Source organism: Fusarium proliferatum (genome assembly GCF_900067095.1).
Source record: "Fusarium proliferatum ET1 genome assembly, contig: FPRO_scaffold008, whole genome shotgun sequence".
NCBI classification, from domain to species: domain Eukaryota; kingdom Fungi; phylum Ascomycota; class Sordariomycetes; order Hypocreales; family Nectriaceae; genus Fusarium; species Fusarium proliferatum.
In genome coordinates, this window is record NW_022194797.1 from 1 (window position 1) to 68,860 (window position 68,860).

The window sequence follows — 68,860 nt, forward strand, 5'->3', positions numbered from 1 at the left end:
TAAAAAAAAACCCTAACCCTAACCCTAAGACGGTGGTGAACCCGACAGTCTGGATAGCCAGCCAGGATTGAGGAATGGGGAGGTAAGCGACAGAGCAGGTTTGCAGGTATTATAGTAAAATCTTTGCATAGAAGCCGGGCTACGAAAATGCCCTCGATGGCCTGTGAGCTGTTTCTATCCTTTGATGTTCATTTTTTGTATTGAGAAAATATTTAGTGGTAGTGAGCCGTGCATTAGGATGTATTGTATATGATCTCCTCAAGGTGTAGATCAGGTGACAGAAGGAAGATGATGAGAAAGTCAGATGAAGAAAGTCTAGGCTGACATAATCAATACCGGTCAACTTTGCATCGTACTCTGGAAATATGAAACATCAATTAATGCATGTCCCTCGGCTACGTTGCATTTTGTTTCCATATTTCGCCACTGGTCCGAGAGGCGGAGCATCTTCCGTTGAGCCGGAACTGCCACCTACTTTACTGGGTTTGGTGCTACCGTCAAACGTCCTTATCTACCGTCCGTGCCTGCTTTGTGGGGAAATAATCCCGAAGACTGGCATGCGCCTACAGATTGCTGCTTATTATGCTACCATATGTATACGTCAAATATGGTCCAGGGTATCCGCTCACAAGAGCTCCCGGGTTACCGACCGGATCTACAACATTATCGGTTAATTGATTACCTCAAGCTGACCAATGAAAAATGTCTATGTTCAACCCAGTAGGCCCTGACCAAGCCTTACGACTCATCAGATGTCGGACAACCCCAGATGAGGGACTTTTGTCATTTTTCACAGGATGCGACAGGGAGTACTAAGAAAAAAGCTGTTGGCTCCAACATCAGCTCGGTAATGACGAATGTCTCGTGTGCCAGGATATGAGTCAAGCACGAATCATAATGTAGTGGAGCATGCCGTATGCGTGAGGCACGGACTGTCAGGATCAGGGGAGCCAAGTCTTTAATAGCCAAAGATATCGGCCCCCCAAACGCTTTCCGGGGCGAAAGCCACCAGATACATGCACAAGACGTGACATGAGTATCATTAGAGCAAATCGTACCCGAGCCCTGATTATTGTTGCGTGCGTCACCTCGTCGATTGTTGGAATCATCCGGTTTACGTGTATGCATCAATCACCATTGCACTCAAAGAGGGCTTCCAGGAACCGCTGCAGCGTCTACCCGACCACTAGTGGTTTTTGATTTTTTTTTACAAGACTCATAGTAACTTTCCTCAAATGAGCACCTCCGTCTTCCATATTTGATAGTTGGCAAACCATCCCATCCCTTGTTTCACAATCCCGCTTTCCATCTGACCCTAGCGAGCGCAGCTGCTTGGGAATTTCAGCATTTCAGCTCTTGGATGGTCTGTCCACTTGTTAACTTCAAGCATCGGGTCTATTACCTGGGTGCAAGCGCATACCTAGCGATGGAAAGTAGGGTGTCTATACTATCATTTGCGGAGAGGGCTTCCCTAAACCTCTGCTTCTGTTCTGGGCCAAGGCCGAGCTGCTGCATGGTTGACTTGATGTCAGACGTGAGTCGTGACGATAAGTTCCATTGAATATATACTAGCAGAACCTTGATGTACGTGGCGGGGTCTTCCGAGGTAGATGGGAGATTGACCGAAGTATCCTTGGCCTGTGTCGTGAAATGAGTCGGGAGCGACTGTGTTGAAGGCGGCTGCGAGGATAATGATTGTTGCGATGTTGATGATGATGACTGTGGCTGGGACTTGGAACGTATGAAGTCGCCCGGTAAAGAAAACATCTTTCAAGTGCGGAGGTGAAAACGATAATAGTGATAATGTGTGCTGACCCGTTTGGATGAACGGTACCCTTCCAGTAGCGGGGGCTTATAGACAGTCTGTGTTTTGTTCTTTGGAGGACGTATGCTGTATAAGGGTTGCTGTTTAGAATTTGGATGTTGTTGCTCATGTGACTCGATGTTACATGCCCATGTCATCCAGTACCCTGCCTCCTTGGCACAGTAAGTAGCTAAGAGAGAGCACCATAGGTGTCAAAACACCATGGCAGAAGTAAGCATTCACCAAACAGGCATAATAGGTCAAAATAAAATGCCTTGTAATCTGAAAGTAAGATCAAGAGCATATATCATAATCTAGCTTGCGGTATGACATACGCCAGAGCGATAAGCAGGGTCACATCCGGCGTTTGACTTGCAGGTTGTTCGATGTCGCAGCAGTAATCAAACCTGTCGAGTCACTGCAACGCTGATACATACCATGCCGATTGGCGATACTGTGGATATTGATTACATTAATGGAATCATGATGAGGACAATAAGGGATTGAGACTACCATAAGAGCTGCCATCATAATCATTCAGCCATCAAGGCAGTAATCAGAGTAAGCCGCATAATCACCAAAGACCAGGTATGTAGATAACTATGATATCAATGTGAGCACCCGAAACACTTTCCAAAATCAAGGATGATCAAACAATTGGTTGGTTCAATGTCTAACTCATCATGCAGCAGTAATGTCATCCTAGTCGGCAAACGTTCCATCCGGCGTTGTCGGACCCGGCCGTCGGGCTGCAGTGCTTTCCAATCGGCGCTTCTTAAATAAGAGACGCTGTGGTCTTCCTTTACATACGGTGTAACGTAGTTAGATATAGTGAATACTTGTGTTTATGCTGCAGACGCACAACTTGGCCGAGACTGAAGCGATACTACCAAGATGACGACTGAGTGGTCTAACCTCGCAGACCTCTCACATTTTCCCACCACGGAAGAGGAACGAATTCGGCAGATCGAGCATCGACTAGAAGCGATGGAGAAGAAATACGACCCCCTCCTCGTCATGGGACAAAGAACCACCATGCTAGAGAAGAGAGTTGACTTTGTCGTGGAGTGCATTGGACGCTTCTTCGACTCTGTGTCCGTCGTCCCACCAAGACTGTGTGATTAGACTGACCGGATGGATAGGGATAATACGATTGAGTTTTGCAAAGCACAAGGTGCTAAGCTTCGGTCAGGAGGAGGAGGAGGCGGCGGAGGAGGCTGATGACGATGAAGAGCATAGCAGTGCAAGAAAACATAGGTACAGTAAAGATCAAAATCGGTTGTCCATCTGCAGACTCTCTTTGTTTTCTAGCGCACGGACCAAGCTTATGGTGTGTACATAGTGATCGCTGCTTTTACTGTGCTTGGTGTATCCTGACAATCAAGCTATAATCCGGCGACCCACAGTAATGCTACTCCACAGCCTGAAAGCTGCTTATTTCACTGAGGACAATGCATTCCTGCACCTCCCACCGTTTATTACCACTACGTGGGTGGAAATTTGATGCATCATCAGATAGACTGCATTTCCTCACTCACGACGGATGCCTCAGAGTCCAGTGCACATTCACTGCTACGGCATAATGATGCATAGTATGGTGTTATTACAACACGGTCCTATAAATATAGTTCTGTTCATGTAGAGCAAGACGTTATGGACACGAGCTGCTTGAGCTATCCAAAATTTCACGACAGTACTCAAGATTTTGCTCTGACACCAATCGACTTGGGTGACTTGGTGACATTATTTCCCTCTTCCTTGCTACTACATACTTAAGCAGCTTCACTGCTTCTGCAACCTATCTGTTGGCTTAATATGCTCCTGCTAGTGCATGCTGTAATGCCAGTCGTGATAGGTAACTCTCTGCTAACGTCATCTCTTTAACTCTAACTATATACTTAAGCAGCTTTACTGCTTCTGCAACCTATCTGTTGGCTTAATATACTCCTGCTAATACATGCTATAATACCAGTTATAATAGGTAACTCTCTGCTAATGTTATCTCTTTAACTCTAACTATATGCTTAAGCAGCTTTACTGCTTCTATAACCTATCTATTGGCTTAATATACTCCTGCTATTGCATACTATAATTCTAGTTGTGATAGGTAATTCTTAGCCAACGTCATCTCTTAAACTATAACTACATACTTAAGCAGCTTTACTGCTTCCACAATCTGCCTATTAGCTTAATATGCTCCTGCCAGTATATGCTATAATGCCAGTCAATCTAGATGACTCTCTGCTAACATTATCTCTTTAACTCTAACTATATACTTAAGCAGCTTTACTGCTTCTATAACCTATCTATTGGCTTAATATGCTCTTGCTAGTGCATACTATGATGCCAGTTATGATAGGTAACTCTTTACTAATATTATCTCTTTAACTCTAACTATATACTTAAGTAGCTTTACTGCTTCTATAATCTGCCTATTAGCTTAATATGCTCCTGCTAGTATATACTATAATACCAGTCAATCTAGATAACTCTCTACTAATGTTATCTCTTTAACTCTAACTATATGCTTAAGCAGCTTTACTGCTTTTATAACCTGCCTATTGGCTTAGTATGCTTATGCCAGTTCGTACTGTAATATCAGTCGATCTAGATAACTCTCTGCCAATATTATCTCTTTAACTGCAACTATATGCTTAAGTAGCTTTACTGCTTCTGCAACCTATCTGTTGGCTTGGTATGCTCCTGCCAGTTCGTGCTGTAATGCCAGTCGATCTAGATGACTCTCTGCCAACGTCGTCTCTCTGACTGCAACCACATTTCCTAGTATGTCCACTGCCTGTCTTGCCTTTCCATCTACATGCAGACATCGGCCGACCCAGTATCCCAGCTTATATATATCTTCGCTCCCGTCACTATCCATATTTGTAAGGACCCGGAGCGCATGCGGTAGATGCTGCCGCCACACCTCACGATTCTCCCAATCATCGGTTGGAAATTGCTCAGCAATACGTGCCAATGCCAACTGTTGTATTCCTTCCTCACGACCCTCGTCTTCGTTCCATCTCCGTGTGGCCAAGTGTACGAGGCTATGCATATCGAACATGTCGCCATCTTCCCGTTGACTTAAAAAGCTATACCCGCAAAGTGTGCCGATGGCGCGTGCCATGCTTTGTTCAGTGCCTAAACGGGGTAGTAAGGTTCGGGGTATCGCTTTCGGTTCGATGCATGCTGCGAACGAAAGTAGCGTCGCAGCTTCCTTATGTAGGGCACGAATCTGTTTGAAGGATACAATCCAGGTCGAAATAACCGCGCCTTGAGCAGCATCGTAGTGGGTGCCGTCACGAATTCCAACACTGAGCAGTTCCACCATATCCTGGTCAGTGTTCTGAAGTAGTCGCATATACTCTTTGATTGAAATTCTGTTGATTGTCATATATGCTGATGCCTGCGTGATTGCGAGCGGCAGATAGGCGAGCTCGTGTAAAAGTCTGTCGGCCAAGTCTGTGTCCTGCATTTGATCTCTCTGTATTAAGGAACTCTGCAGGAGGGTTCTAGCATCCTTTTTATCCATCTCAGATAGCTCAAGGATGTTGGTCTGCGCAACGGTAACGGCCACTTCACGAGAACGTGTTGTGAACAGAACATAACCTTGCTCGCAATCTGGAATATAATCTGCAATTCCTCCTGGCTCCTGGGCCGTTCCATATAAAGTCTTCATGTCGTCGGCATTATCAATGATGAGAAACCACTTTCCCGCCTCTTTCGAGCTGAGAAAGTCCTTGAATGTTTCTTTTGGGTCCTTATTGTCGGTATGCTCGATGTCAAATACTTCAATCATTCTAGTACAGGCCTGCTCAAAACTTGCCATGCTCAGTGCGGGCATCCAGATGATGGAGTACTGCTGGTGACTTTGGTTGTCATTCTTGACAAGGTGCGCAAGCTGAAGCGCGATCTGCGTCTTGCCTACACCACCCAAGCCAACGAGAGCGGCTTGTTGGCCACCAGGACGAGCAAATAGAAGCTTCTGAAGCACAGCGATGACTCCCCCGCGTCCTACGAAGTTCCTGTTTCGGGAAAATGGAAGGTAATGCGTCCTAGGCTCTTTTTATGCGTGAGTTAGAAGGTGGCAGAGTGATGAACGGTCTGATTACACTAACTAGTCTTTGAATGCCTTCGCCCAACAGAACAATTACCTGTCCAAGCGTTGGTCTCTGGTTGGATTGTAGTCAAACCTGGAATTGCCACTTCAGCGAAAATATTTTGTGAGTAAGCTCACCCGCTGCTCTTACCGATCTCCGATTTCCATGCTGTGAGTTCTCCGACGACCCTTTTGAAACCAGTCTCTTCTGTAGACCCAAACTTAACCATGTCTGCATGATTCGCATGGATGGTAATTGGATCATAACCCTTAAATGTGGCTGATTCCTTTGACACAACTTTACCCACCATAGATAGAGGTAGTTCCTCGAAGAAACAGGCGACCTCTAACTGCCTTCCCGCCTCACGCTGCTCTCGCATTATAGATAGAAATCTGACATGGATAGACTCGAGATATTGATTGTTGGTTTCTAATACCTCAAGAAGTGATCGGTTGGTGGACTTAACCAGGCCCAGAGCTTTGGCAGGTATTCCCGACCAGTCAGCCATCCACGAGCCCTTGTGGGGCGTGCCCATGAAGACAACGCCCTTGATGTGTGTGAAGAAGTCTTGGCGGGAGCGATTTGGATTATTGCGCGATAGCAGTATAGCTTCCTTGCAAACAAGACCACCTAGGCTATAGACGACGAAGATGAGGGGACGGCTCGAGGCATTACGACGCCGTCGGTCGTTTGTGAGGTCGGTAACAAGATTCATGGCATAATCGATGAGTCTATTGGAAGACGCTACCGGCTTTGACACTACATACGCATCGTACCCGTATGTGAGTATGCAGGCTTTGGGTAGCTCGGATGGAAGGAGCGTCTTCGGCCAAGGTGCAGGCTGCCCACGCGCCGTCCAAGTGCTGGTACGGTTGCCTGTCAAACCATGAACAAAACAGATGTCGACGTCGGCATCCGGAGGATTGACTAAGACCTCGACACCGTCTGGAAATAGAAATATCGAAGACTGTTCGAGAGAGCTAGATTGCCCAGCCGATAGTGCAAGATCGAGATTTGCGGGTTCGCTCTCTGTTTCTCGTTGCTGGATAGGAGTCGCTGATCGGCTTCTTAACCAATGACGGAGTTTCCCCATACTTCAGTGTAGGTTACTAAATCATATACGTATTAAGAGGAATAATTAATTGACACAAATAGCTGTCAGGCGGGATCTTTGCTGAGGTAACAGATATCTGCTCGCTCTGGAGCGTTTATTAAGGGAGGATTCGGAAGGAAGTAATCGGGCAGGGTAAGTTCAGCTTTGCCTTCTAAAGTGGGGTTTTATAGGCAGGCCTCCATGCTTGTGGAGTAGCATGGGATTTGTAACCAATTATTCCTAGCAGGACTCCGCCAATCGGGGTTTTAGTGCGAGCGATCGTGATGCTGGCGACGCAAGCCAAAGCAAGCCCAACATCGAGACGACTTGGCATATCGTCAATTATCGATCAATTCGATGGCTGACATGCATTACGTGAAGAGTCTATTAACATAGAGCGTGTCTATAGTTTTAGACCCATTGTAGGGAGTTTAGCGTTCGGTCAAACATAATAACACGCCATCTTTACGACTGCAAAATTTAGAGAATGATCAGAAAACATTGGATCGCGGCCCGTCCCTAGCGTCGCTTCAAGTGTACCTAATTAACCGAACTGGTGTCATAAAGTTGCGACTCAATCACTTAGCTAATATGATCGGATAAACCTTGAGACAATCATCAAGGGAGAGACCGCCTTTTGCGGAGTCCTCGGAGACAACATCCTGTCAGAAGAAGCACGAAAAGGCGGAGGTACCTAAGCTTGAGCATAGGTTTGTATAATAGAGTAAGTGGACACCAGGAATAAAAATTGGAAGCAGAAATTAAATACACTTTGATGGCGTCGCCAACTGGTGCAGTTATGCATCGGCTCCAGTAGATTACACAGGGAAAAGATCAAATCCCCAGCCCCGGCTAGGCACGAAATTTTCTTCACTCGTGACTGTGAATTAGCCTTATCAAGAGCGGGTCTGTTCTCAATCATACTGTGCGAGATCCCTGCAACGGTGAGAACCTTCTTGCAGGGCTGGACCACGAAAAACATCTAAAAATATAAAAAATCACAGTGGCTCTAGGGTAAGTCCAATTAGAGAAGAAATTATGACGCAGTATCGCAAGCTATTTTAGGTACTTATCAAGTAAATAATTGAACCATAGCTTTGCCAAACTCCCAATGTCGTTCCACGATGATTGTAGGCCGTAATCTAAGGGTGATGGATACGAATCAATTAGAAAATGAAGTTGGTCATTTAGATTCTCCAGTTCTTAAAGATGATGTGTTGGGTGTATTCCGATCTAGGTGAAGTCGTTCATCAAAGGGCCCACAAACAATGCTACTGGACTGAAAGTAGTGGAGCACTGCCGCGTCATAAAGGGCTTTTTGTGGGGTCATGTAGCAAGGGTGGTTCTCTTTCACTGCCCCTTGTCAAAGGAAAAGGTCACTCTTTTGCACCCGACGGGAGGATTCTTCTTTCCCATTCTCCTCCTCCTTCTTTTTTTGCGGTGAATAGACTGCTGCAGCCAGTTTGGACGGTACGGCAGCACGATGGATGACGACGATAGCGATCTTTTCAGCTGGGCGACGGATGACGAAGATGCCAATCACGAGCTGACGTCACAGTCAGCAGCGATCCGCAATGCAACCCCGCCAAGCCAGATCCGGAACGGTCGCGATCGCTCCAGATTACCTTTGTTGCAACTCGCCGAATGGGACGAGACGCTCGCCTATGATGAACAGCCTCCGACCTGTGTGCACTACTTGATCGAATGGAAGCTGAAGCTGAACAGCAGGTGCATTAGTAAAGACACCGAGCCCGACGTTGTCCTGGCGCCTGGCGCGTACTGGACTAAGTATCTCTGGTCCAAGGTAGATAAACTTGCAAAAAAGAAGTTGCCTGCAAACCGAACCTTCCACGTCGACGATACAGACATTGCCGTTTGTGTTAACTACAAAGGCGAAGCGGACCTGAATACGAGGTGTGACGGCCTTGGCGTTGATTGGAAGATGATAGAGGGTAAGCTACAAGCCTGGAGTTACTTACTCCTCGACGGCAAGAGACTCAAGATCAGCCTTTCCTTTAACTACATCGAGACTAGCCAGTCGGGTGGTGTTGTCGCGCGTCGCAGGGGTGGCAGGAGCGCCACTGCTTTCCAGCTTGCTGAGAGAGCGATAGATATTGGCGAAGAGGAGACGGCGTCGGCTGAGCCCGCAGTGTGGAGGAAAGTCTACGACTTCTTCCGGTGCACCGGGTCGCCTTGCGGACTCGGGCCACATTGCTGGGTCGACACTGTCGGTAAGAAGCATTACAAGCTAAAGACTCACCATCTAAGAGCTCTTATCGAGCATGTGCACTTGGGAAATACAGTAGAGTCACACGATGACGTACCGCCTGATGTCCGCGATCTACTGTATGCTGAAGAAGAGCAAAGCATCCAGCGCAAGAGAAAGCGGAGGTCATCATCCACTGATGCTCGGCCCGCTAACATTACCAACGTCATGCCTATTCGTGCTGGCCACTCATCGGATGACAATGGTGTCAGAACGCCATCCGAATCGGTCGAGGGGAGTCCATATGCCCTCAAATATCTCGGTATACCAGGAATGCGCGACGTGAATGTAAACAACTACTGCATCTGGCACTGCTCTAAGAATGCCAATAACGTATGGAAGATGGAGTACAAGAAGGTATGCGACTTGACTCTGGCAGAGGGACTAGACCTCGAGCAGATTCATCTCGATCAGGATGCCCAGTTTTTCATCGATAAGGGAGTCAAGAAGGGCATTGCTAAGCGTTGGGTGAGCGACGTTGAGGTTTGGTTTCGCGATATGGAGACGTTAGAAGCTTCAGAGTAGATCACAGTCAACATTTAGTCTATTACATTCTGTCTGCTTGGAGCATCCGTTCTGGCGGCTCCTCTATCTCCACGCCAGCGTGACGAAAGTGACCTTCAGCGCTCTCTTGCCGTGACCCGACCCTATTCACGCACCACTCTAGGTATGAAGCAAAATCTATCTGGATAAAGTGTTCATTCTCATGCCAGTGACGCCTGATGAAGGACTTGAGCTCAGCAAAGAACTCTTCTATTGGATTGAAGTCGGGCGAATAAGGCGACAAGTATAAGAGCTTGACGCCGGCATCTTCATACATCTGCTTAATTACGGGTGATCGATAGAAGGATGCATTATCTATCACGAGGACCGAGTTTAGCTTAGGCCAGTTACTGCAGTAATGCAATAGCTGCTCGATGAACTCTTTAAACTTTATACTATCTGTGCTGCCTGGGAAGATATCGTAATGCAGGATTCCCTCTTGCGTGTAAGCTGGTAGGATCTAGTACCTTTAGTTATAATAGAAACGGTTAATCTAAATAGGCATAATGCCTTTTAGAGCCTACCTAAATTGCCTTCTTTCTATATATCTATTACATCTAGACTTATTAATATATATAAGCTAGTATGACCGATAGAATAATAGCTTATAGAGATAGTAGTTATAGAGATTGGTATTGCGTCTTTTTGCGATATATCATGCAGTCTTTCTTGACTATCATGCTGACCTTAAAGCTTGACTGATATTGGAGGCAGAAATAGTAGTTTTAAACTCTTTCTTAAGGAACTTAACTATCTTATTGCAATATATATTAAGTTATATAGTAAGGCAATTAAGTAAGGCAGTTAGTATAGGAGGACTTAGTAGTTAGTATTGGCCGACTCTATTTAAAGGGGCTTTGGTTAAGCTGTAGTATTATATATTAGTTTAAATCTGGCAGATTAAGCTGGCCCTGCAGTTAGCAGTACAGGCAATAATAGCATTCTTATAACCAGCAAGGATTATATTGTGGATTAGGGTATACTAATAAGCAGCCAGATTTGGGGCTATGCTGATATCGCCGGTGGTGTTGAATGAAGTCGGTTCCTGGCCATGCTGACCAGCTGGTAAGATATAGGATATAAGGGAGAGGTATAGTGCTGTCTTCTTTATAATGCAGGCAGAAGAGGCCGCATTATAAAGAGATTCTAGACCTACAATTTTGGATTCTTGGTTAGTGCTTATTTTTAGGAAAAACTAGACTAAGCGTAGATATTTATATTATGATTAAAAACAGTATAAGTAGAGTTATAATAGTAAAGCAGCTTTAATATTGCTTTTATACTAAACAGTTAAGCGATTAAATAGGGGATGGCATCTGCTTTATTAAGGCGATAGAGTTAGATTTTAGCTACTTTTAAAATAATAATATAACGCCTATTTCTGGATAATATGGGAAATAGTAAGCATATAGAGGTATAGTAAAGGATGGGGTTGATTATTTGTCGTGGAGTAATTGCGTTTGGCTTTTGATCACGTATATAAGCTGTCAGCAGGTACATTCATACTGTATGAAAAAGGAGATGCGACTGTGTAATTAACACCCCCTTGGCAAAAATGTCCGTGCGGTATAAATCAAAGAGAGTTAAAAATGGACAACCGATTTCGATCTTTACTGTATATCCTGGAGATTGGGGTGCACGGATAGATCCTGTGACGGCAATCCAGTGCCTCATGGAGCTTCTGATATGTGTTTGGGCTTTTTGATATGACAAGATGGTAAAGGCTTCACTTGTGGCATGACCGAACGACTAGCGTGTTCAGAGCTCTGCATACATCAGACTGCCTTTTGTCTTCCTACACCACGGGCCATAATCCAGCCAACGTACCATGAAAGATTTGATATACTTTGCAGAAGCGCTCCCATCAAAACTCTTGATAATCTTTGTAACTTGTGCTAGATGAGCCGGAGAAACGAAATCCAGATCAAATATTAGCAGAAGGAGCCGCCATGTTCTCATAAAAGCCTTCGGGGCTCTTTGACATGCGCTGGTTCATTCAAGCGGAATTAGGAAGAGCTATGCGTCTTCTGATGGTTGAATTGACCGGCATTTTCGCCTAATGGTCGCCAGCTCGACCGTGGCAGAAGCGGGGCCCGACATATCAAGAAATTCGGAGAAGAAAGATTCCAGCCTATGACATCACTGACAACCGTGAAGTATTGGCTGGGAAGAAATAGATCAATACGATTCATCTCACCAGAAGAAGGTAAGTGGGCTATCCTCAACTCGATGCCAAGAAGTGTGATTTTAGAACCTGGCACATGGGCATTCACCGCAGGTCGTTAAGAGCGGTTCATATCCTCGCGCGGTCCTATGTAATAGCCGAGAAGCTCTGCGCAAAAAGAACAAACAAATAACGAAAAGAAAAAGGACGGATGTTCGTACATACGCGAGTGACGGCCCTCTTGTCAAGCTACCCTGAACGTAAGCTTTGCTTACACTCACCATATGAGCTTATTGCGGTACTGTGTAAGCATGACACAGCCACCTGATTGGATACAGTTGACGACGTTAGTAAACAGCCAGACGCGAATGGAGTGAACCTTCTATCGTAAATACTGTAGCTCTTTGCTTACAACACAGACACATTGATACGTGATGCTGTGGTGGTACTATACATGGATTCAAGGGCAACGGAGTAGTAAGCCAGTGCTGACCGCAAAGAGGCTCAGGTCAAGTTGGTAGAAGGTCAAGAAACGTAGCTCCCCGGTATGATGATAGCTTTAAACCTTGCAACTACTCGTGTTGGTCAGAACACTGCAACAAACCCATGTCAACTGCATGGGTGCACACGGCGCAACTCTCAAATCTACGTGTAAACACCCGAAAATTACCCATCGCTTACAGAGGGAGAGGCATTATCAGCAAAACAGAAAATCCGAGGACTCCCAGGCATCAAACAGCGGCACATATTATCAAATTAGCACCAATATACTGAAAATATTGGCCATTGCAATATAACCCTTCTTCACGAAAACATGGAAAAATACCGATCCTGTTGCTGCGGCTGTTCGTGCTGTTCTAATGATATTTCTACTACACTCATGCCTCCGCAACTCGGCGATGGAACATATGCACATACAACGCCAAACATATTCTGGGATTCAGGGGTCACCGATATTTCGTTTGATGCGTCTTCACTGCTCTTACCGGACATTCAACTCAACGATGCCTCGACCCCGTACGCATCAACTACGCCTGGTAGCACTAATAGTACGTCACAAGAAGGTTTAGCTACGCGAATCTCAAAGATCGAAGAGCAGTATGTGGTATCTGGCCGTGGTCGCCCCATCATGGCGGTGATGAATATGCTAACCAGACAGACTTGTGAATATTGCAGCTTCTTTAGAGGTGTTAAAATCAAAGACATGAGTCGAGCTTCCAGAAGTGTCGGCTGACGGAGAAGGGTATTAGACGGTTCGATCCTGAGACTACTTCCATTTACATACAATACAACGCAGTGGCAATCATGTATTGAATACCTGGCTCTTAGCTCTGCGCTTCGAAGAGCTATGGTGCCATAAACAAGTGCGATATGGGAAAGGGGTTAGCCTGCTTTGTTTTCTCAAGTCTTTGTATCTACCTTGCTTTTCAATACATATCAGTACAATGTGTTGAAGATCCGTGAGACCAATTGGGGAAGTCGATGTATCTATCCAATAGATTTCTACGGCAATACTCTTCGTAGAAGACTGGCCTTGCGTCTACGATGTTACTTTGCGGGATTACGTTGATATTGCTTGGCGTTGAGTGAGGCTACTACCTTTTAGCAGAAGTATCGCAAACAACACAATATATTCCTCTGATTGGCTTGTTCTTTATGATACTCGTTTCAGTTTATTTGGTTCGAACTTTTGACATGCTACAGTATGTGTACAGTGTGTGGTTATAACTTCTAAGTAGAAATCAGGAGAATTACATGAATTTACTGTACTGTACACTAACTAGTATAAAAGAATGTTTATCTGTGTAATTATCCCTCATGAGAGTAAAGCTCTGGGGGCGAACCGTCTATAAATCGCCTAGGAGACTTGCTCTCAGTCCCATAATTAGAGGTTCAATATATATATGCTCTCACCAGCAAGATCTCAGACTCCGACCCTTCTAACCAGAACGAGAACCACCCTATTCACCGCCATGGTTTAGATATGCCGATTTGTTGTCAATGAATAGAATCTAGCCATTGTACGTTGAGGTCCATGCTCGGGGTAAATCCATACATCACTTGAGGCTTACTACTGATTACAAAAGTATCATTGGACGGGGAAACATGCATGCTTCAAGACGTAAGCAATTCACAGACACATATCAGGCTCATATATTGTACTCTCCTGCATAACTGTTCAGGTTCCCAAAATGTGGTGAGAGTGGTTAGCTGATTGTGTAAGACAGAACTAGCCTTTGTCAGCGCATGGGTAATCGCACGAATAGCTTCGCATACCAGGACATAAATATGCGGAGAGTACTCCTCAAGATTAGCCTACAGAAGTACAGAATATTACAGGATCTTCGCAAATCTCATACATATGAATTCGAGACCTGAACCTAATAATGGTGGAGATGGATCCGTCTCGTCGGTTAACGCGGTTCATACCCCAACCCGACCTTTAGCAAGCCCAGAAGATTTACCGGTAGCTGACATCCCAGCCAACCGAGCATCGTAGGTAACTGAAAGCTTATAGTTCAGAAGAATCCTGCCTCTTAGATTCGGTGGCGGCCACTTTCGGTTTTGGATAGCAAGAAGAAAGAAAGACCACCAATTCACCATCGTTACAGAAACCGAACGCAAGGCCGTAGGCAGCGCAGACCTCCAAGAATTCCTCTCCTCGATGCACAAAGATGCACACTACAAGAATTGCAGATTTCTGCAGGTACAGGACCTGAAAGCTTCACACTCCAAGATCTTTATTACATATGAATATTTGCCAGTCTCGTTAGCAGAGCTATGTGGCAGCCCCGGACTTGACGATCAAGATATAGCCTGGATACTGAAACAAGTAATTGCAAATCGCACAAAATTACCCTCGCCGCTAACAGTTCTAAAGATTCTAGAAGGGTTAGGGTATATCCACAAGCACTCCTTGAAGTATTTTGTGTTGGAGTGCTCCAATATTCTTCTCGACGACAATGGCGAAGTCAAGTTATGTAGGTTACTGCTACGTTCCTGTCATTCGATATTGTGGAAAACGTACTGATGAAGAAAGGGTTCAATCAATTCACTGCTAAATCTCCCAGTATCACCCAAAGTACAACAGCGCTATGCAGTATCCTACAACTGCTTATGCAAGGCTACGAGAAGGATCCACCGAGTATCGATAATCCAACTCGTTGGTCTAACTCAACACTGGACTTTTTCCATTCGCTCGTCTCAGCCACAGAACTAACAACTGTAATCCAGGTAGGGAGCTTTGCAATATGGCTTGACTATATGCTGAATTGTACAGCACAAACACCTTCAGAATGCAGCCGCTTGGCAGAAAAGGGTCGGGAGGCATGTGGTGCGCGCGCTGTACTGGAACAGATGGGATTTTAGGGAAATTGTTTGAAGGTGGATGTCTTTTTTCATTCTGCGAACCAAGCCGCTTGCGTGTCGAATGTAACGCAAGTGGTGCCCTGTGACAACCTGGCTGAATTATACGACTTCCACATCATTTTCATTTTTGAAGTCATGGCATGGCGCAAATGGCGTTGACTTGATTCTTTGGAGTCGCGTTCTGCACTGTGCTATCGTAACTGAGAATCTGTCCCCACGAAGTGTCGTTTAGAGGTGAATGACTCTGAATTCTGCTATCCAAAGCCATGAACGTACGTTCAATGGCGGCCTTTGCTTGGGCTTTGCACTGTGTCCAGGGATGGCAAATCTTTTAGTTCCCAATCTGGGACAACGAGAACGGTGTCAAGACCTTCGCCAATCAGAGCTAGGAAGCTTACCAAGTTGAGGACTTGCATTTTGTGATCAAGCAATGCATATCCCCTTCGACAGTAGTCTCGGAATATAGCGTCTGCGCCTGCTTCTTGGACTTTGTTGTCTAGCTGCCAAGTTTTGGTCATTTTCCAAAACTCGACGATACTTTGCTTTTGTCTTTTTGTCTGTAGAAGCCCAGAGCTAGTCCGATGTCGTTTGCGCCTCTGCAGTTCGTTAGGCTCATCTGACTCTTTGCTGCTCCGTCTCAGGATCAAACCCAGACTGTCGTCATTCCCCATTTCCGAAATTTCATTGTGCTTACTGGCTAGCAACGCGTCTACCTCTGTTTGCAGTTTGTTTTTCCTTTCGTGTAATCTTGCGATGTTGGCAGATAATTGTTTGCCTTGTCTGATAAGCTCCTTCTCTCTCATCTTCAATACGTCAACTCTTCTGTCTGCTTCCGAGCGTTTATGGACTGCTGGACTCTGGTCAATGGCAGAAAAGGCTGTCTCGTTTTGACGAGGCTGTTCTTGCAGTGCCATGCGCCTCATGATAGTGGGCTCCCTGCTTGTAGTAAGACTTGAAGTTTGCAACGGACCGTGCCTGCCACGGAACTCCTTGCTTCCATAGCTTGTGCTCCCCGGGACCCCAGAAAGTGGCTTCTCATGTTGTGTGCCCTTGTGACGCGATTCGGGGCTCGGATATTGGCTCTTGGAAACTTGGCGCTCTGTTTGCTTCTTAGTGTTTCTGAGGTGTTGGATGCGCGTAATGAGCGACTTCTCAAATTGAAGAAGTTTGTTGATCCGAGTAACTATGTGTCTTTCCTGGTTATGGACTCGTTGGTTATTTGCACGAAGGTCAAGGTTTGCGCTTTGACCAGGTGGTGTTGCGTGTACGTCATCTGCGCGCGACACCTCTTTCACGGCCGAAATTTCGAGATTCACGCTGCTGTCAATACTCATTTCAGAAGGGCTTGGTGGAAGATGAACGGCCCAATTGATAGCTTCATCTTGCGAAATGGTCTCCTGGGATGTAAGAAACTCGAGCTGAACATTTTTTCCAAAAAAGGAATAAAAATGTGATTTTTGGATGAAGAAGGAAGTGATGCCGCTTCCATTGGCTTCCGTGGCCCTTGTAGTGCTAAGTAGCTTATCGAGAAACAACAGAGGTTGGTCCCGCAGATGGTGATCTGCGGCGAGGATACCACATCTTGCAGGGGCCTCTTTCGGTAAGTTTACTATGTCTGAGGTATCAGAACTAATTCTAGGGCGTGCGGTCGACATGATGGCTCTAAGTTGTAATGCCTTGTCTTCAAAATTCTCATACTCGTATTCACTAGGCCGTCGTGCAGCGAGCAAAAACTCTCTGGCAATGACCAGGTCAGGGTCCTGTTGCAAGATGCTTTCTATCTTGTCGGAGTGGAACCCTAAAGTCTTGGCCAGCAATGCAAATCGATGCAAAACACTTGCTGCATTGCATCCGTGAATACTAGACTTGCCCATATCCCGAAACTCACGAATGGCATAAAGCCACAGTTGCCAATATGCCACTTGGAAACGAGTACCGCCGTGAATCCTTGCTATTTTAAACTCTTTGGGTGAAGTTTGGACCAAACAAGTTTCCAAATCCTGTTCTGGACTTTGAAAAATCATCCGAAACGCTGCGTGTATGTCAGAACCGTTCGGTATATCGACCAACTGTTTCATTGACTCTCCTGCCGATTCTAAGTACTGGACGTTCTGGAAAAAGCTTTTCAAAGATGGCATCAGCCTTTCTTCAGTCATTTTACAGATTCGCTCCCAGATTCGCTCCCTCTCCGATTTGCCGAAAGAGCCTAGGATATTCCCAGCTTCTACCAACTCATTAAGAGCCCGCCGCTCGGCCGCAAAGGCGCCAGGCGCCATATTTTGTAATTGTATGACAGTCTCAACGTCTAGCTTGGCCATTGCCTCCATATCCCCTTCAAATATCTCTCTCCAAGTATCGAAAACATGGTCTAATGCGGTCAGGAGTTCCTACAGTCTCTGGTTTTCAGTTGAGGCTCTGGAGCAAAAGCTGTCGAGGGAATAGCACACATACGGCACGAAACCTCTTGGAAAGGACTTTATTGAGTGTCGACAACTTCATGTCGTGCAACAGACTGCTCATGTTCAAGAACCTGTCGAATCGATCCAGAAAAGCCTTTTGACCGAGCAAACTGTTGAAGTTCTTGAATCTATTCTGTGAGTTGCTGACGGAGGCAAGGCGAGCTAGCCAGCGACTTGCAAGATAGTCATTTTTGCGACTGGACTCGGGCTTCTGGAAAACTCTGATATGGAAAAATAGCTCCCCGTCACAGAACTTTCGCTCGTTCATGTATTCGTCGGATAAGAAGCTTTTGAGGTCTTCGCTTATATCTCCACAAAAATTAGGTTAGGGTGCCTGCGATGGAGAAGTGAACTAACCATTGGCAAACAAGTCCACCGCCCACCATAGATCATGATGAAGGATTGCCTGTGCAGCCTCAACGCGATACTTTCCTCTGAAGCATTGCAGTTTACTATGCCGTGGAAGCATGAGCTTTGGTATGTCGTCGGCATGTCGCAGTTGTTCTGGACGAAGTCCTGAACTTCTAAGGGCCGCAGAAAGGTCTCTCCCGTCAATCATAGCTGGTATGTGATGGCCTGAACCGGTAGGCCTGGTATCCTGCTCATGCGTAAAGGCTCTTTTCAATCGAGTCGTATTCTTAGAATCCAAGTGGTTGCTCAACTTACTGCAATAATCAAACTCGAGATGATCTACTTTTACACATACTGTACCAAAGAACTTGGTCTTTTTTTCTGATTCAATTTTTCTTGAAATCAAGCTATATCGCTGGCCTTCCATGGCGGCAGTTAGAGTTGGAGTGTGTCTAAGGGTGCTGAGACATCGACATTCATCAGCACATGAACGTACAGTAGAATCCAGCCAAAACCTCGCATGTGATAAGCGGAATGAGATAATCAATATGGAAAGGCGCATTAAATATGTATGCCAAATGTTTATAATACTCTACGCTGACGGACTCGTGGGCCAGCTTTATCTTAGTTTGCACTAGTGGTCTCGAGGCACTAGGTTCTGGATGACATGCACCCTCCTTGTCTCAATTACTCATATTTGGCGATCACAGCGCGAGAAAAGCGGCCCGACACTGTCATCTCCCTTGCTTACATTTGTCATGCAGAAACCCCTTGAATGGGTAAGCATGTTGATTTGGGCCAGAAGCTGTAAACGCTCAATACAGTAATATGTACATAGTGTACTGTACTGTACTGTAACGCCGTGAGTTTTCCATAAACTGTATCGAATATGCTAGTGTAGTGAAGATTTGCTGACCTAACGCAATAGCGGACTAGCGACATGCCCAAGTGTCACGTAATCACTCCAACGGTATTACTGTACCGTATGCAGTTTTAGCGGTTAAACTCCACGAACGGGTTGCAGCGCAGTACATATACATATACATACAGCACTAAGAATATTCAGAACAACTTAAAGCTCACTCCTCGAGCGTTTTGCTTGAATCGTCTGTCGCAATGAAGGTTTTGGATATACAATATACTCCACTTGAATTGATCTTTCGAGCCTTTGCGCTTTTTGTTGAAATCGTCTTCTTGGCTTTTATCTTTCTGGGTATCCCAGTTGGTACCTGGTACTTTACGTGGGATATAGATAATGAGATTTCCCCTCTGGCCGGCGGCGTCATCCAGATTGGCCTACTTAAGGAGGCTAGAGCTTACCTGGGTTTTCTCTCACTTTGCCTTCCGTGTATCATTTGGCTTACGCTTCCGTACTGCAGTGTGAACATTTTGTTTTCACCAAACGTCCGCCGCTGCGCTGACCTCGCGCTCTTTTTGCTGGAAGCTCTTTCGACATGCCTCAGCGGGAGGGCCATCTTCCTTGTCCTGGCTTGGCTACGCTGTCTTCAGTCAGCTAGTCTTTGGCACGAGGTACTTTGGTGCCAAATACTTGTTGGTCTCTTGAGCTTTGTGCTCTTTACATCACTTGTTGGCAACTCTGTGCTCTTGTGTCTCTTGTTATCCAATCAACCCAAGATTGCCAGGCAGATTATAGATGAAGGCCGTGACCAGGCACAAAAGCTTCTGAGGAAAATCAATAAAGTAGAGGAGTCAAAGATAACGGCCTTGGTTTAAAACATGAAACTTGACGTAATTACTTCAGATCACTGATCCAGCAGTGAATTGTTTGATTGATTAAGCATAATTTTGGTTCCTGTGCCGGTGCACTGGAACGATCAGCTAGCTGTTGGTAGTAGCAGAGCCAAGTTCTTATGGCACGTAGGGAATCATACTACTACACACCCATTGCATTCCTTATCTCTTGCTATCATCTTATGTAAAGAATAGCAAGAGTTAATGATCCCACAACAACTGATAGATGACAGGATCAATACATGAATTGCTAATTGGTATCCTCTATTTTCAAGTAACTTATGTCAAGCTCGCAGTCCCGTTGTGTATAGTTATGCAAAACAAATTTATCATTTCACTAAATAAAGTTTCTATGCAAGAGAAAACGCCTCAAAAAATCTCGACCAGTCTGTAGTGATTAAAATTCTTTGTGTCAGGCACCAAAACCATTGCCACGTTGAGAACTGGCACCAAAAACACCGCCACCTTGAGAACCGGCGCCAAATGGCGAGGAAGCCGAAACCAGGAAGCTCCCAAAAGGACCGATACGACCCGAGCCAAAGCCTGAAGTATTGTCGCGCTGAGATTCTTTATTGAGATCTATGGCTTTGGCAGGATTCGGCTGAAGTTTCGAACTGCTAGCGTGCTGGAATGTCTCATCAAGTTTCATCGCTTCGATCCAACTTCGAGGAAATACATCTTGAGATGTTTCACATCTCGCTTCGATCGAGGGACGTGTTGATCTTCGTATTGCTGGCTCTAGTCTGTTCAATCGTCGCTCTGTAGTATCTTTCTGACGTCGCAAATACATATCAAACATCCATTGGTACCCCGGAGGAGTAGATTTGAAAGAATTTGCCTTACAGCTCCGCCTCATTGTCGAATATTTTCCATCGCTTGATTTCTGTGAGCAATCAGGTCAGTGATACTTCTATCAACCATGCTTATAGAGCCGTACCTCCGAAAATTCTTCCACCATCAGCTCCTTCACAAGAATGAAGTATCGCTTGACCGTCTGGGATATATCTGAAGTCGCTGTGGCATTTTGACCTGTTAAGAACAATTGGACATGCTGCACCTCGTCCCAAGCTAGTAGCTCTTCAAGCACATGTACATTGTGGAAGACTTTTTTGTTGACGTCTGAATGATCATATCCTTCATTCACACTTTTTCTGAATCTGTCATCGAGGTCGTTGCCGAGGTCATAAACTTCCTTAAACTTGGCAGCACGTTTGTCGCTCACGCCTCGGGAAACCCAATAACTAAGAAGGTTTTCCATATGAGTACCGAAGAGGAAGTCTCCATCCTCATTGGAAGTTTCAAGCTGCCGCGGTAGGGTTGTGCTGCTGCGATTCTTCTGCATAATTGCTTCGGCGTATCTTACTAAGTAGTATTGTAGAGGAATAGTCGCAAGAGATATGTTTGCGTTGCAATTCGAATGAAAATTAGATGTGCTTTTTAATCCGACAGCTACTGATTCAGAGCACAAAGGGGCTTTTAAGTAGGAAGTATTGCTTACATCACAGCTTCCATTTCCAGACCTTAGGACGAAGGTCAGCATTCAGAAGTAGTCAAGATTGACAATAATCTGCTGCGAAGCTGCATTGCTGATTTTGAACCTGTATGTAAGCGGTCAGCAAGGAGTATAGAGTTACCGTGCTAACGGATCCGGATTACTCTACAGAATTATCGTTCGATCTCCCAAAATCCAACCTCAGGACTTAACAAAAGATCTTGGGTCATGGGATTCACTGTATATTCTCGACTGGGCTTGGGACCCTATCTAAGTGTCCAACCCAAGTAAGACTACGGTTTACACGCCCTTCAAGGAACCACTTCGTTCTGAGATTCACTGATCTGAGATACAGGACTACTTGGGTACGTGTATTCCGAAACTAGAGCATTTCTAAGGCGAGTTCTACTACGGAAGATGAGCCTTGCACCTACTCCTGAAGTGCCTTGATGCGCCCGAGTCCCTGAAATCAGCATAACGAAGAGAGCAATATTACTAAATAATGCACTGTATTCGTATACTGTAGCTAAGTATTAGCTATACCAAGCAGTGATCTACATTCATACTTTGCTCTGGCCCTAATGACTAGATGTACCATACATGATACAAAAAGATCAACATGTAAGGTTTGTGCGAGCATAGTCAAAAGCATCTAGATATCCGGCCAACTGGACTACAGCGGCGCATACCACCAACATGTGAAAGATTGAATGAGATCCCCACAGGTCGAATTCTCCAGGATACCGACTTTCAGGAAACCTGGTCTTCAGAATTATTTTTGTTAGGATCGATGTGTCTCTTGTCTACAAAACTAGGAGACTTACCAGATAAAATAACGTTCCCACTAAGAGGCAGCCTGCTTTTGCCAAAGTATATGGAAATGCTTTTCTCATCATCTGCGGTACGCCAAACATGCCGACTCCATGTATTAGGGGCAACAAACCGAACAATCCTGTCGCTACGAACATCAATGCTCGGAGGAGGCGGTACTTTGGACCTTGGAACTTGGGATGCATCGTCAAGAAGATGGTCATCATTCCGATGACTCCACTCTATAGAGAGTAAAGAAGAGTGTTAGACTTGGGTACCATATCTTTTAGAAAGAAGAACAAGGCTTCGCACATAGAGTCTGACTAACCATAGACCAGTAGATATTGCGTAACAAACGCTCACACCAGAAAACCAGGTATATTCCCAATACAAGGTCACCCAGTACGAATAATACTACACCCAACATGTCCAATCGTAAACACAAATGCGCCACACTTTTTGAGTGGTTCATGAAGGTGTGATACGCCGCTGAAAACGACAGGCACGTGATGGCTGCCAACATGAAGATGGACAGAGCAATGAAATCGGCGCCAGTGGCCTCCGAGTACTGCTGGATATACCATTGGTAGAGCAAAAAGAAAACGGCCGGGATGAGGTGGAAATAAATGTTGATTGACTCATTGTGAATATACAATAAACTGTATAATGAAGTGCGAAATGAGCCTGAGATGCGTCTATAGCCGGAGAGAATAAACTTATTGGATTCGTGTCGAAACCATTTCGGCATCTGATCGAACGAGAGAAGAATTAGGCGTGCTGCCTGGCCGGGATTGGAGGCGGCATCATTGGTAGTTTCAGGTGTCTGCAGGGGTAAAAGTCGAAAACGAGGATCAGATGCCATTTGCCGTCGTGTTTGATGATAAAGTAAAGGAGGAACGTCCGAGTTTAGATGAGAATGGATGTGCAAAAGCAGCGAAGAGGCATATGTACTGTACAGTAAGGTGCGGGTTCACCGTCAGCAAGTTTTTACCATGCTTTATGAAAAGTACCCCAATATGGACTAGTGCAACACACGACAGATGCAGTAACCAGTCAGAATGTGCCCCGCCATTTTTCCGCCATAATTGTCTCCTGCTATGTCGGCGGTCCGGAATCGGGTGCCAACAGTCAGATCAGCTAATGATAGTTTCAATCTTCCTATAAATCCTTCCATTAGTAAGTATTACTCTATCCGAGCTCATAGATGATGTCCACATTCGCTTTAATTCCTTGATGCTGATCAGAATGCTGTTAGTGACTACACTAGCGTCATTTGTCAGTGAGATTAGCGCCGCAGCTAGTCTTTTTTGGGTCAATTCAGCAAAATCACGATGATGGGCTACTGACGGTGAACCCGCACCTTACTGTACTGTACTGTCTACACATTATACATTATTTCCTCTTCAGTTGTTCTTGCCCAGTGCCAACAGGCCTTCCCTTTTCATCTGACTGTTTCGGCCCTGCATGTGTATAGCACGAACAAGTGAGGGGGAAAATGGCGAGGTAGAAGTGGGGAAGGGGACAAAGGTTGGAGTAAGAATGTCAGCCTACCATTTCAATCCTGACTTTTGAGTTCGACACCATCATGCTGTGCGCTGTGACACGTGTATTGTACTGTAATACTTATTACGCAGATTCTTGTTGACTCACCTGCCTCATGGCAGCCTAGTTGAGACCCGTCAGCTTTTGCTTATAGATCACTTGATTGATATGCTGTGGTACTGTACCGTACATATGTGCTATGTACTGTAAATTACTTCTCTTTGACTGTTAAGATTCCTGGCAACGCTGTCCTCAGAGATCGCAAAATTGCAGCCGTGCCACCGATGAGGCAACGTGAATGGGAATTACGTAGACTTACGAATGGAAACGTTCCTAGAGATATACGGAAAGTCCCTTCACTGCTACAACCGTCATAGGATCAAATTCGCCGCATCTGACACGTGACTTCGAGTTTCTAGCGATCGTAATATGTGAGAGTGATAATGGCAGTCCGGGAAAGATGGTTCTACCTCTACCTTCTGCAGGGATATATAGTACTGTACAAACACTAGAAAGTATCAGAATAGAATTCAAAAAGGAATTGAAACATTATACTGTAGAAAAATCTTGGGAATCTTCGTGCTTCCGAGTCAAGTCACGATTCTCCATCCAGGAGCACCTTCATGTATAACTCTCCTAGATGCACCCGGTCGAATGAAAACACGCTCAACTGGGTGGCCGTATCTAGCGAAAACTCGTACCGAGCATACAGCGGTAGCAGCTTGCGGTTGCGTCAACATACTAGCCCCAATGGTGCGAATTGACTCTGGTCCCAGCTCAGAAAGACTGTCATCTCCGTAGTATAGTATCCGGGTAATGAAGTGACCGTCGTCGACTTGAAACAGTCTGCTAGGGTCCTGCATAGTGACCCACTGTCCCGCTTGCACTACATCGCCGATATGTAAAGTGATGCCGGTCTCAATGAAGAAAACCTCAGACGTAACATCATTGTATACATGATCTCGGAGGGACAAGAAAAGTTTTTCTGCAGTCGCACAACATTTCCCAGACCAGTCATGAACCATAAGAGCCAAATACGCGCCGTTTGCTCTACCTTCTAAAACTCGCTTGATATCAGCGCCGATCACGCTAGGGAGCGGCCGTACGCCATGTGGATTGTGAATTGCCAAAACATGCCTGATCCAATTATCGTCTCTGAGCAAGAACCTAGCCATGAAGTTGTAGATATCTGTATCCAATTGGCAGAATACCCTTTTCAACCAAATAAGAGTTCTCAGGATAGTTGATCTGTGTAAAAGTTGCATCGTGTATACTGGGGGATGGCCACTAGGTGAGCTAGAGTCTTGTCATGTGTAGGGTAGGCTTTTATGCCAGCACTGTAAAACTACGGTATTTAGCTATAAAGTACAGTATGACACTTAGTTTTATGATTACACAACTAGCCGGGTTGCAGTACGAAATTATGTCGTACTGCAGTTCTACCGAGTAAGCTGGCATTATGGATTTTGAGGAAAGTAGCCAAAAATGGCTTAGCTGTAATTGTTGTGTGGCCACGAATGACATGGACACTGTCCCCTTCCAGTCCTGAGAATATTTTGATTGTCTCCACGGTCGGGCTTGCTAAATCTGGAAAGAACTTACGGGACCGAATTTGATAGTCACATAGGTCAGTGTAAAGTTCCACTGGGGCCCCTCCTAATACTGTAACAAATACCCTTTGATAAGCTCATAGGTGATGAGTAACGTAGAATACATGTCCCATTAGCCACGAGAGTCCTCTTGAAGCCGGAAACAGGCACGGCGAATGACTCATGAGGGAGTCATCCGATGCATACATGATGATAGTGGGATTGATATGTTTAGTCGGCAAAGGTGGAGAAGCGCGACGATGGGTCGATGTGGTCTATAAGAGCCTGTGCGACTACTAGCTTCACCTTCATTCTCCATAACACAAATCCAACCAAATCTGCCACCTTTCGATTTTGAACTATTTGAAATGTCAGCTCATAAGATTGTTCTTGTCACTGGAGCCACTGGGTTCCTTGGGAAGGTAGTTGTCGAGGAGCTCTTGCGGCTTCGTGAAGCCCATGATATCCAGCAAATCATCCTACTGATACGTAAGAAAGACCCATTGAATGCAAAGGCTCGTTTTGCTCAACAGATATCTTCATCTCCATGTTTCAGCCTTCTACCGAAGAATTGGGTTGAATGCGTCCAAGTTATGGAGGCTGACTTGGCAAGTTTCCAGTGCGGTCTGGGCGACAACGAATACAGTCAGGTCTGCGATGCTGTCACTCACATCATTCACACTGCTGCTTGCATCAAGTTCGATAGCGAGGTCTCAGATGCCATCTCTTCCAACATTGATAGTTCTCGTAATGTGCTATCACTTTCGAAGGATTGCGATAGACTTCAACGGCTTGTCGTCACGAGTACCGCTTACGTGACTCCACCTCAGGCAGGTCCCATCTATGAGAGCTTGGTCGACCTACCACGTCCGGCTAGCAGATTGATCAATGAGCTGAAGACCGGCGTCATTGGGAAACAGCAAGCTATAGCTGCCACTGGACATCCAAATATTTACAGTCTTTCAAAGTGCCTCGCCGAACATCTGATTTGCGAGACAAAGGGCTCACTTCCTGTCACTATTGTTCGACCGAGCATCATTTGCGCCGCGCTGGAGCACCCAATGCCTGGATGGATCGATAGTAAGGCAGCGTTTGGAGGCTTAGTTCTCGGCTTCGGCAGTGGTGTTCTTCGAGTCATCGACGGACGGCCAGATGCCAAGCTGGACATGGTGCCCGTCGATGTAGTCGCAGGGTGCCTTATCCGCGAGGCCTTCCGTATAAGCTGTGAAGACATTGAGAGGCCAAAAGTCCGTATTGTATTTTCGGTTTCAACAAAAGAGAGGTCTGTCACCTTAGGAGAAGCTTGCAGACTACTGGAACGATTCTTCAAAGGATCCTTCCAATACATTGGTCCTCAAGGGCACGCTTTACAATTCTACCAGTTCCTTCACCATTACTTTCCTCTCCATATGCATGCGGTCGCCAACCGTTTGCAGGGTAATATTATGGGGGAGAAAGCAGCGAAGAGGTCGTGGAGGATCGTAAGCGGTATGAACGCTGTCTTCAGCCCATATACCAACTACACGTACGATTTTCGACCACTAGAGCCGCCAGCTTCTTTCGACTCGGATGAATATATGAGAACTATTTGCAGTGGTGTTCAAAGGAACCTCATGCGGTCTAAGATCTAGGAGCACTGTTCAAGAGATTTGGATATAGTTTGCTGGGAAGTGGTGACAGTATCGATTCATCCAGCTCTTTAGTCTTCTTCAAAAGATTATTGAAGCAGTAACTGATCTGTTTCATATGTAAACAGGTCAGGTAAACACAACGTATACAATTTAAATACCTTTCTCTCAGTACTATCTTAGTCACAAATCATAAACTTTTGGTCTGGGTTACATTCCGGAACATCAAGACTTGCCACGCCACTATTTCCCTATAGGCATTGATTTACTTCTTATTCGCAGTTCCTCTTACGGCAAGTCCTTCATTATCGCTTGGACGTGTGATTTGGCCACTCAGTAATGCTATTCACGGGTTGAACACAAAGCGCATCAGTGTAACTAAGAAGTACGAAGTCCCGCGGCACAGACTTTGATATCGAATGTGGCTTTGAAAAAGGCCGGAATAAAAGCCTCTTCGATGTCACGACTTGTATTCAGCGAACCAGCATGCGTGTTGAAGGTCTTTTAGAGGAGAGATCACCGCGGCCTTCACGTAGGCGTCCTATACATAGCAATAAAGGAAATGACACGTCTATCCCAGCTCCCTCGATCATGTTCCTTCGGTTCATGAGAATTCCCCTGTTCACTTTAAGTGTAATCTATGCCTTGGAAGTCTGGATTACAACAATATAGTTGATGACAAACTTTGCCTGAAAGGGTCATATTTCGATAATAACGCATATCATGTTCGTGGTGTTGCTATAGTTAGTGCGATCAAAAGTATTCTCCGATACAGAGCGACTCTGACGTGAGTTTTTCCGTAGCTGTATTATTGCTGTGCAGTTTCTTTGATACTTCTGAAACGTCCTGGTTTCGAATACAGAAATAGAATTGTCTCGAGCCATAATTAGGCTATGCCCGAGATTATGAAGAAAGGCTAGGATTATTGCAGACATTGGCTCCATAACCGCCGCAAAGCAGTGAGCGTTGTTGTTCTCTGGCAAGTACATAGGTTCAAGGCCTCTGATTTTATCAAGATTCCCAACCCCTTGGTACCACAAATAGGTCGTAATACTGTACTGTAAAGTAACACAGGGGAGTCATTATTTTAAAACAGAAGTTCGTTGCTAGCTTCAGGTCTGACTCATAAACTCAACGCGGCCAGCCGGCACACCCCAAGCTGCATTAGTGTATAGGACAACTGTGAAGACCATGAGCAACATCTCAGGGGTGCTAAGAAGTTGATCCTTTTGTGGGACTTCAACAAGTTCAGCAATGAATGCCTTATCCTGTGTTGATGACGAAGTTGTCCATGTAGAGCAGGCTTTCAGCTTGCGGATAGTTTTGGCCGATGATTGTTCTTGTGATGGGTGCGTGAGCCTGCATCTTAACGAGTGTTTCTGATGATGTTGAGTTGGAGAGCTACGATGGGGGACTGGGGCAGCCATTCTATCCCTTAGGCAATGTATTTAGAGTTCTCTTTATGCGTCAGATGTGATCATCTTCAGATAGGCTTGTGAAGTTTATCTTGGGTAATTGCGTCGGGTAGCTGGCCCGTATTGAATTTAATAAGAGTGTTATTTTGACTTGATAGCAACCACATCTGATGGCTCACATCACACGAATGGCTTATCCACCTTGCTATTTTTGACTATGAGACTATCACTCACAAGGCATTCCATGGTGGGTTGAATGCAGGGATCAAATCAGTCGTTTGACAAGAAAAGAAGGCACTGTAAAAGCTGATGTAATCGGAAGGGAGATCAAGGGAACGGCTTCACAGTCGATCCATCGAATTCAGGCTTGGACCCTGTCCATTTCCGACTTGTGAATGGAAATTTACTAAGAAAATCACCTTCAGGTACGCTGCACAGCATTCAAATTGGTCGAGAAATACTAAATTAGAGAAAAGCTTGATCTGAGGAAAGTTTCGTGGGGGCACATATGTCGGTACCATTGGCACTGATAAGAGCTTCGGAGGACAATCAAAAGGCGGCGACTAAAGCTCCATTTGTGTAGTTGCGGACCTGCGCTTGATCGAGGTGATGATGATTAAAGACTCCTCTTGTTGGTGCGGGAGGCGCCATCTTGAAGATCTAGGGTTTTGTGGTTTGAGATCCTCTTCTATATGGCTCCTACTATCCAAATACCATAACCCGCAATACCTTAGCAAAGCAAATGAACTTATGATGGCACCGATTGAAAGCTCTGGAGAGAGACAATGTTGTGTTGTCTAGTCTACGGAAATTCGGCCCTACCCAAGCTGAGAGCGGGACTTCGATATTAATTCAAAGAAGAAAGGTAGCATGATCGTATCAAATGTTTCAGGTTCGATATTCGTATGGCAACTGGGGAAGAATTGGGAAAACAAGAACCAGGATGCTTCAGGGACTCATGCCCAAGTTGTGCAGGATTGAATTCGGCCCAAATGGCTTCTACCAAGCAAGGTGGTGGATGAATGGTAGCAGAGGGTACGACGAAACATCACTGAGGGGGAGTCACTGGTCTGAACTACATACCTGGACTTGCATGTGTCACATCCATTATGATAGAAGTAGCTTAAGCTCATCAATAACCTTCGTTCTAAACTTTTGATGTCTTTCATTGTACAGTACCTTCTCCTTTATGAGGATTAAGCGAATATATATGTTTAGTAATTAGCATATCAGAAGTCACACTCAAGTTTGAAGCTATACTATCTGTAGTTGATTTTAAATTAAATGTAATTTTGAAAACTGCCACTTGTGGTGGAGTACTGCAAGATTGCCGTGGCGGGAACAGTAGACTTTGTACTATCATTAAGCAACGCACTTGCCCGGGCACTCCACGGCGCATAGTGGATTGCAAACATGCTACAGCATATTGGTGCCCAACTCTATCCCATGGTCATCTCTAAGGCGGTCGATTACTTTTTGCTTAGAAATTTTCGATTCATTTCGAGTTTTTCTAGAGAGATAAATGGACAACATAGCTGCGAACATGGTAGCAGCCACGGTCATCCATGTGAGGACTAAGAATGTAACCCCGACAGTTGCAGAAATTTCAATAGACTTCTTGATACTGTTTATTTTGGAGACGCTCGTACGAGCTGCAACAGTCACAACTATACTCGCTGTTATGATAACCAGCCCTGAAGTGACAAATACGGACGCAGCAGTATAATTGACCCCCAAATGAGTTGGCATGATTGCTATAAAGAGACAAGCCACCAAGCCTATACCTGAAAGACTGATGGCAACCCCATATATCAATGCTAGTGCCAAATGTATTTTTCCAATGATGCTGACCGCACTTTCCACTTCCTTTAGCCAAAGTGTATCGCTGATAATGTTTTCAAGTGGCTCAAGGTCGATCGATATTAACTTATTTCCCAAGCCAGTACACTCAATGACTTTGAACTTAATGTCGGATGATCCTGAAGCAGAGGTAAAGTCTCCCTTGCAATGGTTCAGAACATGAATCGAGTACCAGTCAGGCATGTTGAAACGCTCAAGGGTGTTGCTAGTTAGGTTGAGAACAGAATCTCCAATTTGGCTTGAGAGATCGTCATCCTGCGAAGTCGCGCCGTTGAAAGCTAGCTGGCCGAGCTTGGGAAAATTGATCTGTGAGCCAGCGGATGTCAGACCGATAAAACTTCGTTTCTGTTTATTCAAGACATGCGACGGCAACTTACTCGAACTATGTAAGCTTCCTCCAAAACACCATGAGATTTTCCAGCAAAGAGGCTTAAGTTTGAGCAAATGAATGCCATCAAACCCATCAAACCCATCAAGGGTGGCAGGTATGTGGCCGGCTTCGTCGACATGGCTTACTACAAATGAGAGGAGTGGTTAGAAATCTGTTCGTGATGGCGTAATCCTGTACTGGATTTATGAGTATCTTGATAAAGAAAGTTGACTGATACAGTATTGTACAATAGAAATCGAAATCAGCTGTCTGTTTTCTACTCTCTTTGACTTATATATACCGCACAGACATTTTAGCCAGGGGCATATTGCTTACACAGTGACTTCTCACTTTTAATACAGTATCAACGTGCTCTTGCTGATAGCTTACATCCATAGTCAAAAAGCACCCCCATATACAGTACTAACCATCTTCTACAGCGTACAGAAACAGGTGTTACAATACTGTACAGTATAAGATTCATCGTTTGAGTATCATTCTTGGCTCACCGTAGGTTTCGGCTAGAAAGTAGAGTATGGGATAACCACAAAGACATGGGTTCGTTGATGCCGGGATGGTAAGGCATCAATATGCTGTTATTGCTGATTGATGACAGGGGTAAGTTCGCGCTAGATGCATACTGTGCATGGGATGAGGCTAGTCTATTGTATTTCAGGCCATTTGGCACAAAATTACAATGATGGATTACTGACGCTGCACCCGCACCTCACTGTATTACATAGCAGCAAAAGGTACGACAGCTATGGAAGTAATGGTTGCTACTCGTAGCGGAGGTGTCATGGGGCCAAGGAACTACACTGTAGTAGCTCTGGTGTCATACGAGATTATTGATTATCTGCATAAGCATCCCTCTACTAATAGAAGAAAGCTCCCGTTTGATTGGAAATTTCGTGACTACTCTTCTTTCCCTATTAGTAGCCGGGCTCTGCATTACGACCCCGTAAGCTGTCATGCATGATTACTTCACATTTCCGCTACTAGTAGCGATATGGATTACATCCGGAAGGAGTCACCTTTGATAGATCACCTGCTTCCTCTGTTAGCTTACAGGTGATGGCTTACAGAAGTAGTCTATGCCGGTCTCTTATTCACTACTAGTAGCTCTTGAGCTGTATAAGATTATTGATTACCCCTCCCCTCCCTTCCCAGGTGTAATGGGAGCTTATGACTACGCTACTTGTAGAAGAAGCTTGCAGGTGACTGCTTACCATTATACATTCTCTGCTAGTAGAGCAAAGTAATCCCTTCTGCGACTAGTAGAAGAAAGTTTTACTCCTGATTATCCCCACACAGCCCTTATCAGCTACCCTCTACTAGTAGTAGGCCTAAGCCAATTTGCTTATGGAGATAAGGTAAGGTAATCAATACAGTAAGCAGCTTTGAGTCCTTCGCTTGTGATGAAACACGCTGACAGTATTAGTAAGGCCCCTCGATCAAAATGACTGATAGGCCAGCAGCTACTCTCAAACCATCTACGATCAGCAATAGGTACTGTACAGTGATGGCCGAAATCAGAGGTCGCCCCAGCTTTCTACAAACAGTTTCTGAGCACGGATCACCTCCTAGTGGTAGCTATTATCAGCTTACTGTCATAAAAAAGAGCGTTTATGGCCCCAAGAAAGACAGCATATTCCCTCTTGTATTTTAGTACTTTATGCCGAGCGTCCAGAATAAGCCTTTCTGCCAATACAACTTCAATTTGCTATGCTGACAACGGACGACGAAAAGCATAGGTTTCTCCATTCTATAACAGCAACAGACGGCGGAGTCAATAGCAAAATGGCCATGCCAATAATAAAACCAATTCCAAGGTCGCTTGCAATATCACACATCCTTATCTTCTTATTATTCATGTATCCGTCCACTGATCCACCTCTGCCATAGAAATCTCTAATAATAACACTCTTCCTGACTGGCAGCCTACTGTATGGAAAACACATGTACAACATCTTATGTAATATTTTGGTAACTCAGCGAGTATTTATGTAAGATGTAGTGTTCTATATAATTCTGGAATCTACCCATTCCAACTCGGAGAATTGTTACACGTGTAGCTAGACCCACAGTGAGCTCTTATTCACGGCTTTCTGACAGCCTGGAATTATCAAAATTCGCCGGAGTTCTTCTCGTAGGCACTGGGTAGGTAATTTCCTGTTAACTGTTATCAGTATTTGGAATCGTCGGAATAAATTTGGTCTCACAAGTTCCGCGAGCGGCGTAGGGAACGAAGTGCTCTGTGACGAATTATACTCGTAGTGCTGGTACTTCCTCTTAAAGAGAACATAGACGTCTGTACCATACCGCGAATGCATCTGATCGCAACGCTTCATCAGTCGCCAAACCGCTCTTGAGAAGTTTTCCTTGGTTCTATCTCGTTTTGTGACGATAGTTTCTGGCTTTGATGCCATGGTGCATTAGGAGTCTTTGGTCTTAGGATGTAGTCGCTAGTAAAGTGCAGTTACAGTATCATCGGGTGGGGAAAACCTTTGATGCTCATCATTTGAGTTTTATGATATGTATTATACCGTTATTTCTGTAGTGAATGATGGTATTGTAATATTTTGGGGCTAACATGTAACATGAATAAGCTAGGCCATCTATGTCATCACCAATGTCTACCTTTGGATTTCAATCTATGCAAGTCAATTTCCGCCTTCTGGTGTCTCAGCTTCCTTTCTTGCTGTCTTATCTTTTTTTCAAGTTGATAAATGTAAAGCTTTTGGAGTTTGTGTTTCCTGTAGTTGCGCTTGCGCCTCAAATTGATGGCTGCCAGACAGTGTGATGGAACTTTCATTATCGCGCTTTTCTTTCTGGGACTTTCTTCGCAGCGGCTGTCTTCGTAGTAACGGTAAAGACGCCGAAAGAGGCTGATGTTCGTTACTGCATTTCCAAGGAAGGAAAACATGGGTAACGATCGTCACTGATGACTGATACAAGAACACAAGACGTTTGCACTACAATATAATTTTTATATATCATAATTAGACGTGACTTCAAAACAACCAAAGATGTAGGCGTGTTTATCAGAAGGTAGCGTAATACGTCTACTATCAAGCTAATAATAGAGCCTTCAACGCACTATGGTATTATTTATTTAGCAACTGTAAGCTATTTTTAGTCCGCCAATATTTAGTCGCCACTAAAATAGTAAGATTTGTGAACAGCTGAGGAGACGAACTAGGATATAGTATCATTTAATGCCATACATACATAACATACTTCTGCATGCGTTCACCAATGAGTATGATGTTTTGTGCCCGTAGAAGCAATAGTGACTGTACGGCTTTTTGCGCTAGGAAACATGGTTGGATCTCTTTAGTAGTACTGTATCTATGATTTGCTGTACATAGCACAAAACAACAATGGACCCTGGCCTTCAATATGCATGGTACTGTATCCACACCAAAGCACAGAAAAGTACTTCTAATTTAGCCCAATTTGCATATGATGAACTTTATCCTTTTGGCTTATCAATTTTGCTTTGTGCCGTAAAAGTGGATCGTTCTCGGAGTGTCTGACGTTCCTTCGGCCACCATAAGCGAGCACCACGTCCAATTAAGGATTACTGCACCACTCAGACGCTTACAATTACACGGTCAGCAACTTAGGATTCATAGAACAACATAAATACAGCGTTACGTAGTACCTCACTCTCACTTGTGGCTCTATATATTCACCTAAGAGACCAAGTCTACATCTATTCCATCTTTTCCTTCGCATAGACGACATCACGTCGTCTGAAATGACAGTAGCATCAGAGCGCCAGTTGGCGGATCAGCATGATCGGTTGAAGAATCTTGTCTTATGGTACAATGATGCCCCGGATTCGGACAACGTGGCTTCAGCTATTGCTATCAGGAAGTTTTACGGTAACCGTACAGATACGAAAGTGATATATATCCAAGAACCTCGTCAAGTGTTCTTTGGAACAAGACTTACGGAACGGGAAGAACAGCGGTGCCACCAATTGATAGAAACCCACTTCCCTGAACTAGGGAAGCCATTCAACGTCCTTCTTGGTGGTCTTCTCAAACGCAGTCACATCGACGATAACAAAAATATCTCCAGCGATGAGCGAACAACGGCAAGTTGACCTTCATGGTCAATACAAACTAATTTTAGCTAATTAGCAAACGTTTTAGCTTGAGAGGACACTACAGCCAGAGTTTGAAGTACCAGAAAGTTCGAAGCTACATGCGTTGCTTGCAGGTTGGGATCTGGCGACCTGTATGGCGCAGGCGTCTGCTGGCGACCCAATCCAAATATATTTGGATCTGGAGAGTCTGAAGACTTTGAAATCACCAGTAAATCTTCGCCTTCACAGGCAAGATGAATTATTTTCGCGCAACGAAAAGGAGATCAAAGAATTCGAGGACGCCATGTCCATACCCAATCCAGCCCATAGAACCCAGCACATCCAAGAATGGTATCGCGCATGTGCCAGTCGCGCAAAAAGGAGGCCAGAAAATCAAGATAACGCTGTTTATGCTCTTGACATAGACTGTCTCTGTGACAGGATCAAAAAGGCTAAAGAAGTACGTCTTTTCGGCGGCGCCTCACTTGACTTTCTTCGCCGCCTCATTCTCAAAGGTGTGGCTCATAAAATTAGGTGCCATCTTCAGGTGGTAAGTCGAACTGAACGTCATTCCTGGAGTGCATTATACCTAATTTTCAAGGCAGGGAACGTACAACCTCTCCTCAAATCTATTCCCATATCAATTCAACATCGCTCTCAATCCTGATGCGGCTGAATATGTGTTTGGACATTATGAAGACTTTGAAGAGTTTACTGTTGTAGCATCTCGAACAGCCCAGAGTGTCAAGTATCGGCTCCTGAGCCTCGATCCTAATTTTTCCCTCCTTGGGAAGAGGATAATGGGGTATAATATGGGTAAGACTCCTTTGGAAATTGCAAAAGGAGAAGCAACACTGGATTCGGAGTCATTCCAGCATAAGCTAGGAATGCCAGATCTGACCATGATCATCATTCATCTCCGACCTGATCTGATTAAATGCAGGATCAAATTTGTCGGAATTCCTGATCGATCTGACGGAATGATATACAAGCGCAAAAGGTCAGGAGTCAAGTCATATGAAATGAAGGAAAAGTCAAGTCTGGATATGGATTTGCCGGATATTTTTGCCGTCCTGGCAGCAGAGAGGAGGACTAGAGTCGCATTTGCGCGCTTTGAACGGTACTGCTCAGGGCTACTTGGACGTTTCATTTAGTATCGGTAGATCGTTCATGCTGCATAGAATCATGATACTTCAGTATAGCGCTTCATTGAACCTCGCTAATTGGACCCGAAACTGAATTAGTTCCTATAAGGACATACTAGATACATATGGCATATGCTATACACTTCGACTACGAGGGAGATGCCTTATTCTGTACTTTTTGGCTCGTAGATTTCGTTTCCTTGAACTTTCCGAAAAGCACTTCACAAAAGAATGAACCAGCCTGAACGACAAGCGTTAAATAGGAGCATGCACTTCTATTCTGCCGTTCTCTATCGCTACTTCTATCTGTTCTGTAGCCATAGTATGTTTCCATGATGGCGCTTGAGTTTACACATTGGAGCCAGAAATAGAATGCATAGTTGTCTATTCCGGGTGCTGTCATATGATAATACCAACAACGCTGGTTTATCCATATTTCCTATTTTGGGTCCAAGACTGAGTGGCTATTAATATCGTCTTAAATCAACCTATTTTTAGCAATATGCCTCAATAGTACATAACAAGTTATGAAAAGAGTGACTGTAAGACTCGTCCAATACAAAAGGACGACGTAGTAGAGGTCACGAAACTTTCGAATTTCTCATAAGCTACATCTAATCTGAGTCTTGGTCGTTGTAGCCTAATTCGTTATGGTCAAGCCCACTACTTACAACACTGTTCCCAGTGTCCCACTCAACAACCCCGGCGCTGTACCATTGGATCTCGCGAAACAATTACTACAAGAAACAGGGTATATTCATGACGGCGAAACAGGGTGTGGACACTTCTTACTCGACTATCAAACCCAGTCATTATTTCCTCGCTGCATCAGGGAAGATTCTGGTCCATCTGCCTCTCATAATAGAGAGAAAGCGAGCAAGGTCATTGCGAAACTCAAAAAATATAACATCGGGCCAGGCTATTCCGTGTCTACGAGTCGGAATTACGAAAAATTCCAGAGATTTCGGAATGGCAATATCATCCCTTCAGGGATTAAGATGTTGGTTTGTATTCCGAGTCCCCTCAGCATAGCATCAGCTTTCCACAAATCTCAGTATCTTTCCGATATAGCAACAATCTACAGAAATGGATTACTTCAAGACTTGGAAAAACTATCTGCATACATGATAGAACAGACAGGACTTGAGCATATTGCCATACAAATTGATATTGGTAGGGAATTACCGTTGGCATCGTCGCTTAGCCAGTATTCCCAAGTATTTAAGAAACAAGATATGATGGAAACAATAGTTGAAATGGTTTGCAAGATCGATCCTAGCATAGAAGTTGGACTACATTTCGCTCTCGACCAGCTCGATAGCTCCATTGCGACCTCTTTATTGGAGACATCAATAGACACCGTGCTCCATGTTCTGCATAATACCCCGGATCGGATTAAATGGCTTCAATTTCCTTTGACTGGCACTGGTTCGGTAAACTTATGGGAAGAATTGTCCCGTAATTATGAAATTATCTCAGCTTTAGAGAAACAAAACGTGCAGTTGCGCTTTACACAGGTGCATCCCAACCAGGCTCAACTCGCTATCAATCACCTTGAAAAATGTGGATTTGAGCTTCTTCAGGGAAAACTCGAAGTTGAAAATAAAAATGCCGATCTAAAGGGAGAACAAGTTCAACTATGTTTACAACGCATGCAACATTACGAGAATGAAAAAGCCTACGACCTCAATAACCGCAGGTTTAGCTAGCGAAACCTCCTTCTCAATTTTCAAGTTCTACTCACCGACTGAATTGGAAGATAGAGACAGCAGCAGAGTTGCCCGTAAGTCTGTAAGCAAGTGCAACTAAACCGGTCCGCGTTGCGACGGAACTCATAACATATTGAGTGCCTTGAGCATAGTCAGACATAGACGTGTGAAGCATGTCTTGAAACGGCGGGGCGAGTGGTATAGTAGACGTTTCGAATTAGGGCTCCTCATATTCTTAGATAGACGAAATATGAAACAGCTTATGATTAGGATACTGACTCGTTAGAAAAAAAGCTTTTTACAGACCGTAATAGACAGACTGATAGGTCCTGAGTATGCAATACCTATCATTCCACCAGTATTAGTATCGGCAATTGATTATACTAGCTCAGGTATGGCATAGTGGTCACGTGTACGAAAGGAGCATCACCAGCTCTATCCAACTCTTTATTGATGTCGCGATAGTCATGTTGTCCAGATAATTCAGCCAGACCCCTAGAGCCTATTTCCTTCAGTTGATCCAGTGTGTTAGGCAGTTGATTGAAAGCTTCCGGGGAGTTGTGATGATAGTGATGGTGTTCTACTATAAATGGACGATTTGGATCTGCGAGTAGCCTTTTGACGTTTGCGCAATTGGGCCTAGAACAGATGGAGTCGGTGAAGGTTATGTTGTAGGTTGGCTGTCGCCGCCGAGAACGGGGCGCTTTGCAAACCACACACACGTTCTCAGCTTCGAGGACGCGATGTTTGCGCTCGAGATTTGACCTTTTTGAGATTTGGGGGCGTTGCGGCAACCTGGATATACATAAGTGATCGATAACTGCCAGAAAGCATGATCAGGTATCTACCTTTTATGCCGCGATATAAAAGATCCCATAAGTTCTTAAAACCCCCAATAATGATTTGTCTTGAATCAATACACTGCTTTGCGGAAAGCGACCAGAAGGCACCACTGTGTATCCGTCTTGATAACCAGTGACCAGGAGAAGTAGAGAACATTAATGCCGGGCTTGCTTCAATACATTATATGTACGGTACTGTGCGACTTGTCGAAAATGCAGATGGTTGGGTATGTTGTGAAACACACAGTAGCTCACCTTGGGTCATACACTAGCCTTTGTCTGCTGATGTTCAGATAGTGGGGGATTTATTTTGCGTCAGCAAGGTGAGGCTTATCCTGGACAGGATTGGGTTGGCGGGAAGATGACAGTTGTCTTGCGTAATCAACCCCTGGAAATGTCCATTCTTGGGCATTTCTGACAAATTATTGATATGCGAGACTGTTTGCCCTCCGCCGGCCCCACTTCAGGCTCGTGGGGTGGGGAGAGATGACGAAAAGCAGGTATTACATGTAAGCGTCAGCGACCAGTGCCCCTTCCGCTAGACCTAGCCGTTGTCGTGATAAACAGTACAGTACTGTATTGTATTACATATTATGTAGCAATGGACAGATACTGTACCGTATGTACCACTGTTCTGTATTATGCTGTAATTTCGTCTGTTGAAGTCAGCCTGCTTACAGTTATGTTGCATAGCCACTTACGATACATATAAAATATTCATTTCGTGACTTTATTATGTACAGTATTGTACAGTACATAACTTAGAAGAACAACGAAAAAAAATCGCCAACTATACGCGCAGACTATAAAACATGCATCGTCCGTCTTCTACAAAGGTCTCTGACAAAATGTTGTTCAAGAATAAAGCTTGGGTTGAGAAAATGAAGGAAGCTCAAATGAGACCTGGTCTTCTCGGGGTAAAGAAAGGCTGGTATTACGCTCTTATTATTGTTGCGGAAGGCCCGATAGATCCAGAGACTCAAAAGCTTTTCTTCGAATCGTTACAGGATTTCGTACATGACGAGGAAAAAGAAGAGGTAGTGTTTAAGAGGTCTTCAATTGTCTTGAATATCTCAGCCCTTTACCAGCCTGAAGCAATTGAATTAGACGACTTGACTAAATTATTCGATACGCCTAAAAGCCTCCGAAGATCTAAAGAACTTCAAACCTGTGTTCGTTATTTTGGGGAGAGGAAAGTTGTTAAATTCAAGAGCAAGAAGATCATAAGCCGCTGTGACGGTCCCAATCGAGCATTAGATGATATCAAACAAGCATTCATACTTGATCTAGAGTTGGAGAAAGGACATGTTGTCCCTCAGTATTTTTCGGCGCCTGGATTTCCAGGGGGGGTTCGTGTCGGACATTCTCTTCAACCCCACACAGCATAGCATGGTCAAGCTCCAGCTGGAAGTTCATCAGAATGATTGTCATACAAATAGGTAGAATTAAGGACTAAAACTTTGGCTGTCTTTTTACCTTTTCTTTCTTAAAATCACACTTTGCACTTTACAAGTAATAAGGCTTACCTAGACCATGGCCGCTGGCTATGGGCTTGCGCCCTGACGCGGCACTGACTCACTGAGCATTATGGCCTATTAATGACAGAGTCAAAGTGAGATGCATCACCATAATTGAGATCTATTAAATAATGCGACAGACATCGGCCATTGTTCTTCTACAGTTTTCGGCCAAACATGAAAGTCCCATACATTGCTCCAATATCAGCCTTTGTAACCGGGACCTTCCTTGAGCCCCAGTCTTCAGCACCCAGCTTCCACCAGCGGGCACCACTTTCAACCGCAGATCCTTCCGCACTCATTCGAGCTAACCAGTAACGATTACCAAACTCTTTAGGGGTCCATCCTATATGCTCAAAGTTCTTCTTGCCCTTGATTACTTGCTTATATGCGCGTTCGTTGAGCTCGATGACCTGCAGTGGAGCAGAGGTAGGCCTGAGAAGTATATTGGCACTGCCAATAAGGATATCTAAGTCAGAGAGGTCAAGGTATCGAATACTGTGAGGTTGAAAGTCTCGAGATTGATGTAAGAGATTGCTAATATCGCGCAGATTGAAGCCTTTACCAATAGCGAGCTCTTCCAAATGCTGGACCAAAGGAGTAAGTAGAGGAAGCTGGGAAGAGTCCATTCTGCTTCCGTTGAGGCTCAGCGATCGGAGGGTGAGTGTTAGTTGAGCAATAATCGTGTCTATGTCCGCCAACATGAAGCGATTGCCGGCATTGGTAGCCAGGCTCAAGACAGTGATGGTCTTGGTAATCGCTGAATGAGTGGTGATAAATCTCACCACCACCTGAGAGGTCAACTTTCGGCACTTGGCCAAGTTCAGATGAGTGAGCCTTGCCGTCTTAGGTAAGCTCTGGAGCGCTTTATCAGTCACTCTGGTTTCAGCGAGATCGAGGTGGGTGACCCTTTCGAGTCGAGGCAGGATAGCTTCGAATACGGAACCTGGCAAATTCAGACACTTATGGAACGAAATGCGAGCAAGTGTCAAGGATTTGGGCCACGGTGCCTCAAGTACATTAGAAAACGAGCTTTTGAATAACGCAGAGGAGCAGCCGCAAAAGTCGATAGCCTGGAGTCTGGGCATATCGAAAAAAAGCTTCTTAATCACATCGGGTCCAAGATCCTCATCGATATACTCTTGAGCCAGGAACTCTTGTAAGTCTACAGTCAGCTCGAGACAGTTTAGAAGCGTCTGAGAAGTCAAATTTCGAGTCTGGGCTCTCTCGTTCGCAGTGGAGAAGATGGTAGAGGGGTTGAAATGACTAAAGTCGAGCCGCCGGACGATTGAGGCGAGGGTCGGATACACAGATATGGTCGCGAGGAACTTTCCAAAGATTCGAGAATGAGGAATCGTGATGTGACGGTACAAGGTTTTCAGTGTTGCAGCATGGATATATCGCGAAGTCAGAAGTAGGGCCACGAGGTTGGCGTTTCGCTGCATGACGCAAAACGGCGGTCCCTCAACAACAAGAAGGTCGATAATTGCACCTGTGATTTTCTTGTTAGTGCATACTATGTGTATCCTATAGTCGGGACTGAAGCTCAGTAGCTCGTATGACTGAGATAGGCTTTCAAGTCCCTAATGATATAACTACCCATGATTTCGCTAGGGAGTCTCTCAAGAGGAGAAGTTCTGATCTCACGGCTTGCGCGCCACGACATACTTCTCTTCAAATAGATCAACACTATACGATACTAAATTTCATTTGCAGTAGTGTTGCCAAGCGAAAGACGTGAACGATTGAGTATCCAAAACGTGAACATGAGCACAGCGCATTGCTTCTAAGGTCTAGATTTGACTTTTCAATCATCAGCCAAACAAAAACTATATTCTTCTGTGAGCTTACTTCATACGCCCACCGAGCTCATCGATATTGAATAATTGAGTCAACAATCTTATATGCTTATACATACTATTTTGGCTGTTGAATCATTCCCTCTGGCATAGCGCTATCTGTAAGCTGGAAGCTTCCAATAAGATATTTACCATATTCTTACATATGGCACGCGGTACAGCACATACTATAACATTACGCAAGAAGATTTCAGCAATTTAAAGCCCAGGAGAATCGAATTGATTATGCACAATAGAGGTGATTACGGTTTTCAGACGCAAGTCCGTAAACAATCGCGTTGGTTGATCGGTTCACATCGCGCGCCACTTGGTCCGTGTATAGTACATGCATATATGCCGCTGTTTAAATTTTTAGTAAGCTTGAACCCCAGTCCTTTGACACGTCAATGCCTCGAGGAAACTGGACCGCGCCTTTCGTGAGCTCCTTGACTTTTGCTTCCAAGTCATCCCACTCATTCTTCTGCCACGCCGTCTGATTCCACTTGTACTTCCACTCGTTCTGTTTAGTTATGGACTCATAGTTCCAAACAGCCAAGAGACACAACTGCATGCAGTAAAAGAACTCCTTGCCTTTGTCCTCACTGCATGGAACCCCATGGCCGAACTTGATTGGTACGTGTATAGGCTTGAATAGAGTGGTATTATAACGCTCAAAGAAGCCTCTTATCTCATGGCCATCTGTTTCTCGGCCGTAGACGTTTAGCATGATCGGTATAGTGTGCTGATTTTTATCCATAATCCTTTTGTCAAGGACAGCATCAAGCTCCACTCCCTCGTATTGTCGAATGAGATAGAAAATGTTACCAATCTGTTGGGCGTAGCGCACACCTGGTGTTTTGTCGAGATCTAGGTGTATATATGGCTCGCCTCTGATTTCGACTTCTTTTTCTATGTGATCACAAAATTCTTGCTGATTTACGATCGCCAAGTGGCAATACACACTTTCAAATTCAAGCTGGCCTTTGATCTCGAAAATCTAATATCTGAGTCAGAGCAGAAAGGATAAAGGGGCTCAAGGATACTCACAGTCCCGTGGCAAAACAGGTTCCTTTCTTGTTGGCCATTCTGGTTGATCGTGGACTGAGGTGATTGACCTGCACTGCCGGACAACACTGTATCTGCATTCAACACGGTTTGTTGATTAGCACTTGTGGTCATGGTGAGTTTTTGGCCATCAGATTCCACCCCGATTTTCATATCTTCAATTTGGTATACATGCTGAGTTGGTGTGGATGAATGATCGGCACCAGATCTCTTAAGACTTTGGTGACTGCCTATCTCCAATTTGAAATGATGTCCATCATAGGTGACTTTGGCCAATTTATCTCCAAAGTAGTATTTATGGTTGACAGGAGTAGCTGAGCTACGGGATCCTACAGTTGAAGAGCCTGTGGGATTATGATCAACAACCAATGGGAATTTGGAATTTTGCGTCAGTGTTGCAACGCTGCCGTCATGATCATTCATTGTTGTGTCGCTGACCGGACTAATGGGGCTATTGCTTTGATCAAGGTGAGAAGAACGGGCTTTGCTTTGGAACCAAAGATCAGAGTGAAATTCTCTGTTTTGTCGTAATACATTTAGTGGTGGTGGCACGACATTAGAATCCCCGTTTGGCAAGGGCGGTAGATTGCGTCTTCCTGCCTCCTGAAGATCGCCATGGACCCGCATTTGCTCCTGTCTCTGTCGGACACGTCGTTGGTCGGCATCATTCGGATTCGTTGCTTTTCTCTTAGTTTGGTTAAGTATCGACGGCATAGTAAATTCCAGACTTGTTCCTGATGTGTGTGCCTAAGCTAATGGGATTCCTGAGACGCTATCAGGAATGAGGCTATTTATGCATTTTGTGTGCGACGTCCAAAAAGCTACAAGGCATGGAATAAAAACACTGACTTTAGTATAGGCACTGTTTTAGAACGTAGAATGGCTTTACTGAACCTCTGCAAGAGTGCAAGATAAAATTAGAACTATTAATCGTCTAGTTTGGATCAAAATAACTTTATTTTTCTTTGCCATAAGATAGAGTCCAATCGAACAAGGTGCCCCGTCTAAAAACATCTAAACATAGAAACAAAAAGAAATACCAAAATAGTACGCACCCTAAATTTAGAAGATGTTGCATTGTACCTCTCGCACATACTCTCTCTTGCGGCTACTGATATGTCCTACAATTTCTTCAAGAATGAAAGGTCCATTCACCCGGCCGATGCATCAAAACCCGCGTGATCGCGCTGTCACATCTTTAGGGTAGTTGACTAGCTGCGCCTATCTCTACTTCCGTACACTATGAGCTCATTCCCACTATTCTCAAGACTGCCTCCTGAACTTCGTCTAGAGGTCTGGAAATTGGCAGCAAGCACCCCTCGGGTCATCCACCTTGATGTATCAGACGGCGAGTTCGGCAACATCTTCACAACAATGCCCCCACATCCCCTACTCCAAACATGTTATGATAGCCGCCGCGCCTTCCTAGAAAAGAATAGAGACGTGGTTCCTTCCGGTCAAGGCGAACCCCAGAAAGGAGCTCATAAACCGAACCTGGCCACCAACTTCGAACGCGACCTGTTCCTGATCAGAGGCAACGATGATTGGCCAATGCAATTGTTCCCCAGAAGACACTTCATATATCAGTTAAGAAAGATTGCCGTAGACCTGGGGTCCGCATCTCACATGAGTTCCCTGTTGTGGAGATTCTTCCAGTGGCAAGAACTCTGGATCTTTCTCGGGCAGGTACCGGATCACTTCTGTCCTAGCCCAGTCTCGAAGTTCCGAAGGCACTGCCCTTTGCATCATTGTGAGGTGTTTCCAAAAGTCTATCATCCATCGGGCCAACAGAGGCAGTCCGGGTTACCCTGCCCCGCCTGTGAATGGGCAGACAGCTTATATGATCACAGTGTTCCGTACCCGAGATACTGGGGAAATGTACGGGTTACGGTCGATTCATCGCTGCCAAGATATCCCAGTGTAGGTGACATCTTGAAAGCCGAGAACCCTGTCTTGCGCTGCATCCGCGTGTGCGAAGATGTACCCGATAAAGAGGGCACAACAAGTTATAGCGTTATGGGATGCCATGATACCTTATCCGCCGCTGCCGCTGCATGTCTCGTGGGGAACCGCCATAGCTGTTGCCATTAAGAAGTGAATCACGTCGGGTTTTATGGCCTGCAAAAAGATGAGCAGGCGAACGGGAAAGTGGAGAGAGGCCAATGATTAGGGTAAGAAAACCGCCCCGCTATTCTAATTCCGTGTTTTGGTCCCAATCCCGCCGTAAGCTGTGTCATGTACGTACAGTACGGTGCAATCAGATAGATTTTTGTTCAATTACTTGTCTTGTGATGACCTAGTTAATACCAATCAGCCTTTTTCTGTGAATCCCATCATTGACGTAGCGTGCTTTTCCGTAAGCGACTCTTGCCAGATGCAGAGAGTAACAAAGTTAGAATTGTAAAAGCTTTCATTCCTATACTGTACTGGATGAATCCGACACAGGTGGGACGCATTCGGGTCACCTGGTAATTGAGGGTTGTTGACATAGTAATCAGACGCTATGCGACGACTTTTATTTAGAAGCTCAGAACCATACACGAGTACTAGCTTTTGGTATCAAAACGTCAAGATCAGCCATCGGATTTTCATGATACTGTATCTTCGATGGATGGTCTAACTTAACAACCGTTCACCAGCTATCTCAATCAGAAGCTTTGCGGAGCCAAAATGTGACCACAGGTATGTCTACGGACTGCAAAACGAACCCAACAAAAAAACTCACTATAACTAGTTTTGTAGCCACTTCCTTATCCACCTGGCCCTCCTCGACTGCTACAATATTACTTGTACCTCTCAAGGGTCAAGTCTCCCCTGGAGTCATGAAATTTATTCTGCGAGAAAAAAAAAAGATCTCAAAGCTCTCAACAAGCCAAAGGGGAGGAAGAGAAGGAGAAAATAGCCTTCACTCATTAGCCTCTGGCCCTGGTTGCATGAAGTTCGGTACAGTATGTACTGTACTTGACAGTGTATGAATTGTAATCCGAGGTATAGCTGCTCAGCCCTTCTAGTTAACTCCAGTTAAATTCGGGATCTGCTCTATATTTAGACACAGTTGGTTAATTAGGACAGTCCCTCATATCTGTGGGCTAAAAATAAGTTCTTTGCCACTATTTATAGATTAGCCGTCAGCCTGATGTATTCACATTTTGAACATAAAAAGGGCTTCTCTACATCGACAGTCCATCCCGAATTCATACTCTACCAAACCAATTTAGAACAAACCAAATATCACACTGAATTTGCAACATCCTTGACTTTCATCTCAATGGCCGCCATAGCAACTCAACCAGTTACTATTCCGGAAGCGGATCTTCCGAACCTGGATAGCATCTCTTTTTGTCAGGCTTCATTAAATGACAAGCTAAAAAAGATCTGCGATGACTTCATCGCAAGCCAAGATCCTGAATTATTCAATGACCTCAACACAACCAAAGCGGCAACGGCCCTGGGCCGAGCAGATGACGCAGCGCTCAAAGCCGCAGCGCAACAATTGGTAGACGAAATTTTGACTTTCGGGGAAACCTCGTATGATGATGTACTTGGCGTGAAGAATGATTCATCACCAGAGGAAGTTTTGAGAAGTTGGCGGCTACGGGGCTGCACCATCCGGCCATATCTGTCGCATGGCGAAGCCCCGTTGCAGCAAAGTGCGAGGAAGGCGTTCATTGGTATGTCATTCTGCTCCTTGTTGACAGAACCCATAAGCTTACTATAGACTCTGAAGCACTTATGTGTGCGGCCCGCAAGAAAAGCATCAGCGAGAGAAACATCTACGAAGTGGTTGAGTGGGAAGGGTTGGTAGATCTTAACGCCCTTCCTGATGATGACGGTACGCCACCTACAGAAGCGTCGGTAAAAGAACCACCACAGGAAATCAACAACGTCTATGAGAAAGCAACCGCCGATATGGTTGCTCTGAAGTTGAATCCTCAAGATGTAGAAGTACGGAAAAGGCTAAACACCCATAACCTTGCCATCATGGAACATAATAAGAAGATGGGCAAAATACGAAGGGATCTGTACCAATGGATTATCCCATTGGAGTTCTTCTCCCCTCAGTACATGGAAGCCGCCAAGAGGTATAAGAGTCTCGATGATAAGCCAGCCGACGAAGTTGTCGCAAAAGAAATTGATAAATTAAAGGAAGTCGTGGACACGAAGATTAGAAAAGACCATTTCAAGCAAAGCTGGAGCATCCCATCAGCCAGTGCCTACGTTGGCAGCAGCAAGGAGATCAAGAGAATCATGTCATGCGCCACTGCTCATGAGCGTCTTAGCATAAGCACAGACGCGGACGTAGCAACGAAGGTTACTGCATTCAGGAGTATTGTATCCAGAATGCATCCCGTCTTCGCATTCCGCCAAGATGCACATGAGGCACTAAATCGTATTATTCCCCCCTCCCCCTCTGAGAATGCACTTGACTAATGATAAATAGAGCTTTGCACAGCTGCTGAGGAGGTTGGAATCAGCGATATAGAGGTAAGCTTCGGGCGCGAATGGGATGGTGGCAGTTGGGAAGACACACGGCAAGACGAAGACGTCGTTCCTGAGCCACCAAGCGCCATTAAAAAGCTCTATTCAGATGCTAAAGAGTCCATGATAAGCCTTAGCGGAGACCCAGGTGATGGCGCTGTAATCAGCGTCGTGGAGGAGATAAACGAACAAATAAAGAAGCTTAGTAATGATGCATCTGGAAGCGGCCCAATATGGAACATAAATGTGGAATGGTGGTGTCAAACCTTTCGTGACATGGCAGAACAAGAAGCTATTCTGAGAAACGACATCGAAGACCGAGGTGCTAGAGAGAAGATTGAAAACTTGATTAAAAATATAGACACTTACTTGAAGAGGAGTCACTTACCATCAAATTGGTCATACGGGAGTGCGGAGAAAGTTATACGAAAAGTCCAGGGGGAGCTAGATGGTCAGAAAGAGATCCTGGAGGCTGTTGTTATGGATATGAAATCCATGTTTGACGACATCACGACCCTCCAACAAAGACTTAACGACCAATCACCGAATGAATCCCAGATGAGTGATGTCGTCAAGCTGGTCAGATCAAAATATTCAATGGTCGGTGAACTGAAGAAAAAGCTTGAGGATGCAAATGACAGGGTCCGGAACTCTCGAAGCGTCAACGAATTTGTGGAGGCTGTCCAAGCTTCTCAAAACGCGCTGAAGGAAGCCAGGCAAGCCGATCAAGAATGCGATGCAGCAAGAGAATTACTTGCGTCGCTACCGGATTCAAGCCAGAAGTCCGCATCTAATGCTGTTCAGTATCCTTGGGCAACAATGCCGTTATCTGGGGATAAAGTTGTGATTGGCTACAAAAGGTCAGGGAAAGGATATCAAGTTTGTGTTCAAGATAAAGTGAACGGCAGACTTGTCCGTGAATTAAAGGCTGGTGCGATTATCGGACGAGGAGTCGTTGACGATTACTGCGAGACACCCGGTTCTTGCAACATGCAAAAGTCATCTGCTCAGTTCGACAACGTGGACCTGAAGGCCAGAGACCTTGTGAAACTCCACTTCGTTGCCACACAACAACCCAAAGTACGCAACGCAGATCGACCTGACATAGCACCCGGATCGTATTGCTGTGTGGAACTTCGTGATAGAGGCATTTTCATGCTCACAATGACGAGATTTCGAAGAATGATGGGAAAGCACAAGGCGGATGAAGAAATGGAACAAGTTTGCAACGAGCAGAATACTCCGGTACCATGGGAACAGCAGCCGCTAACCACTTATGTCAAACCAACGGCAACTAAGAATACCCAGAATAAGCAACAGATAGTAGCCGGTGTTGCAGGAATAAGCCATGATACGACAAATCTCGAATCACGGATTTCTATTTTGGAGAACAAAGTCAATGACTTTCAGGCAGGATTGCCACAATTGCTTGAGAGTACAATCAAAAAGGCTATGTCTACGTTCCAGGCTACATTTGAAGCAGAACTAGCAAAGGCTTTGCAGGCTCATAGCCACCAATGAGGTAGACCTTTACCACGAATATAGCTATAATTATAAGTCGATATGGAAGTTATGGTACAAGGTATCCGGGTGGATTTAGAAGCTGTGCTGGTAACAGAAGGTGGTTAAAGACCTATGTATCGAAAGGTTTGGCCATCCCGAGCTTGGAAAGAACATGGATTGAGTTTGTTATCGAGATTATGTTGAGTTTGAATACTATATAAAACCTCATGTGCTGGAGTGTCCTAGAAGACGTAAAGCGACCAAGAACTTGTACAAACGTCCTGACGTACACGAGAGTGAGCGATATCAAGCGTCTGAAGAGGCTGAATAAACGTACGATGAGGACACTGGTAAGGGTCCCATCGAGAGTTGATACCTTTTTCATACATATTCCTTGTGATTTTCTGCTCCTCAGTCCAAGCTTCAACGGAAAATAACTTTATTGGTAACGTTTGAGGGACGTTCAGCACCCCATGGGGCGTTTTCAGGCTCATTCAGATTGGATGGAAGGGGGTTGAAAACGAACACAGAGAAGGCTATGCCAGCCGAGTTAGGGCGCACGAACTCTTGCTCCTAGCTGGCCTCCTGTCCTGCCTGCCCCGCATGTTACTCTAGTAGGTACAGAGCTCGATCAAGCCGAGCTTGCTTCCACGTAGGAAATAAGATCTCAGAAGCTTAGGGGCGTCCCATTGCAGGGGCGTGGGAAGTTATCTTGCTGCCAAATCGATTCCCGGTTTCAAGCGACATCAGGAGAGAGAATAGTGGGCCAGTTATCTGATACAGTCACAGCAAGGAACTAATGAAAGCTCGTCAGTCTAATGGCTTTTGCTATTCACGAGGAACATTGAGAAGAAACCACCCTCCTTAGCATGTGTAAGAAATTGACTCACGGCCGCATTGAACAGCCCCAAACAATAGACCTTAGGTCTTGTATTCAATTGTCCTGGCTAAGCTTGACAAGAAATCGAACATGATGGTTCTTTTCTTACCTCGTGGTGTACAAAGCCCCTGCTGATCTGGCAGGGCCATCCAATAGACCACCTATGCCCAAAATAGCACACAAAAACGGCAGGCTCTCGATGTCTCAAATGGTCCTCCATAGAACAAGGTTCATCAGTCATGTTTCCAGTTCTTTCTATAGAACATTCATGGCCTAAATTTGTGACTGCCTAAGCGCCTATGAAGTGATGCGCACAATATGGAGACTTACTCAATTTAGAAACGATTTTCCTAGGTGAGGGCCTAGACTCCCTTTCATGCAGCTCGTCTTCTTATGAGTAGCCTGTAGGTGCCACAATTGCGAAACGAGAGTTGACCTGGTAGATGCACAATCTGCAAACAAGGTACGTACAACTATAGAATTGATTGATACTAAATGTGTTTGCCTGCTACAGGTTCGTCTGGTGTCAAATTTCGACTCCCTCAGACTTCCACGTGAAGTGCTCTCATTTTGCGACTCATTCACACTCACTGTATCCATCCCCTCTCATCCAACATGGCTCCTGCCACACGAAAAAAAGTAGTCTCTTGTTCCACAGGGAGAGCGAATAGTACGGAAAGAGGCACGGTTGCTGATCGATTGGAGGCAGCCGGGATCAAACGGAAACGCGACCCCAGAGAATCAGATACTCGCCGTCCACAGAATCAACATGCGCCTGCCACCGACCCAAAAGATAGTGGCAGGCTTGCAACACAAGCCAGTCGAAACCGAACAACAACATATCATCAAGGAAACCGAGAGACCTTTTCTCGCTATTGGCCACCTCCATCAGACATCATCGATCTTACAAACGACGACGATGATGACGCTGTCGAAGGAAACTGTAAAAGAAGCAAGGAAACAATACAACACCGCAGAATCACTCCCAGTATCAAGCCAGAACTTCTGAACACAGGTGACACCGATATTATTGCCACTACCAGTATCAAGGACATAAGGCCCGTCTCTCACGATGAACCAGTGGGAGACAATGGAATCGAACAAGAAACTTCATCAATGGGGCCAGATATTCATTCAGCCTCCGTTGCGGCCGTAATAGGTGTCACTTGTGATCATCTACAGGCGAGCAACAAAAAGTCCGCGCCAGAACCCGGTCCAACAGCCATATTAGGGATACAGCAAGGCCCAGCCGAGACGAATACTCCTGAGCAATTGGTAGAAGGACTTCTCAAGAGCGATCTGGAAAAAGCCAAAATAAACGTCGAAAAGAGCAAAATGAGATTGAAATGGCTCGAAGAGGAGCTCGAGCGCGAAAAAAAGAATCTTACAGCAAACCAAACAGTTGTCCAATATTTCACAAATTTAATAAATGGCTCCAAGGCCGGAGCAGGATTCATCAAAGCCCCGAAGAAGAAATACACAAGGCATCACACCAAAACGGATAACAAAAGATATTCGTCAGTTGGGGAAATTGCGACTGGCCCGCCAGTATCTATACGGCAGCCGACTAGAACTCTATCTACGGCACCTACATCATTCATCACGTATAACACCCAGCAATCACTTGAGAATCCTCACCAAAGTACCACCGTTGACGAGGATATGCTTTCGGAAACGGGATCCACCACTTTACACTGCGGTACCCAGAATTATACGGTGAACCCAGGGATGCATAGCCGGAATATTGATGCAGCAGAGAGTGAAAGTCGGATGTCGAAAAATTACAAGACCAGGCAGCTTCTTCAAGGCAAGTGCTCGCTTCCTAAATACAGAATATCATGGGAAGAAATAAAACACAGTGAGTTATGCCTTATTCCTAGAGGTCCCTCGTTGACCAGATCAGATGAGATACATAAGTCCGTCGAAAGACAAATAAGAAGAATAACGGAAGGCTACGGAAAGTGCCAGTGTAATAAGAAGGGAACCAAGAATGGAACCGACGAGGGATGTACAGAGAATTGTACTAACAAAGAAAGCTCCATCCTGTGTGACGACAAAACATGCAGTATTGGCAGAGAAGAATGCCAGAATCGCTGGCTCGAAACCTGGGCCCACAAGGAAGGTGAACTCAGTCAACATCTTGAAATCAGGGAGAATCCAAGGTTTGGAAAGGAACTGATCTGGAATGGCCCTGTAGGGAAAGATCCGGAACGTCTGATTGCTGAATACAGAGGACAACTTATCTCGACCAACGAGCTTATGGCTCGAAGAGAGAAGCAAGATGGAGGTAGTATCATGGAGGTAAGGATATTCCTCGTTCTACGACACCTTCTAACATTCGAAAGGGACATTTTAACTTTGAGGTCAAGTCTCTGGGAGGACCTGAGCATCTGTGGCTGGATTCAACATACAAAGGCAGTATTGCGAGGTTCGCCAACCATAATTGCGACCCAAATTGCATTGTCATCCAGTTTCTGGACAGCAATGGCCCGAGGCTGTTCCTTCAAAGCGCCAGGCGTATCAATCCTGGAGACGCGATTACCATCAACTACGGCCTAGGGGTTCCTCCAGCATATTTTAGAGTCACGATTGGTCTAAAATCGCAAGATGTGCCAGTTTGTTATTGTGGCCGCGACGGATGTCAGTGGAAAATAACTTCTGCGGTACGTGACATGGAGATCTGGCTTAATAAGGTGCCAGGGGATTGGTCTAAAGACCGAAAGCCAGGGGAGCCTGTCCCTCGAACCATGAATCTATACCTCCCTGGCGCAAGACACGCCATTAACGTCTTTGAGGGTGACTGTGACCCTGACAACGAGGAGGAAATATTAAGGATTGCTTGCGGGAACGTGATCAGTCACCTTCAGGCATCGCTGGTCAAGATCATCGGGGGGAATGGCAGCTGAACTCATAGGTTGGGAAAGAGAGTGAAGCGTAAAAGGACTCAGTCATGTCTCTTTCAGATAGGAGCTTAGGTATGTTATCTTCTTTTGTCATAAACAATGCTCATTGTCTGTCTTCCTGCACAGTATAAATGATTGAATACTCGCATAGAAACGCTGCCTCCCGATATGATTTCTCAACATACTCCATTGAGGAACATAGCTTGTCGCAAGGTACCACTGAACTTCGGCGATAAATTTGTTTGTTTGTTTGTTCATTTCCGTGTTACGGTCTAAGCGCCCGCCAACCTTCAATTGGAGTAGGAAGCCGTGCTAGGCTAGTTATCGTTCCACAGGGGACACTATTCCGTTGATACTGGTTTTGCTGATGTTTTTAGGGTTTTTCCAAGTCATCTGCCGCGGCAGGAAGTGAAAAAGGGGCTGCGGTTCTGGCAGGCCGGCCAGGGCCGTAAGCCATACCATATCTTGGATCGCCTTGAAATCCGGCGCTTGATCGTTCTATCCTGCCACAATCTATATTCTCGAAGAGTTGTAGATACTCCATAAGTGATATCTGGTTTTCGTCCGAGTATGCCGCTGCTTGCGTGACGACTAGTGCAAGGTGTGCCAGTAGCATCAGATGGACTATGACCTTGTAATCAGTTGAAGCTATTTTCTGGATTAATGCCTCCTGGGGGTAACTAACCGCCTCATCTCGCCCCGTTTGGCCCGGCATGGACTGTGCGTCATGACTCATGTCAGCAGTAACTATTGTGACCCACAAAGAAACTCTGAGGGTGTAGACGGTCAGCGTTGGTAAGGCCAGAAGAAGCGGGTTTAAAAGGCTAAGATGGGCCAATTTTGGTCATTGGGCATAAGAGGTACCTAAGCTCCAAGGTAATAGATGTCAAGAGTATAAAAATGGAAGCCAATTTCAATCGCAATGGTATACAGTAAATACGGATCAATGGACCGACTACAGTATGTACGTCAGCGTTAGCCTCTCTAGACTACGTATCACCGCAGCCCACTTCTTTCTCACGGGCTTTGGTTGTACTATTGGCCCGCAACGTCTGCGGCTGTCACGAACATAGGCAAGGCAATTAGCTGGGAATTCGGTACATATATCAATCCGTCTCTAATCCGTTTCCAGTGAGTGTAAGTACTCTATTTTTGCCTTTGAGTTTTATGTATTGGGGAAGCTGATTTTAGCTACCCTGTGATCATGCTTAGCAGTTATCTACTTCTTGTTTTAGTACAAGCAGACTGGCGTAGGTCAGCATAGGACAGCAAGAAGGTAAGAATGGCTTCCATGCCGTGCACAAAGCAGAGTGAGGAGTCAAATCCAGTCCTTTTTACAAAGTTGACCTATATATAGCACCCAGATGGTGTGTACTTAGCTGTGAACCCGATTATGGTATCATATTTTCTCGTGTTTGAAATGCACTCCTCTGGCGGGGCGTGCATCAATAAATCGAGACAAAGACCGAGATCATTAATTGACTCTTGCCGTTCTGACTGATCTAAAAGTTCTAGTTGAAATCAATGGCGAGTATCAGGCACGGATCGAGTATGCCCCGCCTATCACAAGGGAACGTTTACGTCATCGACACCTCATGAACGAAAATCTTGGTAAGCAGTATTCAGTATGCCAGTAAACCATTCACAATTTACTACAAACAAGAACTATATCCTTTGTTGGTAGGCTTATTGTGTTATTTACGTATTTTGGTGACTTATTATGTTCCTGGAAATAATTCGATGCTGTTACATGTTTCATAGGACCTTGGGCTATTCCCAGGACCACGACTTTCCTGGAAGCGAATTGATACTGTTTACATGTTTGGTGGCTCCTTGTCTTATTCCTGGGAACAGGCCAATAAGTGTTTTCTCAATTATTGTCGGGTTCTGGGAACAAATCAATACTGCTTACACAATTAGTGCATCTATTGTTCTCAGGAAGAAAGTAATGCTGTTATGTGTTCGATGAACTATGTTCCTAGGAGCAAGCCAATGCCGTTTTTTGTTTCTCGTTTACGGCTCTCTCGATGCCAGGTACAAGGAAGGTGGCATTGCGACTTGGGGGTCACAGTGTTATGTCAAAAACCTTACATCTACTCGCTAGCTCTTATTATGGGAGATGATACCCCCCAAGCTTGCGGCGGTTATTGGACCAATGTCATTGTCCTTTGTTGTGGTGGCTTCGTCAGACTTCCGGAACCTTGCTTTGCTCTCCTGTTTCTTGTATCATGCTTCTAGGTTAGGTGATCAAAGTGGCCGCGTCATTTCGAGTGTACCTAATTATAGAAAATTCTTTGACGATTGGTTGGACAGCCTAGGCGCCTTAATTATGTCGGGGCGGATGAAACAGGACTAGACCATTTTTCTGCCTTCGGCCTAGACTTGGCACCTCATCGAAAGGCTACTTTTCTCTTTACCGATGTTTAGCCCTAGAGTTCCTTTCTAATGCGTATTCCTCCACATTAACTTGAGCGGCTCCAGAGCAACCCCATCAGTAGCGATTGGAAGCCACTGGCCTCAGCATCAGCCTCAGCCTTCGCAACGTGACTATCCGCACCCCCACAAGCAGAGACGCGCCGTGAGCGGAACCATCCTGTCACGTCTTCCATCTTGACTCCATCTCCTTACCACCGCACTCCTTCCTCGATCTGCCAAAGCATAGCATAACTTAGATGGCGATCTCTATGAGCCACTGAAATGGCACCGATAGCCCGTCGTCCCACTAGCTGAGACGATTTTCCCGAGACAATTATCTAAGCGTTCAAGGTGGAATACGATGCTATCTCTCTGGTGGACTGGGCCGAAACACGCAGTAGCATGAAACGATGGCATTTATCAGCGCCTACTTCCCCATAAACTTAGCAAAATATTATAAATTTATTACAGTACTCTTGGAACTCGTGACATTGAACGTGCTGGCGTGGCAGCGACTTCGTTCCCCACTCAAAACCCCCAATCTGGCAGTCCGTCCCCCCACCCTCGTAAAAAGCTGCCGGGTAATCTACGGCTTTAGTGCCCACCATAAGTGATTGAAGGTTGGATGTCGGTAAAATGTGCGGGGATTCAGCGTGGTAAAAAGGCATAGAATTTCGACCTCCGGTCATCATTCAAGTGTAGGTAGCATATAGAGAGCGCTAATCCGAGAGCAAGCTGACGCTCTAGACCCCATGAGTGCCGGTACCTATAACGACGACCCTCTGGAGCAAGCAGGCAACCTCGCCAGCTGGCTTGTTGGACTGGGCGACAACGATTGGGCGTCGTATCAAGGCAGCACCATAGAGCAGTGCAAACACCCAGGTCGAAAGGAGAGGATGATTGGCTTGATAAAGGCCAGCAAAATCGAGGTGAGCTCTGAACTTGAGTATCGAGCGCGTGATCGTTCATATTGCTGATGAGTCCCTCTGATAGACGGCTGGAAAGGTAGCCTTTGTCTTCCGGTGTCGCGGCCCATTCGTCGGTACCCTCGAGCCCACGCCACGCGAAACGTTTCCCGGCAATATCATACTCATCTCTCAACAAGGACCATCCGCCTTCTTCAAAGGCATCTTGACTAGACCGGGAGACAAACAGGAGATCGATGGGCCTGCCCACATTGAGGTCGGCGCTGAAGAAGTGGTGTTTTTCTTAGCAATATTCACAAAGGTGTAGAGAAGTCGAGCGTGTCTAGTTCAACACCGTAATATTCGAACGAGAAGTTGTTGCTATCTAGAAGCATGTCTGTCGTGTCCAAGTCAGCTCGAATGCTTCCTAACCTTGGAAAGCCTGCCGCGGGGGTAGAGCTTGGGACGCCAAAAAGGGTCTTACCATCACCAGAACAAGAACCTGCTGGATCAACCCTCTTGTTAAGGGTCTGAAAACTGCCCGTTCCTCCGACTCCATGCAAGTATGAGGGCAAAGAGTCACTAACGGTTTCCAGTTCGTTGGAATTCTCAAGCCTAGCCGTGGGTGGAGTTTGGGGTAGCACATGCTGGCAAGCCATGTCAGTGGCGTGCTGCGTCAAGGCCCTCCTTGCTCGTCTCTTGCACGGCTGTTCATCCTCCTCTATCGTCGTGGCGGCTTGTTCTCCGTCTCGATTCCTGCGTTTGCGGGGGGCAGGTCCGATACGGCATCTCATCGTTTTTGGGCGTTCCTTTGATGTGAAGACGACTTGGACGATGCGGAAGAAATCACTGTGTGGCCTCACGCAGAGCAGATGCGCGACCAATTCACTCTTGTGGTTTGGCGGCAATCTCTCAAGTAAGGCCATGACTTGGGCATTGTCAGATATCGCAACGGCACATGCTGCCAGCGTGAACGTGCCGCCGTAGGCAAAGAACTTGTCCTTCACCTTCTCAAAATCATCCAGGTTCGCAGGGCAGTTCATGAGGTAGAAAGCGGTTACAGCAGGTTGTCCCCCGACTTCTAAATGAGGCGCCATGGTGTCGGAGGATTGCTTGCCATCCAGAGAGACCTTACCGATGGCACTCTGAACAGCATCGACAAGCTGCGCCCCGCCGTAGTGCCAAAGCTGGGCCTCCCATAATGTTTCTTCAGTGCTATTTCGTTTGCATGAATAGACGACTGAGGACAGGCGATCCGGTGTTTTTGATCGCGCGCCTTCGAGAGAGACGCGAAATCTCTCCTGAAGTTGAATGAGAATCAAGTCTGAAGGAGAGAGCTGTACCAAGCCCAGGGCCTTGATCAATGCCGTGCGGAGAGCATCGGGCTGTTCTCTCGAGGCTGCTCTGATGTCAAGCGGAGTGCCTTCAACAGTGACTGTAAGAGCAGCAGAACAGCTACTAGAGGATTGGGCTTGGGTAGCCATGATGAGTACGAAAAGTGAAAGAGTGAGCTCGAGTCCGACCAGGAGGCAAATCTTGTTCCTCGACAGGATTCACGGGGGTTGAATCTCGCCATTTGACGGGATTCAAGGGGGCCAAATCCTGTTGAGTCACAGGATTCCAGCGGGTAAATCCTGCCAACTGGCAACATTCAGGGGGATCAAATCCTGTCACTTGACAGGATTCTTGGTGGGGTCTGAACAGGGATCTAACACGGCTCACTTCCGCGAAGTGGGGTGGGACCAGGTTTACATGGTGGGTAGCATGCATGTAAGCTGCTCATTGTAAGCCGACTGCACTCAGAGACAACGGTAGGAGCCTCGTTCGAAATATAGGGAAATCAGATGACGCGGTCCATCAGTCAGCCGTAATGATGAGCAAGAGGTATTTGAGAAAGAGCTTAAAGGTTGCATCAGGCAGTCTGTTGCCTCATCAGCTATCTTTGGCGCAGTTCACCTTGATTCGCCCTGACATTTCTTTGGCCAAATTGCCCCTTCCAACACCATCCTTCAGTGCTCCATAGTTTGCACCAATGTCAGCAGCCGCCGAGGTTGAAGTTGGCGATTATGAGAACGAATCGGATTACGGCGATGAGCTTTCAGTGATGAGCTCCTCCATAGACAGTTATATGCTTAGGTACGAGCAGAAACACGGGCGAACCTACCACAGCTACCGCCAAGGGTCATATAACTACCCAAACGACGAGCGAGAGCAAGATCGCCTCGACCTGGTTCACCACGCTTTCAAACTCGGGCTTCAGGATAAGCTTTTTCTTGCACCCATAAACCCGAACAGCTCTGATCTTAGGGTCCTCGATATTGGTACCGGCACCGGCCTATGGGCCATTGAATTTGCAGATGAGTACCCTCAGGCAACTGTCGTCGGCGTTGATCTCAGCGCTATCCAGCCTACATGGGTGTCACCCAATGTGAGTTTCTACGTTGACGATGTTGAAGAAGACTGGGAAGAGCCTACGAATTACGACTACATCCACTGTCGCTACATGGCCGGTGCCATCGCGGACTGGCCAGCGCTCGTACGCCGAATTTACAAGCACCTAAATCCCGGTGGGTGGGTGGAGTTTCAGGAAACTGTCAACACGCTTTACTCAGATGACGGAACTCTGGAGTCAGACAATGCTCTAGTGAGGTTGATGGAAAACCTCAAAAAAGTCCACGAAAAGATCGGCCGCACGCTCGATCCCGCCCCTGAGTTTAAGAACTGGGCATTGCGGGCCGGCTTCTACAACACTAACGAGCAAAGGTTCAAGTTTCCTGTAGGCCCGTGGCCTCGGGACAAGAGGTTGCGAGAGATCGGGGCTTTCTTGGGCGTAAACTTCATTGAGGGCGTTGATGCCTTCACAGCGAAGCCTTTCAGAGATCATTTAGGATGGTCAGAGAATCAGGTGGAGGTTCTGAACATGGAGGTTCGGAAGGATGCCAAACGCAGGGATTTTCATGCCATGTTCGATCTTGTTGTTATGACAGCGCAGAAGCCAGGACTTTAGCGAGTGAAGCTGGTATTCATGACCACAGCCAGCTAAGGTAAAATGGCCTCCTCAAATAGTTTGTTGATAGGGTTGAGTCAGCGATGAGCTGTTAATTTGGGCTCCTGAGGTCGCAGTTGCAGTTGAGTTATTTCCATCGACCCTCAGTTTTGTGATGTACGAACTAGACAAAGGCGTAGCCCAATAACTGAAGCGGGGCGCCTTGGCGATGGGCTGCTCGGGTGTCGTTGTGAGCAATCGCCCTTAACATCTCCATATTCTGACGGCGTTCTTCAGCCCATGAGTAACCTACCTTGTCGTTCTGTATCGATACCATGTCACTTGAGCGAGGCAGCGGCATGAATATAGCTGCAGTGATTGCATTTCAGTCTTTGCATCTTTACGGTATCCTTGTTTCCACCAACAACTCAAGAAATAGACAACTGGCGGTGAGTGAGGCACTGCAATGTTAGCTGGAAAGACAGCGGCTTCGACAGGGTTTGAATTGTGACTTTTCGGGTGGCTGCATGGACCCTTGAACGTGGCAATGTTGATTTTGATATGACAAGCCTGGTTGAATAGTACGAGGGCCTTGTAATCTGGCTTGGTATAACAGGGCTAGCACCTACCTCCATGAACGTGAGCACCAAGTATTCTACATTAGCGAAAAGCCAACCTTTCCAAACCTGCCTTATATCACAATGGTGAGCTACCCTGAGGCGATGACATCATGAGCATAATTACTTACTAAGGTTAAGGAAGACGCTTTGTTCTCAACCTCAGAAGGCTTGATCGGAGACGATATTATCAACAGACAGTTCCAGGGCCTCCCTAGGAAGGATCGCCTCATTTTAAGCAATAAGATGTTGATGAAAGAGAAGGAAAGGATGCGAGACATAGAGAAGGAGAGGAGGCCACAAGAGGAAGATAAGAGAAAGCCCGCGTTTCTAGTAATGAGGAATGAGCTGCGATGCAAGCGATGTACTGCCACAAGAAACAATGATGTGGCACAAAGCTTTGCTGAGGTTGCATATTGCCGCCCATGTCTTCTGGAGCTCGTCGACTCGGAAAGGAATTCCTGCGAGATTCACGCCAAGCGAGACTTCAACAATTAGGGTATGCTTATCGCCCATTATCACCCTTTCTCTCTAGAACATTCAAAGCGATGACAATCACCGTCATTTCTTTCATCGCAGAAACACCTACTTGCCTGCTTCAACAGTATCGTCCTGTTTACTTTCTTAGCATGTGTGCTGCAAAGCTGGAAGTTAGATATCATATCAAACTTTTACTGGGAATAATTAAGCCCTGACCCGCTTCCTTGCCAAATCATAGATTGCCGCGGATGTAGCGATGGAGTGGATAAGATTGAGGCTCAGCAGGACCCCGAGGTGGAGAGCCAGTAATGGTTGTTGATTGATAAGCCTTCGGATTGGCCTTGGAGGGGTAATCAATCTAGCCCTACCGGTACAAGATGTGTCCCAGTCTGGGCAGCAGGCCGTACGTACCTGGACGTCCTACTGTTGGTACAGATAGAAGAGTACCAAAGATGACCAATAGTTTAGGTGATCGAGGATGGAGCAGCCCTAAGGGGAGCCATTCCCCTCGTTTATCTGCTTGACTGCGCAAAGACTCCCGAGGGGTGCCAATAGGCTACTATTTTAGTCACTCATAGTTAGGTGGCAATATACTAGCCGGATATCTTGATTTAGGTGATGAGAGAGAGATGCTAATTGTAATTGGTTAAGATCCCTGCCATATACCCAATGGGAGTCTTCGCGCAGTCAAGGAGATATAACACCTCGGTCAACTGACACCATAACGGGCAGTGCCCTGCTCTTCAATCCCACCATTCTCTCTCTCCTAGGTTTCCATGACGCCTCATTGTATGGCATTTTTGCCCCCTTTCAGCAATCATGAGTCATCCAAGGGCCGTCGGCCAGTACGATGAGGTAGCTGCCCCTCAGCGACCCCCATTTCAATCATCATGACTGAGATCGGGTGCGAAAGACGGCGCAGTGGTTGCGGAAGCCGAGCGAAACCAGATCAGCCCGGTAGTGTGCGGCGACCTGCTGACGAGCCGCACGATACAGCCGACGCATGTGCTGTCTGCGAGTTGCCATTTCATCAGTCTCAGCGACATCATGCCGCCAGTTCATATTGTGCTCGGTAACCATGACCTCGCCTACCGTCGCGACTACCAGACTAAGGCCCTTAATGTCCTCAATATTAAACACCTGGTCCTGTATGTATTGCCGTATAGCGTTGTCGCTTACCATAAATGGGACAGCTAATGCGTCCTGCTACTGCCGTTTTGCGAGGAGCAAAATGAGCTAATGGAGGTTATGGCTGCTCTAGGCCTTGATGAGGTGAGCAGGATGGTTTCCTTTACCTATCTTGCAATTAATAGTGCCGGCATCGATAAGCCTTGCGCAATAAACTCTATTACACACTGCGGCTTGATGAGCCCGAATCGGTTTGCCTCTCTAGCTCGAACGTTCATGGAGCATTTCTACAGCTATCAGACTATCACCTAGGAACAATCTGATACCAGGTTGTCTAGACAGACTATAATGTCCCGTGCCGCTGATCCTGGGAGGTTCAAAGCGGCCTTGAGGCCGTCCAGTGCTCCTGTAGCTTCAGCGTCAAAGACCTCGGCAGGTCGAAGACGGCCCGAGCCGTCGTAGATGGAGAGGCCCTTCTGGTGAATGGCGAAGCCATAGCAGGCTGCTCCCTCCGCGGACAATGAGCCATCTGAGTATACGATCCAGGTGGTTAGGTCTCCTCCGATTCCTCTTTCGGGGCTGCCTGTAAGGGTGTATCTTGTCCCTTGCCGAAAAAATTTCTGCATGAGGGCTGGTCGTGGACAGGGTGCGAGCAGTTGGAGCTTGGTACTTCCGCTTGATGAGCTGATGGTATGTGGGTTGCCTGGGTGGAAGCGTGCGCTCCACGAGGGGGTTGGTCTCATCAAGGGATTTGAGGCGGGCGGAGAAACGGTATCGACGTGCTTCAAGAAGCTGAGTGATAGGTGGTATCCCGCTTTCCCGATGGAGGATGGCGATCGGTGTCGTCTTCCAGGCAGGGAGTATAGCTCGCATAGATTGAACTATAGCCATGTTCATTCTCTGCAAGAGATGAGGAATACTACACGGCTGGTCTTTACACGTTTGGTCCCACCGCGGTCGGGTTGCCTCTAGATACCATACTTCGGTGCCGTAGAGCAGGACTGGTTCAATGCAGGCCCTGGCGGCGCTCCGTACAGCGCTGGGAAGCGGGCCGTGTATCGTGTTGGCGAGTCCTCGCAGATGGTAGGCGACAGCATGTGACTAAATTGATCTTGCTGATCCACCCATTGCCTGGATCGTGTTTAAATGTCGTCAGCATGGGCGAGCGGCCCGTTCCTTGCCCACTACTCTGAGGATGGACCTTGATAAGCGTGCCTTGCACAGTCCGCGACGCGCTAAAGCCAAGTTTTGCGGGTAGCAGGAGGCATTCGCCGCGGATATGGATGGGAGCAAGCGAAGCGCCGTTGTGGAATCTAAGCCTTGTACCTGCTCCTCCTTAGTAACAGCTGCTGCCAGTACCGTACGTACTCGACAAATTCGCACACCCGAATGCCTCTTTTAGCATAATCTAATTGGTTAGAGGCCTTGAGCCTTGTCCAATAGGCCGTCTCGCGCTTTGTGGGAATACAAGGGCTTTGATGGACCAATCATTAGCGAAATGCCTCGGCAGGAAGCCAAGCGTGACTCTGCCACGCCACGGCCTCGTTAGGCATCCGCAGTGGTACCTGTTGACGGATCTCCATTGCACCGTAGCGGAAAGAATGCTCAAGGGGCGTTCATATGGAGGTTCCCTGGGCGGGGAAAGCGGTTACCGGGAATAGAACGGTCGGAACAACCGTGATCTCTGGGAAGATGGGGCCTAGCTTGTTTGGGAAAGCGAAATTTCAGGCCAGAAGATTATTGCATGCTGCTCCTCCGAGAACTCGACTCAGCTCTTTCATCACCAACACCTTCCCCGACACCGTCTCGGCCTGCATCCCAACCAACCTCTCAACCGAGTATCCCAGCCAACGCCTTCTCCACCCACCTTGACGGGTTTCCGACACCTCGACATAACACTTAGGCGCTGCGCAGACGTTCCCTCGGGCTTTGGGGACGTGTGACAACCATGACCGTTTACGTGCCGTGGCTGGCGCCAAGTCAGCGTGATCTCTCATCAAACCACAGACTGTCTCTCTATTGGATTGCAGCCCGATTGTGTCCAGTGTTAGGGCAGTATCCCAATTGACGTCGCGCATCTGGCCGATATCCAATTGGTGTGATTGGGTCGGCGTGGGTCCGTTCCTGCTGCATCACGGTGGTTGGTTTCGGCTCGCCTGGCAGGGCGGTAGCCATACGGTCTGCCTTGCAGCGGTTGGAGCGATGCCTTCGCCTGTCGCCTGTCCCCCACTCCGTAAGCAGGTAAAGGCCTGAGGCACCTCCTCAAGGTCTTTGCGGCGACATTGCCTCTCTGTCGATTCCCTACCGTAGCCGATGTCCTTCTCTACCTACAACATCGGATAGCTCATTACGACCACAGCGATGCCCGGTCACGATATTCGACTTCTCGCCCTCGATGGCGGCGGTGTTCGCGGCCTGTCGTCTCTAATGATTCTGCAAAATCTCATGTCTACTATCGACCCTGACGCCCCGCCCAAGCCATGTGATTACTTCGACATGATCGCTGGCACCAGCACCGGCGGCTTGATCGCCATCATGCTAGGCCGCCTCCGAATGACTGTCGACGAATGCATCGCTGCCTACTCGTCGCTATCCAACAAGGTGTTTGAGAAGAAGAGCCACAGAGTCAAGATCAATGGCCAGCTGCAGGGGAGATTCGACAGCGCAGCGCTCGAGCAGGCCGTCAAGCAGACCCTGGCGGACAGTGGCCACAGCAAGGACGCTCTTCTCAAAGATTGCTCTGACGATGCCTGCAAAGTGTATGTTCGCAGCACCCTTCTGATTGATGTTCCAGCACTGAACGAACCAAAGCCTCGTCTGCGCGACGAGCAAAGAGACAGGAGACACGGTGTGCCTGACCAGCTACCGCCCCGCCCGCGGGGTCGCTCACCTGTACGACTCCACCACGATCTGGCAAGCCTGCCGGGCTACATCTGCCGCGACCACTTTCTTCGATCCGATTGCCATCGGGCCTTACCAAGAGCAGTTCGTCGACGGCGCTCTAGGAGACAACAACCCTGTCTACACGCTCTGGACCCAAGCCCAGGACGTTTGGGGCGAGGACCAGTTGCGGAGCCGTCTGCGGTGCCTGGTGTCAATCGGTACGGGCGTACCCGCGCTCAAGCCCGTGCGCGATGACGTTCTGGGCATCAGGGCCACGTTGACAAGCCTTGCGACGGAAACAGAGAAGACGGCGGAGCAATTTCGTCGCGACAAGTCGAGCCTCGACGACGAAGGTCGCTACTACCGCTTCAATGTCTCTCGCGGCCTCGAGCATGTCGGCTTGGCAGAGTCAAAGAAACAGCGCGACATTGCAGCGGCGACTGGACGGTATGTCGCGTCGCAGGATGTGTTTAGACAGATGAAGGCGTGCGCCAACGGGCTTGCGCGAAGGCAATGTTAGTCATCCCTAGTATTGCAGATTATATACAACGTTCCAATCTGGTCATTGTAGCATCACTAACCAGCCGTCCCAAGATTTTGGCCCTTTCAAGACACCCTTCAACCTGGACGGTGTCCCCGCATCGGATAAGTTTGTCGCTAGGCCGGCCGACACGATCGAACTGGAGAACTGCCTTCTCCCGCAGCGATCACATGCCCGACGGACAGGCAGGAAAATATTTGTCCTTTTCGGACTCGGCGGTGTAGGAAAGACGCAGCTATCCATTGATTTCGCCCGACGCCACCAGGCCGCTTTCAGCTCGGTCTTCTGGCTCGACGGCAGATCGGAGGACCAGCTGAAGCGAAGCATCGCCGGCTGCATATCTAAGATCCCCAAAGACCAAGTTCCAGAAACCAGCCGACGCTGGACGGACAGTCGCACTTATAGCCAGGATGAACTCGACGACGCCGTGGCGAATGTGATGAAGTGGCTTGAGCAACCTGACAACTGCGAATGGCTATTGATCTTCGACAACGTCGACAAAGATTGGATCGGTCAAGAATCTGGAATGGGCGCTTACGATCCGAGGCGGTACCTACCTGGCGATCATGGGTCGGTGCTGATCACGACACGGCTTTCTCATCTGGCACAGCTGGGTGAGTCTCGAAGGTTAGGTCAGGTCAACACGGCCTTGGGCAAGGCCATACTCGAAACATGGTTTGGCGGCGAACTTGGTGAGTGTTTATGACCCGTTTCTCTGCAACTTCTATACGATTGTAGCTGAGTCTTACGTTGTCGCAGGTCCGGATTGCGCCAACCTCCTAGAGCTGCTGCACGGGCTGCCACTTGCGCTGGCGCAAGCAGGCTCGTATTTAAGGGAGAAGAATATCGACCCCACAACGTATGTGCGAATCTATAACGAGCAATGGGACGAGCTGATGCGTCCTCACGACGCATCGAACCGTCCACTCTTGGATTACAACCAGGGAAGCGTCGGGACAACGTGGACCATTTCGTTCAAGGAAATCGAGGGTCAGAGCCCCAGTGCTGCCAAACTACTGCGGCTGTGGTCTTACCTCGACAACAAGCAGCTGTGGTATGGCCTGCTAGCAGTGACAGCAAATGGTAGAAGACCGCAAGACCGGTGGCCCCAATGGCTCAGTGAGATAGGCGGCAACGAGGTGCGATTCCTCGATGTAGTCGGGCTACTGCTTCGGTACTCGATGATCGAAATCCACCAAGGATCGAAAGACGGCTATTCGATTCACCCGGTAGTTCACCAATGGGCGTCGTACTTAGACGGGCAACGACAGGAGGACGAGTGGGCAAGGCTGGCCCTCGCCGTGGTGGGACGGTCGGTGCCCGCGAGGGAAACGAGGGAGTACTGGGTGGTGCAGCGAAAACTGATTCCACACGCCGAAATGGTGCGTAGATGGATACAAAAGGCGGTGGGCAGGTGGTATATCGGAGACCAGTTGGTGATAGACTCACTACATATGCTGGGGATGCTCTACGCGGACCAGGGCAAGCTTCCAGAAGCGGAGGCGATGTATAAGCGAGCATTAGAAGGGAACGAGAAGGCGCTTGGACGGGATCACACATCGACCCTCGATACAGTCAACAACTTGGGAAATCTCTACGCGAACCAGGGCAAGCTTCCGGAAGCCGAAGCGATGTATAAGCGAGCATTAGAAGGGAGGGAGAAGGCGCTTGGACGGGATCACATATCGACCCTCAGCTCAGTCAACAACTTAGGAATTCTCTACGCGGACCAGGGCAAGCTCCCAGAAGCCGAAGCGATGTATAAGCGAGCATTAGAAGGGAGGGAGAAGGCATTTGGACGGGATCACACATCGACCCTCGATACGGTCAACAACTTGGGAAATCTCTGTGTGGACCAGGGAAAGCTTCCAGAAGCCGAAGCGATGTATAAGCGAGCATTAGAAGGGTACGAAAAGATCCTTGGACTAAGTCATCCCAAGACGTATACTGTTATACGCAACTTGCAACTTTTGTACTCCAGCCGAGGTACGAGGTCGCTCAACCATGATTTTGTGTACAAATGCCTAACGACAACAGTAAATGCGCCAACCAGGCCTGGAAAGAATGGCCCAGTTAGTTAGTGTGACAGGTTTTTGGAAGACTATTGACTAAACTTCGTAACATCATCTCGTTTCGCAAGAGGTCACCACAATACCAAGAGTCAATATTTGGCACACAAGACTTCACTCTATACATGATCAGATTTGGTCACTCTGGAAATTCGGAGGCAAATAGATTGTCTCCTTATTGATACCTCCACATTCGTAAACAAAACCTCCTATCAATCAGAACTGGGGATGTATTTGAGTTTAGTCGAGTACCGGACTTGAATCGTGCCCACAGAACGGTGTGGAAGGGCGCGCTGGATGTCGACCCAAGATTTGCCTTCTTGTTTCATCCTGAGTACAGTATTGTCCTCGTCTGGCGTCCATCTTCCGCCAGATGATTTTGCAGGCGAGTGCAGAGTCTCGGGCAGCCTTCTGCGGTTCCTGATATGCGATATGGATTTACCAGCATTCCGCTGACATGAATCGTGGTCCCATTTCAAACTGTAATTGGAATGTCGTCTTACCGCCCTCAGTGATGCGCTTGAGCAAGACATCTCTGAGAGACCATTCCTCGAACTGAGCAAGAAACATGCTAGCTTCGGACGGGGCTGGCGTTGCTTCTGGTGTTCGGATATCGCTAGGTAACTGCGCGGTACGTGTTGTCGATTGTCTTTTGCGAGAGCCCCGAAAGTTGGCGGCGGTACTGCGGACCGAACAGGAAGTGGATTTCGAAATCTTGCGACGCTTGCAACCCTGGTGGACATCATCTAAATCATTGTCTTCCGAGCCAGAATCCTCAACATCTGGGAGATAAGAAGAGTTCTCCTCATTATGTTGAGATTCTAACCTGTCAAGACCGTCCTCGTTCCCTGAGTCTTCACTGTCTGCGTCACCGTCCTCAAACTGCATGGTTTTATGCATCTGCGAGGATTTGTGGCGGAAACGACGAAGTGACGGCAACGTGGAAGACACTTCGGCATCGGAACTACACACAACCTTCGTGGCTTCAGACTCGACATGGGTGGACGCGCTGCTTGTATCATCCGAGGCTTGCCCTTGACACGGTCCATCAGAGGATGTTGCGGGAGATGGGGCGCGGGCTTTAGGAATGGCATCTTCGTATGACTTGCAGGTGGGTATTTCGTTTTCCTGGAATGGTGCCTGGACCACTTCGATGGGGCTCGCAGTCTGGGGAGAGTGTGCGCCAGTTGAAGGGGAATCCTGATGAGGCTGGGAGCTATGACAAACGTCATAGTCAGAGACAGCATCGACCACCGTGTTGCTCTCTTGACTGGCTGGTTCAGGTCGGAGCTGTTTCCCGTCTGCCGCAACTGGGTATGGTTGACTTTCAGGGCTGGTAGGAGGGGTTGCAAAATTGATATCTTGACACTCAGTGGACGTGTTCCGTCCACAAGACTGTTGGCTCAGTCCAGCATCAGCGAGGTGAGAGTCACTTGGCTCATTCGGCCAACCTAGGGCGGCATCCACTTGAGTCGGGGATACTGCTGACGCAATGTTCGCGCTGATGGTAGCTTCTGACTCAGTTGCGCCATATTCGGTGACAGTTAGATCTACACGTCGGTTGTCAGAACCTTCCACCCAAGAGGGGCCCCATAGCCTCGATGACTTACCTAAATAATCCACAGTGCTGGTAAGTGCTGTAAAAGGTGGCGAACCATCGAGTTCTTGACTCGCATCGTCTTCATCTTCAGTATCAGACTCGACATCAGAGGGAATACAAATCGCTGTGTCCCTAGATTTTCCAAGAGCCGAATGCGCCTCCTTGTCATGTAAAGATGCCGTGCCTGGCTGAGAGGCAGGAGGAGTGAAGCTCTGCAACAGCTTCCGCTGCTCAGAGTCAATAATCAACGAGGTCATACTTGAGTTGCAGTGTGTAGGGAGGGAAAGAGTTAAGGGGCTTGGTGTTCGCAGTATGGCCAGATTGAAGATGAAGATAGACGGGCATTGTCCGGCTTATATGCTCGCAGCTGAACCATGCGGTCAAACAAGTCCTAACCCTTCCAGGAGCCGAGCCCGGTGTCGTCGTGGTGCCTCTCCTCGTTTTACAAGATCACGGTGGTTTGGATACGGGTAAGACACGTAACCGCTTCTCGCTCGTGCCAATCACTTCACTGCCGGGCCACACTTCTCGCATATCACCAGGGATCCACGCCACTCGCTGGCAAGGCAGAGTTCTCAGGAGATACCAGATGAGGCAGGTCATGATGGGTGTTGGACTGTTCACACACGACGCGTCACTTCCAGTTGGTCAG

The 68,860-nt window shown here is 46.6% G+C and overlaps 19 protein-coding genes across 19 annotated transcripts; 8 read left to right on the top strand and 11 right to left on the bottom strand.

Annotated features, from left to right (window-relative positions):
• Nucleotides 1-4,484: 4,484 nt before the first annotated feature.
• On the bottom strand, nt 4,485-6,997 carry FPRO_13663 (uncharacterized protein; the record flags this gene model as incomplete). The annotated part of the gene is made up of 3 exons (XM_031218606.1): nt 4,485-5,866; nt 5,923-5,997; nt 6,055-6,997. 3 exons carry the CDS (start codon nt 6,995-6,997, stop codon nt 4,485-4,487), a joined length of 2,400 nt encoding a protein of 799 aa, XP_031084447.1.
• A 1,483-nt stretch (nt 6,998-8,480) lies between these two features.
• Nucleotides 8,481-9,788, top strand: FPRO_13664 (uncharacterized protein; the record flags this gene model as incomplete). The annotated part of the gene is made up of 1 exon (XM_031218607.1): nt 8,481-9,788. The coding sequence occupies one exon, from the start codon at nt 8,481-8,483 to the stop codon at nt 9,786-9,788; it is 1,308 nt and encodes a 435-aa protein (XP_031084448.1).
• A 5,829-nt stretch (nt 9,789-15,617) lies between these two features.
• Nucleotides 15,618-18,357, bottom strand: FPRO_13665 (uncharacterized protein; the record flags this gene model as incomplete). The annotated part of the gene is made up of 3 exons (XM_031218608.1): nt 15,618-17,726; nt 17,791-18,107; nt 18,156-18,357. The coding sequence occupies 3 exons, from the start codon at nt 18,355-18,357 to the stop codon at nt 15,618-15,620; spliced, it is 2,628 nt and encodes an 875-aa protein (XP_031084449.1).
• A 3,650-nt stretch (nt 18,358-22,007) lies between these two features.
• On the bottom strand, nt 22,008-23,065 carry FPRO_13666 (uncharacterized protein; the record flags this gene model as incomplete). Its single annotated transcript, XM_031218609.1, has 3 exons — nt 22,008-22,157; nt 22,218-22,445; nt 22,532-23,065. The coding sequence occupies 3 exons, from the start codon at nt 23,063-23,065 to the stop codon at nt 22,008-22,010; spliced, it is 912 nt and encodes a 303-aa protein (XP_031084450.1).
• A 2,637-nt stretch (nt 23,066-25,702) lies between these two features.
• On the top strand, nt 25,703-26,965 carry FPRO_13667 (uncharacterized protein; the record flags this gene model as incomplete). The annotated part of the gene is made up of 1 exon (XM_031218610.1): nt 25,703-26,965. One exon carries the CDS (start codon nt 25,703-25,705, stop codon nt 26,963-26,965), a length of 1,263 nt encoding a protein of 420 aa, XP_031084451.1.
• Nucleotides 26,966-29,793: 2,828 nt separating this feature from the next.
• FPRO_13668 (uncharacterized protein) lies at nt 29,794-30,746 on the bottom strand (the record flags this gene model as incomplete). Its single annotated transcript, XM_031218611.1, has 2 exons — nt 29,794-30,582; nt 30,615-30,746. The coding sequence occupies 2 exons, from the start codon at nt 30,744-30,746 to the stop codon at nt 29,794-29,796; spliced, it is 921 nt and encodes a 306-aa protein (XP_031084452.1).
• A 1,955-nt stretch (nt 30,747-32,701) lies between these two features.
• Nucleotides 32,702-33,036, bottom strand: FPRO_13669 (uncharacterized protein; the record flags this gene model as incomplete). Its single annotated transcript, XM_031218612.1, has 2 exons — nt 32,702-32,779; nt 32,830-33,036. 2 exons carry the CDS (start codon nt 33,034-33,036, stop codon nt 32,702-32,704), a joined length of 285 nt encoding a protein of 94 aa, XP_031084453.1.
• A 1,662-nt stretch (nt 33,037-34,698) lies between these two features.
• Nucleotides 34,699-35,857, top strand: FPRO_13670 (uncharacterized protein; the record flags this gene model as incomplete). The annotated part of the gene is made up of 3 exons (XM_031218613.1): nt 34,699-34,716; nt 34,771-35,253; nt 35,309-35,857. 3 exons carry the CDS (start codon nt 34,699-34,701, stop codon nt 35,855-35,857), a joined length of 1,050 nt encoding a protein of 349 aa, XP_031084454.1.
• Nucleotides 35,858-40,074: 4,217 nt separating this feature from the next.
• On the bottom strand, nt 40,075-41,361 carry FPRO_13671 (uncharacterized protein; the record flags this gene model as incomplete). The annotated part of the gene is made up of 1 exon (XM_031218614.1): nt 40,075-41,361. The coding sequence occupies one exon, from the start codon at nt 41,359-41,361 to the stop codon at nt 40,075-40,077; it is 1,287 nt and encodes a 428-aa protein (XP_031084455.1).
• Nucleotides 41,362-42,118: 757 nt separating this feature from the next.
• Nucleotides 42,119-43,533, bottom strand: FPRO_13672 (uncharacterized protein; the record flags this gene model as incomplete). Its single annotated transcript, XM_031218616.1, has 2 exons — nt 42,119-42,751; nt 42,802-43,533. The coding sequence occupies 2 exons, from the start codon at nt 43,531-43,533 to the stop codon at nt 42,119-42,121; spliced, it is 1,365 nt and encodes a 454-aa protein (XP_031084456.1).
• Nucleotides 43,534-44,061: 528 nt separating this feature from the next.
• On the top strand, nt 44,062-44,910 carry FPRO_13673 (uncharacterized protein; the record flags this gene model as incomplete). The annotated part of the gene is made up of 1 exon (XM_031218617.1): nt 44,062-44,910. One exon carries the CDS (start codon nt 44,062-44,064, stop codon nt 44,908-44,910), a length of 849 nt encoding a protein of 282 aa, XP_031084457.1.
• Nucleotides 44,911-46,087: 1,177 nt separating this feature from the next.
• FPRO_13674 (uncharacterized protein) lies at nt 46,088-48,819 on the top strand (the record flags this gene model as incomplete). Its single annotated transcript, XM_031218618.1, has 3 exons — nt 46,088-46,490; nt 46,547-47,209; nt 47,261-48,819. The coding sequence occupies 3 exons, from the start codon at nt 46,088-46,090 to the stop codon at nt 48,817-48,819; spliced, it is 2,625 nt and encodes an 874-aa protein (XP_031084458.1).
• Nucleotides 48,820-50,296: 1,477 nt separating this feature from the next.
• Nucleotides 50,297-52,587, top strand: FPRO_13675 (uncharacterized protein; the record flags this gene model as incomplete). Its single annotated transcript, XM_031218619.1, has 3 exons — nt 50,297-51,539; nt 51,585-51,982; nt 52,027-52,587. 3 exons carry the CDS (start codon nt 50,297-50,299, stop codon nt 52,585-52,587), a joined length of 2,202 nt encoding a protein of 733 aa, XP_031084459.1.
• Nucleotides 52,588-52,957: 370 nt separating this feature from the next.
• FPRO_13676 (uncharacterized protein) lies at nt 52,958-53,320 on the bottom strand (the record flags this gene model as incomplete). The annotated part of the gene is made up of 1 exon (XM_031218620.1): nt 52,958-53,320. The coding sequence occupies one exon, from the start codon at nt 53,318-53,320 to the stop codon at nt 52,958-52,960; it is 363 nt and encodes a 120-aa protein (XP_031084460.1).
• A 2,898-nt stretch (nt 53,321-56,218) lies between these two features.
• On the bottom strand, nt 56,219-57,388 carry FPRO_13678 (uncharacterized protein; the record flags this gene model as incomplete). The annotated part of the gene is made up of 1 exon (XM_031218621.1): nt 56,219-57,388. The coding sequence occupies one exon, from the start codon at nt 57,386-57,388 to the stop codon at nt 56,219-56,221; it is 1,170 nt and encodes a 389-aa protein (XP_031084461.1).
• A 548-nt stretch (nt 57,389-57,936) lies between these two features.
• Nucleotides 57,937-58,911, top strand: FPRO_13679 (uncharacterized protein; the record flags this gene model as incomplete). The annotated part of the gene is made up of 1 exon (XM_031218622.1): nt 57,937-58,911. The coding sequence occupies one exon, from the start codon at nt 57,937-57,939 to the stop codon at nt 58,909-58,911; it is 975 nt and encodes a 324-aa protein (XP_031084462.1).
• Nucleotides 58,912-61,423: 2,512 nt separating this feature from the next.
• On the bottom strand, nt 61,424-61,741 carry FPRO_13680 (uncharacterized protein; the record flags this gene model as incomplete). The annotated part of the gene is made up of 1 exon (XM_031218623.1): nt 61,424-61,741. The coding sequence occupies one exon, from the start codon at nt 61,739-61,741 to the stop codon at nt 61,424-61,426; it is 318 nt and encodes a 105-aa protein (XP_031084463.1).
• Nucleotides 61,742-63,476: 1,735 nt separating this feature from the next.
• Nucleotides 63,477-66,620, top strand: FPRO_13681 (uncharacterized protein; the record flags this gene model as incomplete). Its single annotated transcript, XM_031218624.1, has 5 exons — nt 63,477-63,874; nt 63,927-64,513; nt 64,593-65,231; nt 65,278-66,525; nt 66,577-66,620. 5 exons carry the CDS (start codon nt 63,477-63,479, stop codon nt 66,618-66,620), a joined length of 2,916 nt encoding a protein of 971 aa, XP_031084464.1.
• Nucleotides 66,621-67,046: 426 nt separating this feature from the next.
• FPRO_13682 (uncharacterized protein) lies at nt 67,047-68,465 on the bottom strand (the record flags this gene model as incomplete). Its single annotated transcript, XM_031218625.1, has 2 exons — nt 67,047-68,158; nt 68,219-68,465. 2 exons carry the CDS (start codon nt 68,463-68,465, stop codon nt 67,047-67,049), a joined length of 1,359 nt encoding a protein of 452 aa, XP_031084465.1.
• Between the last annotated feature and the right edge of the window lie 395 nt (nt 68,466-68,860).